Source organism: Cyanistes caeruleus, chromosome 10, assembly GCF_971803275.1.
Source record: "Cyanistes caeruleus chromosome 10, bCyaCae1.hap1.1, whole genome shotgun sequence".
Taxonomy (NCBI): domain Eukaryota; kingdom Metazoa; phylum Chordata; class Aves; order Passeriformes; family Paridae; genus Cyanistes; species Cyanistes caeruleus.
In genome coordinates, this window is record NC_141710.1 from 22,064,271 (window position 1) to 22,135,587 (window position 71,317).

At 41.1% G+C, this 71,317-nt stretch overlaps 1 protein-coding gene across 8 annotated transcripts; it reads left to right on the forward strand.

Annotated features, from left to right (window-relative positions):
- Positions 1-18,688: 18,688 nt before the first annotated feature.
- ZBBX (zinc finger B-box domain containing) lies at positions 18,689-35,145 on the forward strand. Of its 8 annotated transcripts, none has more exons than XM_086844189.1 (20): positions 18,733-18,940; positions 19,228-19,294; positions 19,410-19,472; positions 21,927-21,985; positions 22,690-22,777; positions 23,257-23,370; positions 24,535-24,628; positions 25,503-25,551; positions 25,691-25,800; positions 27,995-28,172; positions 28,983-29,103; positions 29,617-29,750; positions 29,962-30,065; positions 30,390-30,493; positions 31,032-31,063; positions 31,480-31,757; positions 32,404-32,563; positions 33,009-33,164; positions 34,100-34,232; positions 34,933-35,145. In XM_086844189.1, exons 5-20 carry the CDS (start codon positions 22,710-22,712, stop codon positions 35,006-35,008), a joined length of 1,911 nt encoding a protein of 636 aa, XP_086700315.1. In that variant the 5' UTR covers positions 18,733-18,940; positions 19,228-19,294; positions 19,410-19,472; positions 21,927-21,985; positions 22,690-22,709; the 3' UTR covers positions 35,009-35,145. The 8 variants fall into 8 exon arrangements, with proteins under 8 accessions (XP_086700319.1, XP_086700315.1, XP_086700318.1 ...); XM_086844187.1 differs by having other exon boundaries at positions 18,753-19,102; XM_086844188.1 differs by having other exon boundaries at positions 18,765-18,973.
- Positions 35,146-71,317: the final 36,172 nt, after the last annotated feature.

The window sequence follows — 71,317 nt, forward strand, 5'->3', positions numbered from 1 at the left end:
TCCGAGTGTGTGAAATTCCGAGCGAGGCAACTCCTCAGGCTCCTTTCCCAAAGAAGGCAGCACAGCCCTTCCTCCCACGCTGCTCCTGAGATACTATCAGGTGTCATAGTAACAGCTCAGAGAGTATCATTTATTCCTATTCATGAATTAGTCTGGCTTTAGCAGGAGGGATTGATGCACATGAGGAGAAGGAATCTTGTCTGGGACTGGAGGAATCCTTGGAGACCATCCCGCTGTATCCATGTAAATAAATGGCTGCAGGCTAAACCTGCTCAGTCATGCAGACCTTCAGGGAACAGTTTTAGAGCTCTTGTTTCAGTAGAGGATAATTTGATTATTTTTTTCAGTCCTTAATGGCAGGATTGGAGTTCTAATAAATTAAAGGAATGGAGACTTGGAGGAGGAGGGTGGGGAGAAAAAGCCAGCCCAGACTCCCTGAGTTGAGTGGGGGATTAATTTGCCCCTGTGAAAAAGTTAAAAGCAAAGTTCTGCTTGATACAGGGAAGGTTTCGGAAGGAGTAGCACATGCAGGGTGGGAGGCCTCTCTCTTTGGATGTTTCAGGATCTGCAGCTGATTTTCAGTCCAAAGCTTTAGGTGGGGAAGAAATGAAATTGAATCAGCAGTTACAAAAACACCGGGGAAGTCACATTGCCAGGGATTTCTCCCTTGAGATGGACTGGTTTGATTTTGGTGCCCAAAAAAGGTGCTGGCTCTGGCTGAAGACTGCCCAGGAACGGGTCATCCCCAAGGAAGGGCTGTTCCTCATCCATCCAGACTCTCTTCACTCCTGTTCTGTAGGAATTCTGCTCCCTGACATCTTCACCCTTCCCCGTCTAATGGTGAATATGGGGGTGGTTCTGTATTGACCATGATGACCTTAAAGGCATTTTCCACCCTTAACAATTCCATGACTCCATTCCATCAGATTTGCTAGACCTGGCCAATGAACTCAAGGGTGTGAGGCAGGGATGGAAACACTGCAGCCCTTAGGGCTGAACAAGTCTCAGTTCCCTAACTGAGGAGGGAGAAGAATCCCCAAAATCTAAACTTGTCAGCAGAAGTGGAAGCAGAAAATCTGGTGTTTTTCTTGGAGCAGGGCAGTGCTCGAGCTCTGCCTCTCTCATTTTTTAAACCCTTCCTGCAGCCTGATTTTCACAGTGCACCTCACCAAATGTTCCCCTGATTTTGATGTGGAATTCACTCCTGTTTTGTAGCCTTGAAAGCAATATTTGATGAGAAGAGCCTGTTCCCAAAAGAAATTCATGATCCTGAGCAAAACAAGCGGAGCAACTCTGTCAGTGAGTGTGGAGGAGAAATAAAAAGAAAGAAGCAGCAAGCAAAGCTGGCAGAAAAATAAACCTCCTCTTCCAAAGGAAGGTGTGTACACAGAATGCAGATCCAGGGCAATTGTCTTTGCTGTGCCATTTGTTTTTTTTCCAATGTGCTCTCTTTTCTCTTTGGAACAACGTTTTCAGCCATTGCTTGGGATCTCATCCTTACACAACCCTTGGGTCCTAGCTAGGATTCCCTCTCTCCAACCCGGTCCTGGGTTTTTCATCAGAGGAACCAGAATCAGGGAGGTCACTTTTCTACTTTTTGTATTGTGGTTTGGGTAAGTTCCCTGACTGAAATCCAGCTGGAGTTTCCAGGCATTCAGATGTTCTTGGAATGCTTTAAAACCACGAGCGACCAAATCCTCATCTGATTTAAACCAAAGAGTTTGAGTGCAGTGAAGTTACTTGTCATTTATTCACTTCCAAATTTAAGGTTTCCTCTGAGTTTCCTGTTCTAACCCTAAAGAACAAATGCAAGTGTGAGCCCAGAGAAGAACCTGGTGCTTGCAGGGATTGTGCTGTCCCCAAGGTTGGATATCATTAATTCAGAGTAAGGAAGTGCTGACCCCCAGCCTGATCTCCCACTGGTACCAACCCATCCCTGTCTATCAGGGAAGCCACATGAAAATGGAATTAAGCAGCTGAGCTGGATGCTTGATTGCATTAGGTGGTGTCAAAACATTGATCATGGCAATCATGGATGTTTTCAACTGAAAAAAAAAAAAAAAGGAAAAAAACACTTTGTGTGTCTTTGAATATGAAAAAAAACCCCACTATTCTGGCAGTGTTTTACTGTAATTTCCTCTTTGAATCTGAAAGGCAAGAAATCTCTGTAGACAAGCTCATTTCCTCCATTTTCCAGCTTAATACCTGTTCTGGATAAATTTGGGGAAAGTAGTTGAGGATTCAGTGCTTGCCTAAACTGACAGAAATGTTTTAAGAGGTACTTTCTTTAAAAAAACTCCAGCTTTAATTCTTTCTCTGCCGGGAACTTTGCTATTCATTAAGGAGCAAGGTCAGATTGCAGGAAGAAAACAATGAGCTGCTTTCCTACCTCAGAGGCAGCTTTTGCTCAGGAGATGCTGCTCTCTGCAGTATCTGGTTGAGTGTTTGTCATCTCATTTCTCCTGGAAAATATTTTGTCACTAGAAAATGGGCTTTATTCAAAGCAATTTACATATCTTACTGCAATAGTTACTCTATTGGCTCATGCTCAAGTTTAAGTCAATCTGCAAAATATCCTCTTGTAGAATAATTTGCATGTGTAATTTGCCAGACCAAATCCTGCAGAGATTTGAGTCATGCTGAATTCAGGAGGACTATTCAGGTTTACGTATGCTTTTGAAAAATTAAATCCTAAGTGCAGAGTTGTTTACAAGGTCAAAGCCTGTTTTTTTCCCCAGTACCACGTAAACTTCAAAGCAAATAAAATCTCCTCCTGCAAGAACATATTTGCAGAGTAACGTGATAATGGGTAATGTCAGATATGTGTTCATTAATTCAGAGCCATTTTAGCATCAGTGCCATGGATACGAGAGCCATGGAATCGTGGAATGGTTTGGATTGGAAGGGATCCTCAAGTCCATCTCATTCCAGACCTCTGCCATGGCAGGGACACCTTCCACTATCCCAGGTTGCTCCCAGCCCTGTCCAACCTGGCCTTGGACACTGCCAAGCATGGGGAGCTTTCATGAAGCAAAGCAAGCTGAGATTTAATTAATTAAGCCAAAGACGCGAAGAATAGAACTTTAAAGGACTTTTGTTCCTTTTCCCAGAGCTGTATCTTATCTCTTCCGTCTGTATTTTCTCTGATAATTTTTTACAGCTCTCCTGTGTTACTGCCTTAACGACTTTAGGACCTCAATTACACGCAGAGTAGATGCTTGATGCTTTCTAAGTGGTGAAAAATTATCCTTGCTCCGAGAAACTCTGAGTCAGATAATTAAAATAATCCGGGGGCACAGGGAAAGGAAAGCAGCAGTTCCCTCTGCCCAGGTGTGTACCTGGGGTGGCAGAGTCAGCAGCAGGGGGGAGCACAGGGGGTTTGGCTGAGTTTGAGGGCGTGAGGAGGCAGCGGTGGCTGCTCTGGAGGTGACAGGAAGATGTATCTGCCGCTGCTGCAGGAGCACAGGGACCTTCCCTTCTCGCTGCCTGGTGCTCGCACCGAATGCTCTCCTCTTCATATCACTTAAACTTAATTTCAAACCTGAGGAGTTTCAGGGGAGGCCAATTTTTAAGAATTGATCTGCTGCAGCGGTGGCCTTTTGTGCCTCGCAGGAATGGAAAGCCATCGGTGCACACCGGCCCCAAATCAGCTGTGCAGGGCTGAGGTGCAAATGGGACACGGATTTGCTTGGCCCTGGGACTTAGACCTGATTATTTCTGTTCTCAGGGCTCGAAATTAAACCTTTATACTCTTGAAGAGAGAAAATTCCCACTCTCCCACAACTTCTAGTCTGAGGAGATGGCAATATATTGGACTTTAAACCATTGCCACCTTTATGCACAGAAAAGCTTTTTTGCTCAATTTCAGAAGTTTCTAACCCATTATTTATGGCATTCTCTTCCTTTAAAGCTTGAGCAGGCTCAGATTTAAAATAGGCAGAGTGACAATGAATGTTTGTGAGAAGGCCACAAATAATGTTTCTGTACAGACCCAGCACTCACAGGCTGGGCCATCCATCACTGAGTCACACCGAGCTTGTCGTGCCTCCCGCAAGTGACAACAGCCTTATCTCCAACCCATCCAGATTAAAAGCTTTCTAGATGTTCTATCATATATTTCCAGCGCTTTTAATGTCACAGTATTTCTCTGGTTTAGATTAGATTGCTTTTAGCCTAAAGCTGTTTTGTTCACGTTCAGCTGGTGATGGAGTGAGGGATGGCTTTGCATCTGCAGGGTAAAGGCTGGGCTGAGCCCTGGCCCTGTGCTGACTAAGGGGGATTTCACAGGCTGCTTCTGGCTGCTTTTTCTATGGAATGGAAGGAAAAGGGCACAGGACAGAGCAATTTCTTGTGGGAGCCACACAGGGCAAGATTATCAGGAACCCTATGTAATGTATTAGCTACAAATGCAGAGCTCTGAACTCTGTTACAGAAGAGGTTGCAAGGTAAACAAAAATGTCAGGTAAACTGAGACAGAAATGAGCATTTCTTAAATTCTCGTAATCTCATTAAACTGAAACCTTGTTCCCTCCATTAATTTCTTCCAAAGGCAGCCCTGACAGCTCAGCATTTGCTGCTCGCCTGTTTTGGCCCTTGGTGCATTAATCAAATTGTTTTTCATGTTAGGCTTATCTGTGTCCTTGTTTTAGGCTTTGTTTTTCAAGGCAAACCTGCTTTACCACTGACCAGTGGAGAGGTGTGACACTGTTTTCCAGGTAGTTGTGCATGTTAATCCTGCCCAAGGCCTTTGGGAACAGTTAATGTGTCACTGATGGGGATTCACACCGGACGCTGTTGCAACAGCAGCCAGAGACAGCCATTAACAGAGGAAAGTTAAATATTTTAAGAGGAGTTTGGAATTCCCAGTGCCTAAATCTGGGTTGCTTTTGCTTAAGCTTTAAGGGAAGGCAGAGTTGTGTGTGGGCCTGGGCTCTTTCCCACAAGACCTCTCAGTTCCTGATTGATCTCGACAGAAACTTTGGAAAATTTGATTGAATTAAAAATATATTTATCTCTGAAACTTAATGTGCTTGGGCACTGATCCAAAACCCATTAAAGCAAATGGGAAGAGCCCCATTGGTTTTATTCCTTTTCAGCTGATGCCTTTAGGACAGTGAAGGTGATAAACAGCAGGATGGATTTGGGGCAGGATTCTCCCAAGAGCTGCTGAGATGCTTTCCAAATCCCCTTTTCAGCTCCCTCATGTGATTGAAGTTTATAGTCTGGGTTAAGGCATTACAGAGATCCTATTTCTTTGTATCCTGCTTGTCCAGCAATAAATAAGATCCCCATGAAAGAAAATAAATATGTTGTGGCAGTTCTTTGAATGGAAGAAAAGGGGGTGTGGGTGTTGGTGATCCTTTTGAAGTGGAGTTCTAAGTCAATATCTGAACGCCTTTCTAAAGGAAAGTTTGACTTGCCTTGACAAAGATCAGAAAAAAAATAAAAATTATTATTCTTTGAAATTTTGCCATCTTGACTTAAAAATTCTGAAGTGGGGCACTACACAATTGAAAGTCCAAGTTTGTATTTGCCATGAGAGCCACTCTCTACTTGCTACAGAGTGCTTCTCAAGAGTATTTCTCAATAATTGAAATAACGTAAGGGCTTGGTTTTGTGTGTGAGAGTGATACAGCATTTGTGGATAGAACAAATTTGCTTCTCAGATCAGGGAAATGAGACAATTATTGAATTTGTTTCTCAGGAGGAAAGGAACTCTCTTATTGTGTCCATAAGTGGGGCGTTTAAAGGAATGTGTTTCTTAAGCCAAATAATTCTGATAAGAAAGCCCTAAATATGAATTTTAACTTTCTTTGACATGGATTTTTGTGGGATTAGATCTGGCAGCCATTCAGATACAGAAGTTTTCATTAGAAGGCTGATTTACACCCAGTCCTGCTCCAGGTCAGAGATAACTCTCCCAAAAGACGTAGGCAACTTCCTTCCATGAGTAAAGACACGGAGCAATAAAACTTCAGAAAAGTCAGTAGTTTTATCTAATTTTCTCAGGCAAGAGCAGTACTTTGAAGATAAATCACTTCCCTGGTTCCAATAATTTAATTGGTTTCAATCATCTGGCAGGGGAAAAGTGCAATAAACAGTGTGATAATGCCAAGTGTGTGATAGCAGAGCTCTGCCTTGGCTGGCACTGGGCTGTCCCTGCTGGGACACTGCTCTGTCCCTCTGCTGCCAGTGCTGGGGCTGGATCTCCATGGGGCTCTTCATCCCCCTTGGTGCTGCTCCAGTGCTCCAAATGGGGCACTGGGGACAAAGGACAAGCACTTTAAAGCAGTTTTGAGCTGATGGTGAGTATCTCCTGTCCTGCTGCTGGCTGGTCTCTGGGAGGGATTTCCTGCCACTGCCAGAAATTGCAGCAGATTAGTGTTTCAAAGTGTTTTTCACAAGGTAACAACAAATCAACGGAGAAAATGACTCTAAAAAAAGGGGGTTGGCTCTTCCTGCAGGCCACCAGTGATGGGATGAAAGGAAACGACCTTGAGCAGCAGGGGATGGTCAGGATGGACATCAGGAGGAATTTCTTCATGGAAAGGTTTTTCAAAGAAAAAATTGTAATGCATGAGTTCAATTCCAGTTTGCACAGGGAGCGTGGAGCTCCCCTGAGCATCCCAAACCAACCTGGTCCCCACAGACTGTGCCCTGTGGCCAGGCATGAGCAGGCAGGGGAGGAGCTGAGCCCAGGGCTGCTGTGTGCACAAACCAGACCCATGAGCTCCTCGCTAAAATTCCTGGGAGCATTTGTTCCTACCACAAGAGATTTCTGCTGTCATTGTGGTCCCATGCCAGAAATTTGCTGCAGCTCCATTCTCTTCTCAGCCTTACCTAAAAAGTGATCTCTACTGATTTATTTCAGGCAGTGAAAGATTAAAAAATTACTTCAAAAGGCAATCCTACAGTTTTTGATAATACTTTTTCAATGTGGGCAACCTGTATAGAATAGATTAATTCATGTTTTAAAAGCAGGACTATTTCCATCTCAAAAGGGAATCTTATAAATGCAATAAATCTGTTTTAATTTGTTTTATCATTCTAATACAATCTTAACAGGTACAGTCACTGATTTGCACTTGGAAGAAAAAGTATTCAGCACATTGAATGCTGCTTTGAACTGTTTCCTACCACAGCCCTTTCTAAACTCACAAAAATAAAATGTTAACTTACCAAGGGACCACTTGGCTTTTCTCAAGTATTGATTGTGCAAAGCTTTATGATGCAAGTCTGGTCACTCTGGCAGGAGATTTGTAGCTGTTACAATTTGTTTCCCCCATCATTAGAAATATTTGAACAAACAGAAGGAAGCAGCAGGGCTGTGAGTGCTGCCAGGTGTCCCTGGCACAGAGGGCTCTCCTCAGGCTTCTTGTTGGAACAAGATGGTCTGAGCAGAGCACTCCCTGCAGGGGGCCAGAAACACGGGATGAATTCATCCTGAAAAGGTTGCAAAAAAGAGTCTCAGAAGAATGGGGTAAGATGAGCAGGCAGCTGAAGGGAAGGGAAAGGAGCTGCAATAAGCAGGACTGCTGCTGGAGTGGCATAAAGCAGCTTAGCTGTAATGCTGCTGACATCAGTGGGAGTGCTCTGGAACTGCACTCGGCTCAGGCTTCACAAATGAAAAATCAGAATCAAACACTGGAAGGTTTCAAAACAGGAGAGCTCCCAATAAGAACAGCCAAACGTGCAAGTGATTTAAAAACCCCAGCTGTGTCTCCAGCACGCTGCCCACACTGATCCTGCCCCTCTGCCCCTCTGCTCAGGTGAGGCCCCACCTGCAGAGCTGCCATTTGCCAAAGGCAAAATTCCCCAGACAGAAAATTCCTCACATCCTTCCACACTATCATTATTGACAAAAATGACTTTAATAATAATAAAAAAAATCTGCTGTTTTCTGATGTGAAAATGGAGCTATTTCTTAAATGATGGGTTTGAATAAATGGCAGATGATTTGTAGGATATGTAAAAACAAAAGAAAAGAAATCCCTGCTTTTACTGATTACACAATTGCTATTTTTATCAGCTCTGGGTCCCAGCACAGGAAAGGAGTCTGAGACCAGGATGATCAGAGGGATGGGCAGCTTTGCTCTAAGGCTGGGAGAATTGGGATTGTTCAGCCTGGAGAAGAGAAATCTTTGAGGTGACTTTATCACAGCTTTTCAGTTCCTGAAAGGAGCCGAGAGAAGAGATGGAAAAGGACAATTGACAAGGGCCTGGAGTGATAGGACCAGGGGGAATGGCTTCCCACTGAGCCAGAGTAGGTTTAGATTGGATTTTAGGGAAAAAAATTCTTCCCTGTGAGGATGGTGAGGCATAGGGTGCCCAGAGCAGCTGTGGCTGTCCCTGGATCTCTGGAAGTGTCCAAGGCCAGGATGGACACTGGGGCTTGGAGCAGCCTGGGACAATGGCAGGTGCCTCTGCCCATGGCAGGGGTGGAGCTGTGTTATCTTTTATGTCCCAGCCCAAACCATTCTGGGATTCTGTGAAAATTTCAGCTCCTGACATCAATTTATTAGAGAACCACAAGATCTCACTGGCACACCATCTTTAAATTGCTTTTTTTTTTTTTCAGTTTCATGTGTTGCTTTTGAAATTACTTCCATTGGGTATTACCCTTTGAAGAAACCCACAAGGTTAACAGACAGATTTGCCATGCTTATGCTGAGCTGCGTTTTAATTTTTCTGAGTGGTCCCTGAGCCTGTTTGTGATGGTGAGTGCATCCTAGGGGTGGGAGGAATTTGGTCATAAATCAGTGCACAAGTCTGAGCTGCAAGAGGATGGATTAGGTCTTAATTCTGAAGGGGTGGCTTCATTTTATTTCCCACTCTACTCAGGGGTCGATAGCAGCCTCAGCTGCCATCAGGTTGTGTTTATGGGAGGGCTCTGAGTGGGGGTTTTAACATCACCAGCTCTGTTTTTCTGGCTGGCTGCTCATCTTGAGGGTCACATCTGGGGGAGTTTCACTTGGGGGTTGCTGGCATGCAGGAAGAGAGAAAAAACAAGTGGGAGGAAGGGGAGAGAGGGGGGAAAAAAAGAGGTTTTCTCTCATGTTCTTTTCACACGCTCTTGTCTTTCATTCTGTTCTCTATCCCCCTGCTGAGGTTTGCCACAGAATGACAAGGCAGCCTCCGTGGTGTGAACCTGACAGGAATGTTGCCAGTTTTCACAGACATCTAATTTCCTTCCCCATCACCTTCCCAAAGCTTGCTCTAACGGGCTGTTTGGGAGGGGAGAGCGTTATTGATCCCTCTCAACTTTGTGTTTCATTAAAACAGAGCTCTGGGCACGGAGCCAGCCCTCAGCTCAGCCCTGCTCTCCACAGCAGCCCTGCCAGGAGCTCCAGGGGACCCTGGATGTGTTTTGGGGATGGATAATGACCCCATCACACATGTTCCTCACATGCAGGTGATGATAACACGAGTGGTTTTTGGGGGCTGAGGAATTCTCCCTGCTCCAGCCGCTTTTGTCTGACACATCATTTAAAAAAACTCCAAAAGTTTACATTTAGTCTTGCCAATGTCCTCCACCATCAAGAAGTATTCATCGGGAAGGGATGGTATTTCCATAGCAACAAGGGATTTTTTTCAGAAAACTGGTGAATTTCCAAGGCACAAAAGCTTGTTTGGAGCCCAGAAGTACCTGGATGGAAAACAAAACAGATGGTAAATCCTCTACAGTTTTTTGGGTTTTTTTCAGAATAATTTTTTTGCCAGTTATTCTCCACTTTCTCCCACGTCCTAAATGTTTGCTTTGCATCGAATTTCTGATCTGTGATGGATTCAAGGAGCTGCCCAGTGGAATTGGAAGTCAGCAGCACCATGGTCTGTTCACATGAACAGCTGATCTGGAAGGGACAGAGGCTCCAAACATCAGGGATTTTCTTTAGATTCCCAACCCTTGGAAACATTTCTTAATATTGCCGTGCAGAATGATATTTGACAAATATCACTGGAATTGGGATATTGGGAATTCACCAAGCACAGAGTCCCTGTCTTGGAGAAGAGCTCCAAGGATGGACCTGGCCATGCTGCAACTTGAATTTTTTTCCCTGAGATGCTGCATTTTCCCCAGAGAACAAAAATTGGTAATTTAATATAAATGAGGGTTCTCCATGTTTTTAAAATATTAATTATTGTCTTCATCATCATCAATTACTGGGCAAACCTTTTTGCCTCTATTTGAGCCATTTTTCTCACAATCCTGGGAATTATCAGATTTTGCAACAATCCCCAAAAGAGGAGGAGCTCAGTTTAGGCCAAACCCTTCAGCTGTGGAAGTGGTAGCACAAAGGAGTTCAGTCCACCTGAGCCTGGCTTCAGAAAGTTCAGGAGCAAGAAGAGAAAAAAAAAGTCTTAAGTAATATATGTTTTTCAATTTGACTTCTTTCCATTATCTTTTGCTGTTTGTCAGTGTGAAAATACAAGGATTGACAAAGAAATGGTGAGGATGTCCATGGATGTTTCTCGTAATTTAATTCAAAACAAAGAATTGGAAGAAACTCCAGCTCCAGGACACCCAGGGCTGCTGGGCCCTGACAGTTGCCTCATTTTAGTGTTACACCTTGGAAATGTAAATTTTGCCTTTAAGTTAATTTCTGGTTTAGTTTTCTGGTCCTTAATCTGCTTTTCAACTTGTTTTAAAGCTGAACAATGATTTATTACATCCAGCAAGGATGCTAGGAGGGAATTGGAGGTAATTTAACCTTATTTTTATGATGGAGTTTGCCAGTGTCAACTTTTCATTTGCAACCACCACATTTTCAGTTGTGAACCCCTTTTCTTGAGCATCTCCACTGTCACTTAGATGTCCATTATTTTATGCCATTTTATGTTTTCCGTTTGCCAAAGGGGTTCTGAGAGGAGACAGAAAATTCCCCACATCCTTCCACACTATCATTATTGACAAAAATGCCTTTAATAAAAAAAATCTGCTGTTTTCTGATGTGAGAACGGAGCTATTTCTTAAATGATGGGTTTGAATAAATGGCAGATGATTTGTAGGATATGTAAAAACAAAAGAAAAGAAATCCCTGCTTTTACTGATTATACAATTGCAGTTTTTATTAGTGTCTTCATAGATGAAATATGGAAAGCCTTGGGTAAGGAAAAGCATTAAGAGAACTCTGTGGTAGTTGGACTGTAATATCCATGATGTGTTTAGATTTTTCTTGTTCAAATAAATAATAAGTGTCGATAAGGTCAGCCTAATTGATAAGAAAAATGGAATTGTTAATGTTCTGTGACATTACCTATCACTGTGGTATTTTCTAATGCCAAGGCCATTTAGCAACTGATGAAAACCCAAAGTTCACAGTAATGATTAGCATTAAATAAATTCCCCTTCCCTTTGAATATGTAGGCCCCATGGTTTTTTTTGGGAGTGCTGAGAAAGATAATTTGGTTTAAAAAATATAAAACGTATAAGGTCTAATTTCTGAAATTAAAATCTCATTATTAGCAATTAAGTACAGTTTTTATTCATTACGTGGTAAAAAAGATTAGAAACTTAAATGTCAGAAGGAAAATTCTGTTTCTGTAGCAGCTTGGTTTTGGCCATGCAATAATTGTCTGCTCCTCTTATTGCAGCTCTCACGGAGATGCATTTGAAATCCATATTGATTAATTCATGCACGCTGTGACTTGGTATCTAATTCTTTCCTTTGTCAGCTTGCTGGAACTGGAAGAAAATATCTGATCTTATTCCTCTGCTGGAATGATTTTTACATGAATTTTTAACAGCAAGACCTTCGCTTGTATTTACTTGCAGGACCAATGTTTTAGTCTCTAACTTTGGCATGCCAGCAGAGATGATTAATTTCTATCGCTTCTTGGGATATAAAAAAAAAGGATTCCAGTGAAGCTCTTCTAAATTGGAAGCGTTTTTTCCCCTTTTCGTTTTTTGTTCTAAATCCAGCCGTATTTGCTTGGCTTTTTGTTGAATTTTTTTTTGTAGTCACAAGGTGAATCCTTTCCTTCTTTATTTGCAGGATTGTCAGCAACTTCCTGATGGATATTTCTGCCTGGTAATGACCCAACAACCAGACTACAACATTTGCACTATGAAGGCATTTTTGTTCAAACATTGACCATGTGCTAATTTCTCTCATAAAATTCTGGTGGAGCCATGAGCAAGGGTGTAATTTTAACACCCCTTATGGAGTTGTGAGACAGAGATTACATTTTTTGTGGGATTTTACATGGAAAGAGGGCTCACCGTGGGGGTACCAGTGTTCACAGTGATTACATTTAATTATGGAGTCCTGTCAGGAGTTTTCTGTGAAAAGCACAGCAGGAATTCCAGCTGGGAAGGAGCTCTGGCATCTCCAGCAGAATTCAGGCAGGACTGAGATACCTTAAGGCCAAAATCACAGTGTAAAATCACAGAAACCCAGCTGTGCTGGGAGGTCAAAAATGTTGGAGATCTCTTCCATTGAGATGATCCAGAGATAAATTTTCCCCCTTTTTCAGAGGGATATGGAGCAGACTATGTGAGATGTGGATATATTGAGAGTTGTAGTTCTTAAAATGAAATGAAGAAAGGAATTCTTGCATAGAATGAAAGAATTTGCAGTCAATGCTTCAGATGAGCTTCCTGAGAAGTTTTCCTCTCCCATTCATTGTCACTGCCTTTAAATGGCTTGTCCAGAGCTCCAGGTTCCACTCAAGGGGCTCTATGACTAAATGAAATGAGCATTTCTGATACTAAATTCATGAGGGAGAAAAAGCTTTTCAAAGTTTACATCTTGCAAACTTGTACAGAACTGATGAAAGTTATTTCTCCAGACATTCAGAATTCTGACAGCCTGCAGCAAGAAATTTAAGAACCTCACAGAATCCCAGAATGGTCTGCAAGGGACATTAAATCTCATCTCATTCCAACCCTGCCATGGCAGGAACACCTTCCACTGTCCCAGGCTGCTCCAAGCCCAAATGTCCTGTCTGGCCTTGGGCACTGCCAGGGATCCAGGGGCAGCCCCAGCTGCTCTGGGAGCCTGTGCTGGGGCCTCCCCACCCTTCCAGGGAACAATTTCTCCCCAGCATCCCTTCTCACCCTCCTCTATTTATCACAGAACTAGCAAAGTTGTTTTAGGATGGAAAGTTTCCCAGCAACTTAAACCAGGAATGAGACGAGTCCTTTTTTTAACACCACAAAGATTTGGAGGATGCACAAATGAATTTTGCTCCCACCCCTTTTCTGTCCCACCTGCATCCCAGTGCCCTCTGTAAGGTCTGCCTGTTGATCACAGTTATTCAGCAAATCACAAATGACAGCAACGTGACTTCTAGGGGCTGACATCCCTGCCAGCCCAGAAAAGCAGGTTTTTGATTTTTCAGGTTTCAATAAACCACTGCACTGGTTTAGCTACAAAAAGGAATTTAATACAAGAAGACCAAACCACCCTTATCATGTTTCTTACAGTCTACTAAAACTGCAAACTTTTGCAAGACAGAATTATTTAAATGATTATATTAAAAAGGTCTTCTCTAGGGAAGCATCTCTCTCTCCCCCCTACAGATGTGCTAAATAAGCAACATTTCCTCATATTTGTAAGCAATTCCAGTGAAAATGCTTTAAAAGATGATCTGTTGGCATTCTGGCTGTAAAACTGGGCTGTCATCTGCATTCTTTTTTGTGTCTTACCCTCTTTTATCGATGTAGAATCATTGAACTATTTCTACCAGGGCTATGGGAAATGATTTGGTATTGCTGCTCAAGCTAATCATTATTCACATATAAACTGCCCATTTACTGTTTCTCATATCCAATTTTTGAAGAAAATATTGATGATGACACCTGAAATAACTTGGCAAGGCTTTGAAGAAGCTCTGCAAATCTATTACAGAGATGAATTGCAAAAGTGAGGTGCACTCACCAACCGTGCCAAGTGAATGCCAATAGATAAAGTTCAGTTGAGGATTTCTCAGTTTCAGTCTTTCTAGGAAGTTTGTGCATGTTATTGGAAGCAAATTCCTGATTCCTGGTGTTTGTTCATTGTGGAATGGAAAGAAACTGAGGTGCTGGAGTTTTGAAAATGGAAGGAAAATGTTCCTAACTACTTTGAACAACAGAATTCTCTGTTGAGTTTAGGTAAAAGCTGCCCTAAACCAGCCAAGAGCTGTTTGAGAACATTAACAGCAAATCATGGAAAGACAGCAAAAGTCTTGCAGTGGCTCTGTGGAAAGCAGCACTGAGGAATTTGGGATATCAGGAAAGAACAGCAGGGCTGTGAGCCAGAGCAGCAGAAGAAAGCATGCAAGGTGAGTTCAGGCTCACGTCTGTATAACCCTGGGCATTTAAAATGTGTCATCGTGGATCAGGCGAGCAGAAGCAAAGCAAATTCAGCCCAGCCTTCCATAAAAACCCAGCTGCCCATTCCCTGCATGCCCAGGAAAAATCCATCTGTTTGCAATCGGTGCTGCCATGGTGATTTTCAAGTTGGTGGGGACATCTTCTGACAGGCACACCTGGAGAAACGCCCCGAACCTGCTGGCAAAGCCCTCTCAGCTCTGGAGAACCCTGCACTTATCTGGCTTCCAGCTCCTCACACCCATCCTCCACTGAAAACCTTCAGGAAAAGGCTTTTCTTATCCAGGCTCCTCTGAGGGCTGGGCACAAAACACCTTTTCACTCGGGATGGGGAAGCTTTTGGGTCAAAGGGAAGGATGATCCTGGGCTGAGGTGGAAATTTCAGTGCTAAAGTGTGGAATTTCTGCAAGGCAGCGCTTGTAACCTGCCTCACCCTGTAATCAGCCAGGAACTCCCCTGCTGCTGCACTTCAATACCTGCACAAAAACAAGAGTTATGTTCTCTCTTTCCTACAGTGTGGGGGAAAAAAAATAAATAAAAAAGCATCATTTTTTATTTTTTAAAACCTGAAAATGCCTCAGTGCAGTAACACTCTTCTCTACGAAAAGCAAAGACTGAAGATTCAGAAAAACAAAGGATTAGAGAAATGTAAGCAGTTGTGATGTCTTTGGCTATGAAACATCAGCTAAATGGTTACATTTTTATAATTTTTTAAGCCCTTTTACCACATCTATAACTTAATTTGCCTTGTACAGACACAGCAAAAGCTTCCATTTTCCTTCTGATATTTTCTTTTATTTTCCTAGGGCTTTGCCACTAAAGCTGCTTTAATCTTTGTAGATAAATCTTCAGGTTTTCAATTTTTTTTTCCTCTCTGAAGACTTCAGCTGTCTTAAGTTTTTATAATTCATCGTGTTTAAATGTTTTAGGCAATTTGAAGCCCTATTTATAAATGGATATCATTAAGATTAGGCTCTAATAAGTGCTAATCTTTCTTTCCAAGCAGATAGAGCCTGTCTTAAACCTGAATGGCTTAAAACAAGTTCATTTTTTTTTTATCCTTATAAAGTGAACAAATAAAACACTGCCCAGCAGCTGTATTCACTGGAAGCACTGGAGATAATCCTCCCATTTATTACTGCAAAGTGCTTTTCCTTGGAGGCATCAGCCTTGCTTTACCTTCAGATGTGCAGGCTGCAGGTCACAGAGCCTGAAACGTGGCAATGAAACCTGAAAATCACCTGGCCTCACAAAAAACTTCCAACTTGGCTCCAGTTTTGGATGTTTTGGGTTGAGTTTTGAGTCAAGCAGGGCCAATAAAGGCACTGTGTGTTTTTAGTTGAAGGCACAAATTAATGGCCTGGTCTGCACTGCACACCTCGAGGTGAACGTCTCTTTTCATCAGGGGAACTCTGATGCTTGGAGGTGTTGAGTTCATTTCTGCCTGTGCTTGGCTGAGCCCAAGGTTTGTGATCAAACCACAAGCTCTGGCTGAGCAAGGAAATCTTTTTTTCTATGAAGAATGATAAAAAATGACTGAACGTAGCAATTTCATGTGCAGTAAATCCAACCCTGCTTGGGTTTTGCTCCCCAATGGATTTAACTGGCTCTCTCCTATCATTTAAGGGATTAAAGCTGTTCAGGGTTTCCCTTGAATTGAAATAATTTTAATTTTCCATCTTAAATGGGATCTGATGTGACTAAAGGTAAAATGTCTTCATCTGACTGGTTGCTGTCATTCCATGAATGCCTCTGCAGCCAAAAACAGGGGAGGAAGAAGGAAAACAAGGTTCTTGCTGTATGGACAAAATGGAGCAAATAACTCACAACTAATAAGTAACACAATCTCCTCCTGAGGACTAAAAATACCCTGTTTTTATTGAAAGTCTATTTATTGAAAGTCATCAGGTAAGTAAAATGATGTTACTTCTATTTCTTGCCTGGTCATAAGAACAAGCAGTTCCAGAGCAAATTTAAAGTTAATTTCCTGCAGATCCTGGTTTATGAGATTTTAAAACTGGCCTTTGGTTAATGGTCATGAAAGTGGAATTTGAACTGCACCAAAGTTTATGGAAAGTGATCAAAGGCAGCTTGCGAAAAAATTAAATTATATTTCCTGATCATTCTTCATTTCCAGTGTTAATGTAACTCACAGTCCTGCAGCCTCAGAAATGTTGATCTGGGAGCTCATCTAAAGCCTGAAACAAATGTAAGGGATTGCAAATCAAAGCAGGAATGTGGGTTGGTAAAAGCCACTTTTGGTCAGTCCCTTGATCCCTCAGCCACCTCTGTGCTCAGGAGTCCTTTCTAACTGTGGCTATAAATACAGAGCTTCAAAACCAGTTAAAAATATTTGAATATGGATGAAAAGCCCCACGAAGTTAATAAATCTGGTTCATTTTTGTCAGGAGCAGTATGAGAACAAAGGAAGAGAATGGCAACAGAAACACAAAAGGTTTATAACTTATAGTACAACTCCACCAGATGGATCTGAGTTGAATTTCAGTTTTTATTTTCCTTGTAAACTTTACTTCCAATTAAAGTGACTCTGGGAGAAATCAGGCAAGCACTGACTTCTTTGTGTGATCTACGTTTGTGAAAGCTGATTGCAAAAATAGGGAATTACGTCTATGAAAATCAGATCTTGGTAAATGAAACAAAAGTAGAACTGAGAGTGAAAGTTAAATAACCTAATTATAAATACTGTGACGTAGAGAATGCCAGCATCAAATCCTGCATTACTTCATCTCCCATGCATGTAAATCTAAGGGGACAAACCTCAGCAAAACTGGCTCTTGATGCTCTTCCAGCTGAAGTACTCGATCCAGAGCTCACAAAGTCACTATGAATCATTTAAGTTCTGGATGCTGAGTGCCAATTTTTCTGCAGGAAATTATCTTACACCTAAAATCACATTTTTCCTAGTGGAAACTTTATAATTAAAAGTAGTCTTGAGTGTTTTAACATAATTTATGTAGAATGGTGTATTGTTTCTACTTTCTTTGAGAATAACAGAAAAATATCACATGTACAATGGGATGTCTTTCAGGAAGGCATTATTATAGAATATTAAAAACTGTATTCAACTGGCTACTAACAACATGATCCTCCTACAGGGAGGAACATGTTATAACACTACAAAACAATACTCCAGGTAAGGTCCAGAATACAGGATATTTTCAGGTTGATTACACATTATGCAAACTACTTGAGTTCCTTCTCAAGATCAAAAATTCCATAAATCCATATGTGCTTCCACAGGCTCTCCACTCAAATTGCCTGTCAGGGTAAAAAAAAAAATCTTGAAAACTGTGCTGTAACCAGGATGATGAAGGAAAATTACTGCCAGACAGATTATATAGTGAAGAAAAACGGTGTAAGTTATTGTGTGCCTCCTAGCTTGAATACATATGGGACAAATGCAAATTTGCCAAATGAAATACAGTTTAGAGTGCATAAATTTCAAACAGATAATACTTTGTCCTTATTAAATCCTGGCTTGGATCATGATTTTTCCTGAATCTCCAGGTTTTCTGTGGAGGCTGTTTATCCCCTAAAGGAGCATCAATTACAAATAATGGTCAAGCCACCAAAATTGGAAGGACAAGACTCAAAGCAAATAAACTGCAGCAATATAAGTGATAAAAACTCGAGTGTTGCCATACACTTCAGGTATCCTTTGAGGGGGAGGCATAGGAATTATCATTTATTGGCAGAGACATAAATACCTGGTGTGGAAGAGTTGAAGTGTGATGCATGGATCTACAAGTGCACAAGTCTACAGGGTGGGCATAAATACAGCTTTTGTGAAAAATTAAACATCACAAGGATGTTTAGCTCTGAGCACTAACTAAAGGTTAGTGTGGATAATGGGATAACTTTTTTTTTTTAAAAAAAGCCATTTGAAGCCTCATTGCGCTCAGCAAGGTTGATTTAGATTTCAGCTACTGAAAGCACGGCACTAAACGAGCAGGAAGAGCAGATTGCTTCCTCCAGAGTGGTGAATAAATAATACCTTAGAGTGAAACCATAGAAAAGCCTGGATTCAGAGGGACCCTTTGAGAAGTTTGGGATAAAGGTTGGAATGAGTTGGGAGGGGGCGCATTAAAAGGAGAGGGACTTTTTAGAAGGGCGTGGAGTGACAGGACAAGGGGCAATGGTTTTAAAGTGATGGAAGGCAGGTTTAGATTAGGAAGGAATTGTTCCCTGGGAGAGTGGCAGGCCCTGGCCCAGCGTGCCCAGAGCAGCTGTGGCTGCCCCTGGATCCCTGCAAGTGCCCAAGGCCAGGCTGGGAGCAACAAGTGGAAGGTGTCCCCGCCATGGCAGGTGTGGCACTGGACGATTTTTATCGTCCCTTCCAGCCCAGACAGTTCCGCGGTTCTGTGGTAAATGAAGCTCTGCCCTCAGCCGAGCTCCGCGCCCCCCGCACGGAATCGGCTCTCGCCTCGTCCCCCCCAGCCGGCGGCGCGCAATGGTCGCTCCCGCGCTGCCACGGCAACGGCGCCGCGCTCAGGGACCGAGGGGCCGGGACAGCCACGGCCATCGGGATCGGGACAGTGCCCGCCGGGAGAGCCCTCAGCACCGGCCGGGAGAGCCCTCAGCGCCCCCTCAGCACCGGCCGGGAGAGCCCTCAGCGCCCCCTCAGCACCGGCCGGGAGAGCCCTGGGGGCTCTCAGCTCCCCTCGGGGTGAGCCCTCAGCTCCCCTCAGCAGCCGAGGCTCCCGCCCAGCGGGCGCGTCCCTGAGCGCTGCCCGTGCCCGGGGAGGGCTGAGGGTACCCGGGGCAGGTGTGAGTTGTGTCAATGCCCCCAAGCTGAGCCCGCAGGCGCCCCGGGTGCACACCCGCACACCCGCAGTTGTGTTGGCTCTGGCACTGTTCTCTTTATTGCCCTTCTGACGCCTTTCTGGTTTTAGGTTACATTTCCAAGCAGTTCATTCTTCCCTACCCCGCCGAGTTTTCATCAGGCTTGAAAAGACACTGGTAACGAAAGGGAAAAAAAACCCAACAAACAAACCTAGACAACCACACCGCCTTACTGCGGGTTTTTTACACCTTTATTTCCTATCTGCCCTTGTGCTCTGCTGTATTTCCCCAGAGCGGCCATCGGGACCGAGTACAGCCTGCAAACCCACCACTGGGGCTTGAAGGAGCTCTAAAGGCAAGTACTGACTCTGCTGCCATTATCCACCTGTTGTTTATTGCCCCATCTGTTATTTATCACCTTATCTATTACTTATGGCCCCACCTGTTATTTATCACCCCACCTGCCTTCCTTCTCCTTGGGGTAGAGCTGCTGCAGCTCCCAGGGCAGTGACTGTAACTCCATAGTGTGGGTAAGAAGGTTTTTCTCTTGAGAAACATGCTTTGTAACGTGGAGGTTTTTGGTTTGCAGTTTGGGGGATTTGTTTTGTTTTATTTTTGTTAGCAGATTGCATGGAGAGGCATGGACCATCCTGCTCATGGCCTTTGTGTTTGAAGTTATTTATGATAAAGCTGAAATTACAGTTTGTGGTTAAACAGTTGTAGCAAGTTGACTATGTTTTTTTTCCTTTAACTGCTATAATTTCTTCCCTTAACTAAAAAGCTACTTCAAACCACCACCACAGTGAAGATACACAACCTGTAGAGTTAGATTTTGCAGAGTTATCAAGATAATACATCTTTCTGAAGTGTGGTGGAATTGCAAAATGTGGTAAAAGGACTTAGGGAAAATGGCATTTAGCTGTTTTCATGTTGTTTTGCTGATGTTACTTTGTGTATTGTATGGTGTTACACGTAGAAATGGACTAATTGGCTTAAAAGTAGAAAGTGGAGCTTGAAATGGTTGGTGTCATAGATGTCAGGGAATGGAAAACATGAATTTATTCTGAAAAGCTGTGATTATTTCAGCACACCTGAATTAAAGTTTATGTGATGTATTTTTTTTCTTTCTTACATTTTTAATGTCATTCTTTTTCCTCTTTCTTTAAAGTACTTAGCATAATGTTAAATGTTTGGAAGGGCCAGAAGTCTCAGTTGCTGTAATTAACAGCAAATGGGTGGGGAGCAATTCTAGACAAACTATTTATTGCACTTAGAATAATTCTTCAAAGGAAATAGTTTGGCTTGAAGTATTGGTAAGTGGATGGAACTTAGTGTAGCATGAAATCCACGTTCATGGTGTTGATAATTGGATGTGAGCTGTTGCATAGACAGTAGCATCCCTTTGGATTTTATGGGTTTATTGATGTGAGGAAGCTGTTGGAATTTAGTCTGCCCTGGTTAAACTCTTGTAGTGTGAAATAGACTACACCCATCTTTAGCTTTCTGTAAGTTATAAACTTGTCTTTGAATTGATTAGGCAGAGACTTGAGCTAAGCTGGGGTACAGGCTATGTGGAATTTGGGTTTATTTAGCTATTCAGTCTTTAAAGTTGACTCAAACTTCGTTTAGCCCTAACAGCAGTTTTTGTTTTGTTACTTTTAACTGTACATCCATTATCAGCACAGAGGAACTTGCTGGAATGATGAAATTTGAGTGCCAGTGTGGCAGAGGAGCGGGCAGAAAGGATGTGGCTAATTAGTGCTTGATTTATTGATGTTGATGAGTTGCAAATTGTATTGCCTATTAGAGAGAAAAGGGATTCGTTAAACAAAAACCAGACAGAAAGAGGGAACTCCTGTGTGTATTTAAATTCCAAGCCTGTTTCTGAGGAGTTTGGGATTGCCTTTGCTGCATTTCCCTGGCACCCCTGAGGGCCCAGCTCAGGGATATTTCAGGATGCCATTCAGGCTCAGGGTGTGCATTTCCCCATGGGGTTTGTTTAACTTTGATTCTTCCAGACTCATTTAACAGCTGGTTTTATCCCTCCCAGGATTGTGCTGTTCAATGAATTCCTGTATTTTCTCAGAATAATTCAGGGGGTTGGTCATTGTGTATCTCTATCTCCTGTTATCTACAACTTGGTGCTGTTTTTTCCCCACCCCAAGTGTGCTTGAAACTTTGTAGGGCTTTTTATCTCTACTATTCTCACACAGCATCTCTGATAGTACCACATTTTTAAGTTATCCCTTTAAATATTTGCTTTCAGTGGAATATGTTAACTTTAACTAGCATAAATAGTATTTTTCTATTAACTGCTTTGCCTCTTTGAACTTGCTCAGTTGACCTATGTCATTTGCCTATGTTTTTACTATTAAATAGCCTTTGAGCCACCTCAAATCCAGTGTGTGACCTCCTCCTGTCCATCTGTGCTGCTCCTGCCTGCACACATTTGCCAAGAGAAAAACTTAATTCTATTCAAAATTAATAAAATCTTTTTTTATCTTGGCAACTGATAAAGGAATAACTGTTTTGAAGTGATGTTAGAATTGAGTGCCTGGGTTTTCTGACACAATAAGAAATACATTTTGTGTACAAATCTGATGCTTTGTCAGCGTTGAAGTGTTGTGTTTTAGGTTCTGTGGCACCAGGTGTTTTAACTTCCAGGTGCCACTGAGGTGTTTGGCCTTATGGGTGGAGGTGCTTGGGCACATTTTATCTGTATTAATGCTCAATTTCAGGTTTACCTGTGAACAGGCAGTTTTCCATTTGGGATATTTACAGTCCTAAGCTTCTCCTTATCATTTTCTAGATCCTGCTCTTCCCAGGAAGCTGAGATCCACGAGCTGCAGAAGAGTTCCCAAATCAGCTGTAAGTCTCTGGACTGTCAACTTTTGTTTATTTTTCCATGTGCATCCCAGCAGCAGCAGGAAATGCCCAGTTTTGCACTGAACTGCTGTTATCCCACAAATTCCAGACCAGCAAGGCTCTGGATGTTCACCTTTAAATTAAACCCCATGCTGTATGAATTTGCTTTGTGGAAGAATATTTTATTTTACATCCTGGGTAAAAAAAAAAGTCTTTGAAATACCACTGAAGACTTGAGAGGAGGGATTAATTCTGCTCTGCGAGTTATTGTGTTCCTTTGTATCAATTTGTCTGTGACAGAAGGAATTTATCTTCCCAAATCAGGTGAGATGGTTTGGCTTCATAGCCAGTGGTACAATTTTCTCCTTCTTGGTGCTTTCATGGGTTTGGTTCAAGAAAGCTGTGCTTCAGTTAATATTAATCTGCTTGCACTGAACTTTAGGGAATTGCCCAGATGAAACAGCCAAGAAAATCTTTTCCCTGGTATCATAAATGTAATATTAAAAAAAGGGTTTTTTCCCAGTTAAATTTAATTTTGAGTTGCTCTAGGATTTTATTGGCACTTCATCTAAACAAGTTTTGTGCTCCATTTCCCTCTATATATGAATATTTTTGGATGTGTAATGAGATTTTTACTGTTTTAATTTCAATCAAATTCCCATTTCAACAAGTTCCTAACTGTAGATCATTGAAATTCTCTTTTTTAGGAGACGTTATACTGGGCATCATGAACGTCAATGATTTTGTAATTCTCCCAGGCTCAAAATCTGGAACCTCAGTGAGATTAAAAACAAAGTAAGTGCATTCCATCTGATTGGGATTGAGATGAGTTTTCATAATTTTTAATAGGTTTTAATGTAACATTAAGTAGAAGAGAAAGAAGAATTATGATGTGTTTTTTTTCTTGCATTTTCTCTATGCTTTTATCCACAAGCCTTTCTTTTCTCAGGCTTTAATCTACTTCCTGATTAAGTTATGGGCTTTATAACCCTGTGAATCTCCTGGATAATACAAGCATACTAAAGAAATCAGTGGATTGTTTGTTTTAATATAATTAAACCCCAAACCTCTCTGAGTACAGGCACAGTTGTATCAGTTTTGATACTTGACCTGTCCTAAATTTTCCCAAGCTGTTTTCAGTCCTGCTGGGAGATAGAAGAGGGACATGGCTGGAAAGACAAAATTTCCAGCCTCTGTTTTTCTGCTTTAAACTTCTTCAGGTGCATTACTCACTTCCAGGTGATTCCTAATGAATATTTTACTGTTTCCTCCAGAACTGTCAAGGAATTGCAGTTGGAGAAAGTGCAGTTAGAAACAGAAAACAAAGAGATGGAGAAGAGATTATGGCAGCTGCAGACAAATATGAGCAGGGAAAAGGAAGAGAGGAGGTAGGTTGTTTCCCTTTGGAAAAAAGGAATCCAATGAGATGCTCCCTCCACACCTCCAACTCCTCACATGCTATCACAAAAAATTTGGAACTCACAATTATATTCAGTCTCTTCTCTCCTGTCTTTCTTCCAATGATAAATTTGCTTCCCTGACTTTATTAATTTTAAACTCCCATATGATATTTGATCTGTTTTCCTCATTTATTATCTCTTCTCCTTTTCCGTGTCTGACTGGATTTGTCACCGTAATGTTCAGTCAGGAGACAGAGCAGTTTCTCTTGCACCCTTGTTCATTTCTGAGGATTCTGCAGAGGACACTGTTATTTTTGCTTTGGTTCTCTTTTACATTTGTGTGGCTTCCCAGAGAGGCACCTTCATGATGGCCAGCAAGGCTCGGGACCAAGCACTGAGGCAAACGCTGGGGTGAAGTTTAAACCTGAGTCCCTCTGAATGTTGGCAAATTTCTGCAACATCTGCTTCCTTTTCCTGCTGTGCTTTGTCACTGGGAACACAATTGCCTTGGATTTGGATCCCTTGGTGCTGCTGAGGGCCTGCTGTTGGCAGCTCTGTGAGCACTGCCCTGGGCTGCTGGGGCAGTGCTTTCCAGGTGACGTGTGGCACTTTTGTCTCTACATTATTCTCGTGGAGCTGTTCTTGTTTTGCTCTCAAAGCCTTGTACCTGCAGACCCTGATAGGGTTGCTGTGGTGAGCTCTAAGGGCAGGAGGCTTTGGCATTTGTACTATTGGAATCATGGAGTGGTTTGGACTGGAAAGGATCTGAAAGTTCCTGCAGTTTTAGTAGTGCTGGATGAAGTCCGGGAGTAAATTGGGACAATTTTAAACAAAATGTGCTTTTGTTTTTATTCTTCTGCAACCAAGCTTTGAGAATTGGTAAGATTTTTTTTTTAAGTTTAAAAACTTGGACCAATTTAATGGTTTAAAAAGAAGTACTTTCTTCCATGGTGTATTTACTGCTGTTAAAATAGACATGAAGCAGGTTTCAATGAAGGGAGTACTTCTGCTTTGGGAAATTGATGATCCTGTAGACAAGGATTTGTTTTTTGTGATGTTTTGTTCATATTTAACATGCTGAAGGAAAACTTTCATGCTTCTCTTGCTTGCAGAAGGCCTAATTTGGGAGTTTTTTCTTGCCTTGATTTGTAGGAAGTTAGGTACTTATCACTGGAAATCTGGGCAGGCAGGACCAAGGATGACCCAAGCCCGAGCTGTGGCACAAAATAATGAAAACAGGAAGAAGGTAGGAAACCATATTTGTAAGTAAATCTATTTAAAGTAACAAGATTTAGAGCTGTTCTTATGCTGCAGAACAGGAAAATTTCAAATACTGTAAAACCAAAAGGTTAAGCCCCGTCTGAGTAAAATTCCTGACTGCTTATTTTTCCATGCCAAGCTTCTGATTCCCTTTGAGCTGGAGGAATCAATTTCTGTTGGGTGATCATTGACTCTTTTTCTATGACAATCTTCCTCATACCTAAAAGAAGGGATGTAGAACGTTCCTGCTAAATCTTTGAAAAATCTGTTTTCTTTTCAGTATGTACAAATGGGGTGCTTATTTTTTTTTTTTTTTTGAAAAGTCTGGCAATTTTTCTTAAACTGTCAGAAAATGAGAACTTCAATGAAATTGTCTCCTTTGCTGTGAGAGGAGATGATCAGAATGAAAAGGTTTTCTTTACCCACCTCTTTCCCTTTCCTCTTCTGACACAGGGAACTCGGAGCTGTTGCTGCTTTGAAGACTTCAAGTTTCAGCTGGAGTGGCTGAGGAGATGAATGGGGCAGAATTTAATACAGGGCAAAATTAAAACAAGGGGTGAATGAGGGGCAGTGTGAGGCTGCAGGGTTAACCTTGTTTGCAGGGGAAAACTGATGAGCAAAAATGCTGAAAATTATTAATTACTGCAGTGTTAGATCATGGAAGGGTCAAATGGACAATATTTTGTGTCTGGAGAGGGAAACTGCTCCTGGGCTTCATGTCTATCATGAGCAATCCATGGAGTTTTCTCTTTGAATGTATGCACTGCTTTCCCTAAAACCATTTTCATTCTGTAAAAGTTACTCTTTATTCATGATCATTAGAACCTTATACAGATATATGTAAATATTCTTTCCTCTAGGTTTCTCCAGAAAAAGTGAAGTTCCAAGTACTCAAGGAACAGAGTCAAGGTAAAGACAACTTTCTTAACTAAATAAAACTTAAACAAACTTCTTCTGGATTATTGCTGCTTGGAGGTTGCTGCAATTAAACGGTGGAGAAATCAGAGAGTAGAACACTGGATTAGTTGAGATTTTTGTTTTGTTCCAGGGCCAGTGAAAAAACCAGTGAAGTCTGAAAGAGGAGATGTTGTAGCTCATGAAAAACTGGGAGTGAAGGGGATGGCCTGTGGAACAGCTGAAATTAAGGGTGGGAGACTGGTAAGTAAATGAATTAAAAATAACTCTCAAGCAACACAATTTAATGTGTGTAGATTTTTGTGTGTCAGTATGCAGACACACATTTTTCTCTTTCTGATAACTACTTAGTGCCCATAAAGTAGAGAGATGTTTTACAGACTGATCTCTCTAAATGCAAGGAAACAGATTAAATGGCTCTGTTATCAGAACTAGGACTACTTCTTCAACTAGTAAAAGTTAAAGGATTTATTTAAACCTTATTTTTATTAATTTTCCCAGCATGTGGGCATGACTGAAGATGGTTGATCTCATCCTTAACTAAGGAATACTTCTCTGTGATTAAAATAAGATGTATGGTTGCAGGCAAAGGGGGAAAAATTAAGTGGTCCATGAATGTTTTGTAATTTTAAATCCTTAGATAAAGCCCAGGGCACATGTTGAATTCTGACTGCTTTCCAAGCTGGCACTGCGTTGGCTGTGTTAGAGTGCAAATTTCTATTATCAAGTGTGGGGTGATTTCTATTTAATAAGGATATTTTTCCTTATAGCAAGTAGAAAATTGTAATAATAAACAGGAAGCCCAGACTCCAAAGTGTGGTGTAGCCTCATGCAACTCGATTTTTAAAGTAATGCATGTGAATAGAGATGTTCCACTGTTGAATAAGAAAAGAACATTTTTATTCTAAAAAAGTATCATATCTCTTAGATCCCCCTCCCCACCCTGTAATACATTGTGATTTATTTCCATTGTTTTATTAAACCAGCTGGAGCTGCCGACCCCCAAAAGGAACTGATATTTTGTGTGTGTCTTTATAATGCTCTTCCTTTGGGGGGGAAAAAATACGTGCGGATTTGGAATTTAAGGTAACTTGCCAGCAAAACCACGTGGATTTTGCTTCCGTGCTCCCAGTTTCATTAACGCTCACGGAAGAAGGAACACCGCACGCTCCCAAGAGCGCAGATCGTGCGTGTTTTGTTTTTTCCAGCGGTTTTTAGGGAGCGATCCCGGCCCTGAGCGCGGGGCCGGCTGCAGTGCCGGGAGTCGCCGCCCGAGGGCGCTGCGCCCCCGCAGGACTCCAGCTCCCGGGGATCCCCGGGGTTGGGAAGGATCGAGCCGCAGGAATCATTGGTCTGGAAATCCGCGCTGCTGTGAGGATTTGAGCTGCGATTCGCTGGCCCCGCGTTAGGTGCAGCTCCAGGTGTTCTCTGCTGATCCGTGTTCACACAGTGAACTTTGCGCCGTGCTCGCCCCGCGCTGCAGTGGCAGGATCAGCAGACACTGACACCTTTAACAGCCACCATTTATTGCTTTTGCCAGGCACAAGTGCCCTTAGACGTGCAAGCAGTCCCTGGGTCACTTAAAGCATAGGATAGGTGGAAAAGAGAAGTTGGGAAGATCCCCTGCTTGTTTAGGGGCTGCTGATGTTTGACTCTGATTGCACTTTCTGCCTGTACCTTTGCTGTTTGTTGTGGTAAGAACAGGTCCCTCACTTGGAGAATGTGTAGACAAAAAATCTTTCCCATAAATGCATAAATTATTTTGTGGTTTTGGTTGATTATTATCCAAGAGTTGCTAATGAAAGCATTCCACAGTAATTATCTTTGTTCTAATAAAGGTTGAAAAATCACTAAAGTCCCAGTGCAGGACTGTTTTTCTTGTTTTGGAGCTGTTTTCAGTCAGTCTCATCAATTACAGTTTAGACTTCCCTGGACTGCTGTTTTAATGGCTATCCCACTTAGCCCCTTAAATGACCATTCTCCTCCTGCTGACCTCTCCAGATGTGCTCCTGTCCACTGAGAAGCTTCAATAAGCAGCTCTTCATTAGTAAAGCACATAGCTCATAAATTCCTTTAAATGAGACATGCTGCATTAAATGCCTCATTTAATCCTTCCTGTACATGGGATGTGGTGTTCATGGCTTTATATGCAAAACATGGGCTGTGGGTGTCCATGGCCACTGCTCTCTGGTACCAGAAACCTTTAAAAGTAGGGGATTTGTGTGTCTAGTAATAAAAACTTTTGTCTTTCTTATTTAGCTCTTGGTAGATCTTTGCAGTTAATTGTGAGCAAGATGACATAAAGTGTGGAGTGATCTTGGTTACCAGGTAGCTCAGTTGAGCCCAGAAAATTGAGTGCTGCAGTTCCACAGCTGGCACTAAAAATGTTGCTTCTCATCAGAAATGCTTTATCAGTAATGCTGTGGATCTGATTTAGGAACCAGTCTCAGAATCAACCTGTGCAAGCCTTGGAAAGGTTGGAAACGAAGGAGTGTCGTGGAGTGGTGCCTTTGATGAGGAGGCATCTGCAAAGTCTTTTCAGGAAGCTTTGCTCCAGTGGAGAAAAGATCAAAGTGATCCTGGAGGAGAAATGTGTGCCTCTGGGGTCCCATCAGGTATGGTTTGTTCTGTTTTAGTGGCATTATAAATACTGTAGGTGCCATCTGAGATTTTAGATTAGTGAAGCTAAGAAAACCCATTTTATTCTTTCTCAGTGTGCCTGCCTTTACTATAACAATCATCTCTGAAGGTGTTTTTTAATGATATGCACATTATTCAGCTCAATTTTTGTAATGGTCTCTGGCAGTGGCCAGGTTGTCCAGCCCATGTCTCACATGGCACTTCAGCATGAGCTGCAATGCTCAAATGTAAAACCAGTTTTAAACCGAGGCAAGGAATGTGCAGGGCTCAGGAGTTTGTGTGCTCTATCCAAGTGCATTTTCTGCTTGCCTTCCATAGGCTCTTAATATTTCTTTGTCCCAATGAAAAGCTGCAATCAGCTGAAGTATGCATGGAAAAAATATGGAAAATTTCTTTGGTCTGATTAGATTTGTGCAAATCCAATCTGTGTCTTGTTCTTCTAGACCACAGATAGTGGTTTTTCTCTGTGGCTTTTTGTACAAAATAATATTAAACTAATTTTTTTTTTCTTTTCTGTGGGATTTTGATCTGTGAAGTCATGGATTTTCATCTCCCCCACTCTTTCTATGGCTCCAGTGTAATAATCTGTAATAAAAGAGTTTTTATGGCTGCCCCCATTACTGTGTTCTGTAAATGTAATGTTGCTTGCCACTTAAATTTTGGAGTTGTGCAAAGACTGAGCTAAGCACAGACCCAAATGTGATGTTCATTCAAGGATAATGTAAATGAAGAGCAAGTTTATAAGGCTGAACAGCTGTAGAATTTTTTTTAAACAATTCTGACAGAACCTGTGGGGATTTGTGAGGTGCAGACCAATGTTACTGCTCTGAAGGAACCCATCCATGTGGAATTCCAGAAGGATGGCCTGAGCTACATGGAGAAACTCCTGCTGAAGAAATACAGGAGGTATTGTTGAATTTGCTGTTCTTAAGGAAAGAATTCAGAAATGCCAAATTAACAAAAATCCAGATGAAACTTTTAAAATATTAGATATATTGTCAAGAGTTAAGGGGAGTGTATACAGGGGACTTCATTTGAATAACATAATGATTATTACCAGGCTCAATCACTTTATAGTTCAGAATTCCTTCAAAGTGAGTATTTAGAGGCATTCTCTTTGCTATCAGTTTATTGTAGAATTTGAAGGCTGGTTTTGATATTTAGTTGCTTGATTTTGGGGCATTTGCTACAGGAGTTTTATAGAGAAAAGGAATCTTCAGTGTTCTTCTATGGACATTACAGAGTTGTTTTATGAGTTCTTGAGGAGCAAAGTCACCTCAGTGCAATTAAGAGGAGTTATTTACTGCAGCAGCATTAACTAGGCTGGTAGGGTTTTCCCTTTTTTTTTTGTGATGTATTTAGGAAATCAGACTTTTTAAGTTTTTTTTTATTTTTTATTTTATTTTTTCCCTGTTTCAGGACACCTGTTGATCAATTTTTTGCAAGTTGCATGAAAGATTCAAGGCCTGTGCAATCCCCGAGTGTTCATCAGGCTGGAGAAGGGGGACAAGGAGATGATGATGATGATGATGATGACATTGAAGAGTTAACAGGTATAAGAAATTTCTGTTTATTTAGTCTAAAATAGCTTTTCCTTGAGATTTCTCTGATTGCTGAACATTTCTGCTCTTAACTAGTTTCTGCTAAAAGCAGCAATGATAAAAGGAGAAATCTGTGGCTTTTCTTAACAAATAAATTGTGGCATTTTTGAGTGTGTTTTGAACAGGAAAACCTGAAATGCAGGAAATTATTTATATTTTGCAGATGAAGAGGTGAAGAAATACTGGGCATCTGTTTATAGAGGTGAAGAATCCAACACTGTTTCTGCAAATGCTGAGACATCTTTGAAAATTGAGTTCCTTGATGATGTGAGTACTGATAAAGGACTTAATGAATCTCACAATGAACTGATTTGTTCAAGTCTTGATATAAATATTTAAGATAGAAACAGTTAAATAACCTCCAATAAAGAAAAATACTGGTTCACTGGTTTTTTTCCATTCAAATGTGGAAAATTGATCATTCCAAAAGTTCCCTGTAATTTTTTTCTGTTGTGTTCAGGGATGTGCACTTTATGGGATTTATTCACAAATAAAATCTGGCAGCTTTTCAGCACTTTTAATTTTTTTAATTTATTTTTAAAATTTTAATCTGTTGCTGAGGCTGTGTCTCTATTTTTGTTTTTTATTCAGTCTCATAGCAAAGACTTGGAAGAATCTTCAGACCCTCCAGTGGTTCAAACTGGAGCTGTGGGGATGAGTAAGCAAGGAAAAACTGACCCACTGGAGTGTGAAAGGTATCAGAAATGCAGAGATTGTCAGGGAGGAAAGGAAATAATCCCAAATTTAGGGTTAGTTCCTAAGAAGTAAGGGGCTTTTCTTTGCAGGCAGTTATATTTGAGTTATTGGATGTCCACTGTTTTAAAGCCACTAAGGATTATTAATTGCCTGTAACTAGAGAGGCATCACTTTGAAATCCTAACCCATGTAAGATGCATTTCTTTGCATTTACCTGTCCTGAATTTTGGGAAAACTTCTCTTTTCTGAGCTCTTACCTCAGCAGGAGCTCACACACAGATTTTACCATTAGTCTGTGCTTTTCACATTTAAGATACTCTTACTTAACTAACCTTGTAATTCCAGACAAAAACAGTAACTGATACATCTGCAATTCTTCTGATCTCCCAACATTTATTTGATTAACTGTGACCTGTTTTGCTTTTCTGCATTCTTCTGGTCAAAACCAGTCCCTTAAAAGAGAAATGGGTATAATGGGAAAGTCTTCTTTCCATTTAACTTCCTCAGCTGACATTTTTTGCTTTTTCCTCTCAACAGCAATCCTGTTTCTCCTAAAGAAACTTTTCAAGGTAAATGTGAAAAGTTATTAAGATCTTTGTTGAAAATACATAAATGTGTTCAGTTTATCATTCTCATATCGGATGGGATAGTCAACTACAATGGTCTGAAAAATAATTAAAGGTCATTAAATTATGTACCATTCTCTGGGCTGTCAAAATTTGATTTGATTACAGTTTGATGGGCTGTGTGAGCACTGTAGTAAACATGTATAACAAAGAAAACCAACTTCCAGAATCATTCACAGCCTGATAGGATGGATTTCAAACCTTTTAAGGAAGCTTTATTCAATTTCCACAATTGCCTTTCTTTAGCTTTAATGGTGACTTTATATCTTGAGTTCACAAAGAAAATAATGGACTTACAGCTTATAATTAATATTCATTACAAATATTGCTATTTTCATTATTTTGTTGTACTCTTATAGAAAAACTGATTGTCTGCAGTGATCTTGAAATAAATGCAGTGCAGGAGGAGAGTATTGAACCAAAGGCTAGGAGAAGATCACTGAGCTCCTGTGAACCTCCTGAGGAGATCTCTGCCCCCACTGAAGGAGGGAGGAAAGAGCTCATTGGGACTGAGCTGAAGAGCAGCAGAGATCTCCTGGAGACAGAACTGCAGCACAGCAGGAGAGAGCCACGAGAACCAGGCAGTGCCTGCAATACTCAGAGTTTGGTCTTGCCTGTAATTACAAAATCTTCAGCAGTAAGTTATGGTGTCTTTAATTGCTGAATAGATTGAGGATGTTGCTTTATCTGCTTTAGATTTAGGGGGTTGTCACTGCCTGCCATATTTGATACATAAGGGATGAAAGACTCAGCTTTCTGTTGCCACTTTTCTGTAAAGATTCAAAAAAATAGGAGAACAACCCATCTCAGATGCAAAAGATGCTGGAGGAGAAGCTCTTCCCATGTTTGTATTAACAGTACTTCACCTCTTGTCTGAATGACCAAGAAATGGTGCTCAGTCTTATCTAACAGATTATTCAGATCCTCATTTGCTGAAAATAAAATTAAAAGCAAAAATGATAGAAAAGGTTGGGACATTGTTTTGGAGTCATTGTTAAACAGTGATCACCTTCCTTTATGTACCCAAAAGTGAACACAAAGAAAATCTGCTTTTCATGCCTCCAGTGACAGAGCAGACTCAAACTCTCACAATTTGAGAAGGTTTTAGGATTTTAAAGCGTATCTTGAACAAAAACAACATCTTCATGAAGATCTATTACAGCAGGCTGTCAAAATCAGTCTGAGTTCTATGAAATGAGTGTTGTATCAATCTAAACTTGCAGGGGCAAATGATAGAGTTGCCTGGTTCCTTTCCTGTTTCTAATATCTCTGTTTTACTCAAGTTACAGGATGTAGCCAAAAGACAGAAATGTGGTTCTACATCATATAAAGGGCTTGAAGGTTTCTTTGTTATAGGAACAAACCTTAAACAGGGAAAGCTGGAGGCACCTTCTTCCCTGGCTGCTGCCTCCAGCCCTAGGGACAGGAGGATCCCTTCTCCAGGTACTGGTGTGTGAAGTAGTCCTCAAAAATACACATTTTTGATCATCTTTTTTCTGTTCCCTTCCATCCAACTTGCTTTTAGGAGTCACTTCAGGGTGACAGGCATACTTACATGAGTGGAGCTGCACAAGGATAAAATAAACTCCCTACTTTGAGGAAATCCAGTGCCATAAATATATATAATTATTTATATAAATATATCCCCTGAGAATAGGGCTCTATGAGCTTCCTATTGCTTTTCATGGCGTATATATGAAACAACCAGTGAATATCATTAATCTGATTAAATGTATCACTTGAAAATAAGCTTTCAGTCTGTTACATATCTGTAAAAATTTCATTGCATGGCTTCTTTAATTCACACATTAAATGCAGCAAATATAGAAACAGTAAATGCATATTAACACAAAACCTTCAGATAATTTCCTTTAATGTTTGATTTCAGGAGATGGGCAGTGGGTTTCTGAAAGGAGCTTAGGTGAATATGCTGATGATTCTATAGTTCAAGGTGTCTTGGAAAGTCAACTGAACAGGGCTGCAAATGCTTTCCAGGCTCAAAATCAACTTTCTTCTCTGATGGCAGCATGGATGCCATGGCCAGGTAGGGACAGCCACAGTTCTGAGGTCCTAATCAGGTTAATTTTAATTGTGTAAAATGGAAGACACTCTGTTGAATTTGTTGTTTTTATATCTCAATTTGTATATCTGTATTGTGTTTTTGTTTGTTTGTTTTTTGAGAATAGGCTTTGGAGTTAAAAATGGAGTTAAATGTCTTTTCAGATATCTGCAATAATGCTTTTTATTTGCCTTAGTTTCTGCTGCTGCCCTTTTACTCCCCTCTTAGCTTGACTGTTTAGAGAATAAACTCTCTAGAAGAAGTTTCTGTATTTGTGTGTGTTGGTAGTCCCTGGTACAATTTGGGAGTGATCTAATAAAGGAATTCTTCCTGCTACAGAAGCACATTAAGAGAAGATTACACGGGCTTGAAGAAACAGGGACACAAGTAATAACTGTATCTGTACTTTTGTGGTACCTTTCTCAATTTCAGCTGTCTCCATCCCAAGAAATGTAGCTCTACATTATTTCTCACATCATGAGCAACGAGGTTGACATTTTAATTTAAATAATGCTGTGTGCAGAAATCGAAGCCGTCAATTTTGAATCCTGGGAAAATATTGGAAAGGGTCTATATTTTATTCATGTTAGTTTAAATTACAAAAAAAGGAACTAAACTTTTGAGCTTTCTGCAGTCACTCAGTGTTTTCCCTCACACAGAATTTGTGGCATTGTGCAGAATACTTAAATCATGTATTTCTTTTCTGAAAGATACTTCTGAAGTAGGAGGTGGTGAATTTATAGGTGTTAATAAAAACTTATATTGAAATGTACAATATTAATTTGTAGTGATATTTTTCATCAGCTAGAGTTGGTTTGAGCCTTTCAATGGCAAGTTTTTGTCAGTATTGTGTTTTTTTTTCAAACTGATAGTGGAGATACTGCATGTTTTTGTTCATATTTGCTCCTAAAACATTTCAGGCCCTGAAAATCATTCCAACTTAACTTGTGAAGATGGAACCTCCTCCAGCAGAGCCTGGGAGAAGATCTTTGGAAATGCAGATTTCCAGGACACCCTGGAGCTGAAAGACCATGAAAAATTTGATAATTTTGGGTAAGTTCAATTTGCTGGGTGTTTTTTTATGATATTTTAGATTATTCAAGATGCCAACCATGTCAAAACTGAAATAAAAAGAGCCCCAACTCTCCAATTGTGCATTACCTGCTGATTACAAATGTCAGCATGACCTGTGTGGTGTCCTGGTGTTCTAAGCTCCTTCTCAGGCAGCTCAGAGCCAGAACTGAGGGATGGATTTTGTTGTTTAGACTCCAGATGATAAACTTGGGGATTGTGGGTTTTTCAGTGCATTAGCACTGAGATTTATGAGGTGAATCTCTTAAAAATCATCTGCATTCTTGGGTTGTGAAGCAGCTTTGAAAAGTTGTGAGCAGGTGAGCTAATAGCCTCTAACTCACTGTATATTTGTTATTTTGCCTTGGACACTGAGGAGATGCCTGGAACAAAGGAAGTTCCTCAAGTTCTGTGTCTCACTGGTTTTTCACTGGGATCTCATGAGCAGCAGGAGTCAGAGAAGTACTGGAGTGAGCTCCATGCTGTGGGATTAGAGCTGATTCAGAGATTTGTGACAAAAAGTGAGGGAAAAGCTGAATTAGAGTAGCTTGTACTGACCAAATCTCCAGTAAAAGCTATTTTTGTGCCTTTCACTTCAACATATGTGAACATATGTCAGCTTAAAGCAGAGAACTTGGGGAATTGGAGGTGCTGGAAATCACTGAGGTGTGTTTCTTTTAAGGGACTGGGAGGAAAGCCAAATGGATGATGAGGAAACAATTCTGGAGGACAAACAGCAGGTTCTGGCATTGCAGTGAACATGGAAAACTCAGCTCAGTCTCCACCTTTGTTAGGTTCAGAACCAAGAAGATCCAAGAGGTGTTTTAAGTGTTGCTCAAGACATCATTTACAAAGGAATATTCTGTAAACTTGTCATTAAAACTTCTTGAAAATACTTTGAGTTGGCTTTTTTTTTGTTTTTGCTATGAAGAAATAACAGAATAAAAGAAAACTGCTCTTGTGCTGCTTGTTTTTAGGATTGTTTTACTTGTTATTTTTAATTCAATGCAAGTTCTCTTGCCTGCAGGTGGAATTTTGTGTCTCCAAATGTTGTTTTACATTGCTGGAAAGTGCCACACCAGGGGCATTAATGGGATAAATTTGGGGTCTCTGTATGATCAGGTTTGTGGTGAGAAGCACAGGGGGAGTCTCTAAGGTCAAGTACACTTTGTCAGATGTTTTAGAAGGGACTTGCACCTTACAGAATAGAATTTCACAGCTTCCCACTGTACATTCAACTTCTCCTGCCACACTCCTTTCTTCCTGACTCCAGCAGGGATCCCAGCCCAGCAGCAAACCGCTGCTCAGAATCAATTGGGAGTGAATTCCCTTTCCTTCCCTGCTCCAAAATTCCAGTTCAAAGCCATCTGTGTCCAGGCAAATCCAGCTGTGCTGTAAGTTACTGCCTTACAGGCCTTTGATAATTAAAAGAACAAAGAGGAAATGCGGTTAAAATCATCCTGGGTGGTTTTAATTTTAACAAACAGCCCCAACTGTCCTTTTGAACTTGCTGTATGTGTGTTGTATAAAAAGCTTTATTCTTCCTGCTCCCCAGAAAGTGTAAGGTTTAATGCAATTAGTATAATTTCTGTAAAAGGTCATTTGGTTGATGTGGTGCTTTGATGTAAAGAGAGTTTGGGGACTTTCTGCTCTCTTGTTGAGGAGATGCTTAATTGTACCCAGTAATTGAGTGGCGTTGAAATTACCTAAATGATATCTTTTGCTAACATCTTTAGGATTCTCAGACACAGCATTAAAGTAATCTTTCCCTTCATGTGCCTTTTTCCTTCTTTGTTTCCTCCACTGTGGTCTTTAAGGAAAATTTCCTCCTTCTCCCCCAGTTTAGGTAATAAAGGTGTATCAAAAGCAATGGCAAAGATTTGTCTTTTTGTGTTGGGAAATTTTGAAAGTGGGATTAATTAAAAGCTGTTGTCTGACATATGTTCTTAAATGTTTATGGGTGAGCTGCCTGGCAGGACTCTAAAATTTATGGAAATTTTTGTCCCACAGGAACTTTCCTTTGGGAAGAGAAGCTTTAAATTCTGCTTTCCCATGTTTAGAGGTTCACTAATGGATCAGTGGAAACATTGCAGTCCCTTTTTTGGTTTCTGGCAGTTAAACCCACTGTGCTTTGGGTTCTCCCCACAGCCCAGGACTCTGATGTGTTATCTGCCCCCCCAGCAGCACTGCACTAATATCACACAACACTGTAATCTTGGCAGCAATTTCTTTTACAGGAAAAAGTACTTCAGCCATCCTAATTCATACAAACTAGAGGCATCAGGCTGAACAGACCATTGATTTGATTTCCTGCCTCATTTCTTGTCGTTAAGGTGAGGGCATATTTTCCACCTCAGTTTTCTTTATAGAGTTTACCATATATTGATGTTTTATTACAGCAGTTCTTTGTCAGAAATTGGGAGAATAAAATCACAAAGCAGGTGTTGTACTTTGGAGATGGAGGCCAGTGCTTTTCTCTCATCAATGTAACCTTTCTTTTTCAGTTACTCTTCCAAATATTCCTATTACACTCATTTCACTGGCACAGACAGCCTGACTGCTTCCATGCTGCTCTCAACCTTTTTTAACAGGAAAACTGATGAAGCAGCTGCTGCTGCAGTGTGTGCCTCAAGCCCTCAGCAGGCAGGGTAATCCTTTAAATTTGGGCTTGTTGGAGATAACCAGAAAGTCACTGAGTGCTTTCAACATCTGAATTTCAAAGTTTTCTCTTCCCATCCCTTTTGCTTGAAAGAAAAAAAAAATGTTTCTGATAACACCCTCAAGAAAATTTGGGCTAAAACCAAGCTCCCTTCAATGCATTAGTGATCCCTGTTTAGGCAGTGATGATTTTAATATCTCAGTTTTTTATTCCTGATTTAAAACATTTGAAGATGTTTTGTGTGGGTTTTCCCCTCTCTGTTGAAGTTACAGTGCTGGAACTGATATGCTAAACAGGAGACCAAAAAGAGCATCTGAATTGCTGCAGTTCTGTGATGCATTTGTTGCTAACAGAACAAATTTAGTGTTGGAAGCTTTTATTATTATGAATGTGTTTTTCTGTAATTCTCTGCATGATCTTTAAGGTCCCTTCCAACCCCTAAACCGTTCTATGTTTTCTTGATACCAATATAATCTACAAATGATAATGTTAATTTCTTTTCTTTTAGGTTTTACTTTCTGTGGCTGTTGTAGGGGTGCCTGATCCATACCTGAGTGTTGAGGGATTTGCACAGAACAATCTCTCCAGTCCATTTAGAGAGAAGGAAAAGGAGGGGGAAAATGAAAGATCAGTTCAGTTTTTGAAGCTTCTGGGGTAAGTCTGTCGTTTTGTGTACATTGACTTTTGGTAACCTGATTTTGGGAAACATGAATCCTGGAAAGTGACTTGGCTATCAGTTTGGATTTTGGGAGAGGCCACCACACTTTGAAGTGTTTTAGATTCCTGCTAAGCAGCCTGGCAGACTCCACCTGCTCTGACTTTTTGAATGTGGCCATGTTCTGCTCTCAGTGTGATGTACAGCCGTGTAAAGGGGACTAACACAAATTCCACAGGATTCCAAGTGCTAGAATTCCCAAACTGCTCTCCCCCTTGTCTTCATCAAGATATCTTAGTGCATTTCAGGGAAGATCAGAGGGGCTGGTGAATTCTCAGCCTGACACTGTCCAGGGGCTGTGTCAGATCCTGACCCACATTGATGTGCTTGCTTCTCATCAACCAACCAAATTCCCATTAATGAGCAGATTTACAGTGTAAATTGAATGTTTCCTGTGCTCAAAATCCAGACCAGCTTACTAGGGAGCCCTTGAAATATCTTCACTGGCTGCTGTTTGTCTGGCTGCCAGACTTTGTTATTTTGGTGTTGAAGGGGCCACTCCTCAAGTCAGAGAAACCCCCCAAAGTCCTTTCCCAGCTGGATTTGCACACGGGGATGGGCAAAGATTGGACAGCGAAAATTGAGATTTTCTTGTTGGTGTTTCTTTTCAACCAGCAAGGGATGAATTCCACTGAAAAAACACTGTAGAGGTTTGTGCTCCCTGCTCCAGAGCAGAGCTCTGTTTTACCCTTTGATTTTACCCTTTAACAGACTTTAAGATGCTTAAATTTGCTGCATCTCATTTGTAAAAATTAAGAGTTGTTCTTTTCTCCATCATAATATAGCTTACATGCATCTCATTTAATTATCAGGAACACATAAACCCAATTAGTTTTAATTTATCCAGACCATTTGCATCAGAGACAAATACATCTGTCTTTTTCATTTCAAAAATGAATCCTGCAAATTGCAAGCCATCAACACAAGGGCATTTCTAAATTATTTTGGTCAAGAGAAGTGTTCCGTGACTTTTTAGTTAATTAGGATTAATTAGGTTGTTTAATATGCCTATGCTTTTGGTAAGGGATGGAAACATAATAATCTATTTTATGTTAATAATGCAGATCAGTTAACAAGCCCAAGGAATGGAAGCCTTCAAAAACAGAACTGATTTTCCATATATTGAGAGATGTAAAAACCCTCAGAGGAAAACTGTGATTTATTTCAGTAAAACTGAGGCATTTCAAATGCTCCAAAGGAACTACAACAGAAGGGTTAAGAAACAAATATTCACCAGAATGAACTGTGAAACCTTGCTAGGTATGAATTAGGTTCTATTTTAGTGTAACTAAAAAGTCTGGAAATAAACCCCAAAACCAATAAAAACACCTCAGCAAATCCCTCAGGATCTGGCCCAGTGTGTGTCTATCTTATCTTTCTCTGAAGTAATGCAACAAAAATTACCCAGTGTTTGTGTTGAAGGATACAAACAGAATTTTATTTGGTTCTTTATCTGGGGTAGCATGGTTTGTGGTATTTCTACTATTTTTTTTTCTAATATTCACTTTGCAAGATGAAATAGAATAAAACTCTATCCATTTATTTTGTTTTCCTTTGTCTGCTGTGGTTCTTCCCTGTGTTAAATTTACTGCAGATGTGTTGGTTTTTGGTTAAAGGAACTCTTTACTCCACTGGGAGAGGCCTTCTATAATTTCCTGCTGTAACCAGTTTTTCTGTGCCATAAAATAATGGCAGTGGATGCAGAACTCGAAAATAAACATCTGCATAAAGATGGAGCTGTGATTGTTGGGAATTATGCTTGGATCTACCAAAATTCTATCTATAACCTTAAAATTCTGTAAATTGGGCAATGGCTGAGAGGAATAAAGTTACCAAAATACAGTGGCCCATGGTGTGGTACCCACAAACCATTTCTACCATTGCTGCTTCTGCACCAGAGCCCTGACAATTATTTTATGGTTTTTATTGGAAGTTTGAATCATTTATACAGAGAAACCTGAAGAGAAGTTAATTGAATGTGGCTCACAGTTTGAAAAATGTGAACACTTCTCTTAAAGTGCTCTGAAACAGCCTGGAAAAAAATCATACTCTGTTGCATTATTTTTGTCTGGCTGCTGGAGCTTGCCAAATACAAATATACTTTCTCCTCTACTATATTTAATTTTCCTACTTATATTACATTAGGGTTACTATTATCAAATAGATACATCATATGTTGCTTGAAACACAGCTGCTGTTATTTGCATTTAGCTGTTAGCACTGTAAAACCAGTTTTTATGGTCACAATAAGAACATCAGCTACAAACAGAAAGAACAAAGAGCTTTTTTTATTAAAATAAAAAAATAACCCAATACCCAGCAACTTTTGGAACAGAAAGGTGTCACATCATCTGGCCTAATTCCAATCATTGGGTTTGCACAGTTTATTTCTCTCTTGGCCAACCTGTTAACGAAGGTTAAAGTTTCATTCTGCTATGTTTTTTGTAGTTGGTGAGGTGACCCAGTCTTCAGAAATGTTGGACCTCAATCAGATGAGAAAGGAGTGACAGAACAGAGTTGTGACAACAGTTTTTAGATCAGAAAGAGCTACATAGATACAGACTTTCCTTTCCTGCACATCCCTCCCCATTTTTCCCTTCCTCTCTGGTTTTTTTGCATTTTTAAGGTGACTTTTAGGGCTTGTATTCATTTAAAGGATGACAAGTTGCTTTTATTGTGTATTTTCTCAGAAGGAGGTCAAAATGGGAGCAGAAATAAGGGTACTGATTTTTTTTTTCCTACTTTTTACTGCTTGGTAAAAAAGCAAATATCCTGGCCTCCCCTTCAGCACAGATCATGCAAATGGCTTAAATGTGGATGATGAAATCTTAGAACATGCAGGGACAGCCCCAATCTGCTCTTGATAAAGCTGTGGGAGGCCTGCCAGTGAAAAATCACATCCTGTTCTCAGTGACATTGCTGCTGTCACTGTTGAAATGACTTTGGAACCCATTTAGAAAATGTCCTTTCTAATGCAGAGTCTTTGCTCATCCCTGTAATGGATCCAGTGCCTGCCCCTGCTCAATCACTGGAACAGCCAGGATTTGGAAAGAGAGGCTTGGAGTGCCAGGAGCTGCAATCCTGTGGATGGTTTGTTAAGGGAAGAGCTCCTGGAAATAATTTCCAACATCTTTCAACTGCTATAAACTTCCTCAGGTGTAGGACACAGGGTTCAGGCTAATAAACTGCCTGAGAAAGAGAGAGCTAAGGAAATAATCTTCAAACAAATGTTCTGGTACAGGGAACAGACTCTGAGCCCACGGTGAGCTGGTGGCTGGCTTGACTTCTGCTTTAAAACCTTTTTAAATTACCCAAATTTTACAACCCCCTATCCATCTTTTCTTGTTTAAAGTTATAAGTACTAAAATAACTTCTCAGAGGTGCAAAATTTCATTGCTAGGAAGCATTGTCATTGTCAGGCCAAAAGTTCTCACATTTTGCTGTCTAAATTCCTCCTGCTTATTTGCAGTGCTTGCAAGATTAATGTGGGTGGAAATAAAATCTTCAGCTTGGTTGTAGGTAGACAAACACTTCCCTTGTAGGAAGATGTAGTGTTTAATAAGAGATTGGTTGGAAATTAATTTTCCCTCTTGTGATGCAGCCAAAAGTGGGAAAAATCAAACTGGATGTAACAATGGTCTTCATGTGGTCATTTCCAAAGGAATTGCTTTGAATTTTCATGGAATCACAGAGTGGTTTTGGTTGGAAAGGACCTTGAAAACCTTTTCCTTCCACCCCTGCCCTGGGCAGGGATACCTTCCACAGTCCCAGGCTTCTCCAAGCCCCATCCAGCCTGGCCTTGGGCACTGCCAGGAATCAGAACTCCAAAACCTCTCTGGATTCGTGCCTTGTGAGGGTTTAAGGTGGAAATGGAGAAATAAACCCCCCCATTTTCCATTCTGATGGAGCACAATACCAAACTTCAGTTTCCCTGTCAATATTAAGCAAGCTGATGAGATTTTTCAGTTTTCAAGCTGGAAAGCTTCATAGCCAGTATGGAAAGACATCCTAAATGAAAAAACCCATCCTCAAACATTGCTACATCAAACAGATTTGAGTTTGTAGGGAATGCAGGATGGATACAGCCAATAACCTTCTTTATATGGAATATTTTTGCTTCTTTTTATTGTTAACAGTGGTATTTCAGCAATTTCAGCAGTTTTTTGGTGTCTGATTAAGAGCTGTTTAGATCAGGGAATCTTTAGGAATGTTTAGATCAGGGAATAGGCTGAAGGTTTAAGGACTGGCTCAACCATGACACCATTGCCCAGGCCAAAGTTAAGACAGATTAACTAACAGTGATGATAAATAACATTCAGAGTTATGAGGATTATTGTCGCTGAGCCAGCTTGAATTTTACGAAGAATTTTTTTAGGCTTGGTTGGCAAGAACCTATTTTCATGGAAAATCTTTGAAATTAGACTATAACTTGGATTTAAAGGGTACTGGAAATCATCCTGATGTTTTACAAACTGTGTGAAAGAGAAGATTTAATGTTCTGAGGAGTTTCAAATGTTGTTCACTTCATCAAAAACCGATACAGGAATGTGATGGTTACCCTTTATTTTTTCTGAATTGCACTGGGGCCATGAAGTATCTTTCCATAATTTACCAGGCGTTTATAATGTACAGCACTTCAAAAAACAGTGTTTTATAGTTATCTGCAATTCCCTTCTGCAGTACAAATTAAAACTTGCTGAACTTTCTTGGATAAGCATCGCCACATAACATTTCTTATGCTGCATGATGTCTGTTTGGAAAGTCAAAACAGCTTCCTAGAGAATATTTTTCACGTTAATCTTTCTACCTGAATTTATTTGGCAGTGTAATTCTGTGAAAGTTGATGAGTTTGCTTATATAACTTATGTGTACAACGCTTTGAATATCCCAATCATCTCAAAGTAAACCATTTTCCTTTCTCTTCCCTCAAGCATTTTCTACTGAACCTGTAAAAATTGGGATGTTTGACTCCTGCGTTAACATCCCTTGTGTTTACACCGTTCCTACAACGTAAAGCTGCAGAAATAAGAACAGGGAGGCAGCACTAGGAGCAGGCTTATGGCACAGCATGTGGGGAGTGCTTAGAAAATCACACCAGACAGACAATTTACAGCAGTGGGGGTTATTTTTCACTCCAGGACTTTGATCTGGCTGCAGGGTGTTTATCAGGACTGCTTTGCATGGCATCTACGTTTAATAAGGCAGCTGAAGAATGATGAGGCTGCTTTCCTGACAATTTTCTAAACAAAACAGAATGCTTGCTGCTCAACAAAAGCTTTTTTTTTTTTGTTTTTTTTTTTTCATTTAGTCAAATATCAGAACAAGAAATAACTGCAGAGTTTTATTAGTTGCAGATTACTTGCCCAGACAGCTGTGCTCTCAGCATGTCATCAAAAAAAAACCTGGTTTCAGAAGCCAAAGCAGCCTCAGAAGCTGATCAATTTAAACACAGAGCAAAAGTTGTGGTTCACCCCGAGGTATTAAGGGTGTTAAATGCTCTGCCAAGGCACAGGGCCATCACTGCCACAGCACTGCAGAGCTTCCTGCTCCTCTTGGGCTTCTGGAGGCTGGGAAGGCAGAAATCAGCTAAGGGTTTATTAACAGCTCGTCCAGGGAAGGAAGATATCCAGGGCCAGGTGTCCTTTCCAGGTAAAACCTGTTGGGAAGGAGGGGGAAGAACTCCACTGGAAAACCCTGAATCCCTGGTGGCATCTCCTTTGCATTCTTCCTCCCAAACAGGCAGCAGGGCCAGCTTGGAACAGCCTGGGCTGTGGAAAGTGTCCCTGCCATGGCAGGGGTGGGACAGGATGAGCTTCAGGTCCCTTCCAACACAAAACATTCTGTAATTCTGGGGATAAAGGTCTTGGAAAGGCCAAAAGGTGTGAGCAGGGTTGTTTCTTTTCTCTTGGGAGCCCCAGTTCTATTCCCAGCACTGTTTCCTGTGATGTTGTTGTGTGACCCTCTCCTCAAAGTCTCAATTTTCCCCAAAGGGAAAGAGGCCTTCAGTTAAAGCACCTTGACAAAATGTCTGATTTCCTAAATTGTCTCTGTGTGAGTGTAAATAAACAAAGGAAGGGAGCTAAGCCTTGTGAGGCTTGGCATGAGCTTTGTTTCAGGTGAGAATGTTTGTCAATTTGGAGTGATTTTCAGAAGCACAGTAAGATTTCACAGTGTTGGACAGGAGGATTTGAGTCAAAACGAGACATTAAATATGGATATAGGCACAACCTTAAATTAAATGTAACAAAGAAACACTCTCAGAAGTGTTTTTTTTCCTGACAGAAATACATAAAGGAGCTGGATGCCTGTTACTGGCAGCATTTATTTTCTTATGGTGAGGCTAAATTGGACATGAGTGAATCCTCCTCTGGCAGAGCTTTCCTGTTTCCAAGAGTTCTGCAGCCCCTGCAGCACTGCAGCTCAGGATGCAGAGCTGGGTGGAGGTGCCCATTTCACCCATGCCAGTGATTCTTTCCAGGGCTTCAACAAGTGCTAGAGGAAAAAACATCCTGAAAATTCTAATTCTCCTGGTTGGTGCTATTGCTATTTCTCCTTAATTAAAAAAGAAAAAGTTGAGTGTCTCTTTTTGGTGGCACCCACTCAGTATCTGACTCTTCCTTTTGATTCAAATTCTGTTGTCTTATAATTTACAACTCAGCTAAACATTTCTTTTCATGAATGACACCCAAGGCTTTGTGCCTGCAAGTATCACTGCATGAAGTGGGTTATTTAAAGCAAAAATCTGTTTGCTTCCAAGAGGAGAACAATGCTCTGAGTGTGAATAATGTGTCAAAATGTCAAACAAATTGTCACCTGAATGTGGCAGCTGCTCCATTCTGAGGTTCACATTAAATAAAGATAACTGAGGAGTGTTGTAGCTGGCTTTGTTTGTTTTGTTTAGTGAAGGTATTGGTTTGATTAGAAATGCTTTTTTCAGGAATCCTCTTTGACAGCCAAATGGTTTTACCTTGGTTTTTGAATAAACTCCTGCTGCCAAAATCTTCTCTGCAAAGTATTGTTGTGGGTGTTGGACACCACTGAGACCTGGCCCAGTTTCCTCCCATATTCTCCTGTTGTCTCTTTCCGTGTTCTCCAACCAGCCTGGCTCCCTCTCCTTCCTGCAGTGCTGATCCAGGTGCAGTGTATTGCAAGATAAAGCAAATCAGCATTTGCAATTCCTGCTCCTTTTCCTGTATCCTCTGTCACAGGAGGTATTTCATCCTTGCTCCTCCAACTTTGCTTCTCGTCCTTCACCTGTTCTTTTCATTCCTCTTGCAGCTGGTAAAGAGCATGTGGAGAGAGAGGAGACAACAAAAACCTGTGGCTGATTGCACAGCAGAGTTGGACTCGAATGGTGAATGTTGTTTTTTGCCCTTTTTACAGCAATTTCTGGTCCCCAGGACTGAGGTATCCAGGCCTTTTCACCCAGCCCAGCCCTTGCTGCAGCCAGGGGAAGGTTCTGCTGATGTTGTCTGGATTCTCTGCTGGCAGCAGTGCCTTCACCTCAGCTCCTGGCTCCAGCCTTGCTTTTGCCCATCAGGGCCCCTCTGTGGCTGGCAGCCCTCAGCAGGGAGGGCTCATTCTTGGGATTCAGGTCAGGAAACCCAAATACTCACTGTTGTTCTTTGGTGTGTGTGGCAGCCAGGAACTAAAAGCTCCTGCAGGGTGCACAAACCACAATTCCAGCTTCAGGTGTGCTCATTTCCATCCAAAGAGGGTGATTTACTTCTTTTAGGTTATTACAGATGCAGCATCCAATAGACAAAACCCTAATAAAATTGACTTGTGTTCCAGGATATTTTTTAGAAGATGAGAGGAGCTGGGAAAGAAAAAATGGAGAGAAAGCCAGGGTAGATTTAATTGTACTGATAAAGAAAATGTTTGTGACTGAAACTGAGGGAGTGTTGTGTATTTTTATTTGGGAAGTGGACTTAAAATTGAGAGATTACCTCCCTTGCAAGATCAGAGATGTATTTATAGATGCTTAACCCCGTGTTCATGTGTTTTCAGCTGGTGTGTGTATAAAAGTAAATAGCTTAATAAATGCAAATGATTTGTAGCACAATTTTGGGCTATAGAGCAGCTTTAGTATTATGACTTTGGTCAGATTCCCTTCTGTTCCTTCACATAACCCAGCCAGAATGATGGCAAAAACCCACAAAACCAGGCATCACATCTGTAGTTGAGTTTTCCTAGGTAAATGATCTTGCAAAATGTGTTTTCTGTAGGGCTTGTTGGACTGGGTTGACCTTTGGAACAGCTTTATTCTCTTCAGCATCCTCGAGTTTTGAGACAAATCAATAAATTGAGCAGGAGCACTGCACAAAGACCAGATGGTCCTCACCCAACACTTGTAAGGGAATTAAAATGTGAAATCACCAGCCTGCTGCTGTGGGACACTGCTTAGATCTGCCTGGGTGCAGGAGGAATAGCAGGGAGGAGATCTCAGCACAGCCTTTGTTTCAGTCTGGAGCTGAACTCAAATCTGACTTAGCACAGCATTAAAAAACCCCAGAGTGCTCAGAGGAATGGACAAACAGATGCTGGGGAGTTATCTCGAACTTTCATGAAGATAAAGAATACCTGAAAGATTTTAGGAGAAGTTAACCAGTATAAGGTTGACATAATTTACATATTACATAAAGTTTTTTTCAAAAAAACCTCTTAAAATATATATATATATATATATATATATACACACACTATTTAGGAAACTGAGCAAGTGTTTGGATTAAAAATCAGGCTTTTTAAGCATTCACAATTCATTAAAAAAGAGACAACTGGAGGACAGGTTTTCATGTGGAGGCCAATTCCAAGGCCTGAACAAATGTGGCCTGGCAAAGGAGGTAAGTAGGTGAAAATTTGATGCTGATGCAAAATGACTCAGAATATTCTAATTAAAACTGGCTGTGGGAGCTTGCAGAAATTCTTATGTGACCAAGGAAATGGAAAATTGAGAAATGAGTGACTGGCTGTGGGTGGGAAGGAACCTTAGCCAAAGTCATGGCTGAGCTCTGAATTTGCTGGCTGGGAAATAATCATTGTCTGATTTCCCTTGGAGATGTGGCTGAGCTGCCACACCTGGAATTCCTTATGGAGCAGAGTTGGGCCACCTTGTGCAGTGCACTGGTGATGGAATGGTGGGAGGAGAATTCAAATTCTCTCCTCTTCAGGAAGGAAATTCTACATGAAAGGCTTTGTTTTGCAGGCAGCAAGTAATTTTTATTTATTTGTTTTTGTAATTTCTTCTTGCCATTTATGCAGTGTTCAGGAGGTGCTCCCATAACCTTGCTGCTCTAAGAGTCAAGCTGGAAACTTTGTCCCACTTCCAGATTAACTTTGGTTTTAATTTGACTGTCAGAAATGCATTTCTTTCTAACCAGAATTTTTAGTTTAAAATGATCTTCTCTCCTCATCAGTGCTTTACTTTCAAGTCATTGTATCTAATGAGAGGCAGCAATTAAAACCTTACATTAAAACTTTGCTAAACTGATCAAAGGCAGTGTCTGGCAGGAGATCCCCCTTGGTCCTTAGGATAGGATGTGACTAATTCACCTTTTTATGGCTCCAGCTGTGTTTGCTATAAAAGCTGTGGTAGCTCCATTGTTTAGTAATGTAATTAAATTTAGGAGAGGTTTAATGCAGGCAGTGCATGGGATGGAGCAAAATGACTTCTGAGATTCCTTGAAGACTGACTGTATAATGCTCATAAAATTCCTCCTTTGTTTCAGAACTTCTATGACTTCACAAAAATGTGAAATCTGGCACTTGGCAGAGCCAGAAGGAAACATCTGGATGCTTTTGATCAAAGATGCTTGTGGAAAATGAGACTGCAGAGCATCAAGAATGGCAGTTTGAGAAAGAAAGAAAGAATGAAACTCTCCTCAGCAGAAGTTGGTACATTTGGGGGGGAATTTGCTGTGTAGTTTCTTACTCCTCCAAAAAAAACTTAATGCTTGCACAGAACATTCAAATAAGTTGTTTTAAATACTGGGGTTTTAAGACAGGCACTGAAGCAGAAATTCATCTAAAATTAAGAAAATTAGCTGCAGAATGGTCTTCTCCAACATGTGGCAGAACTTGAAGTTAGTAAATGGAAGCTAAATGATTTTCTTACTGTCCAGTGTTCAGCTTTCTGCAAGAGTAAATAATTTCTTTGAGCAGTGGTTGAGTAACTGGAAATGCTCTGTGTCTGAGCTAAAAGAGTGATTTATCTTCCATTGCTTTCTGAGTGCTGTATTATGTTACAAATCTAAAGCTATTCAATAAATTATAAAGAATTTGTGTATTTTTTTTTCAGGGATGTGATTTCTGTAGTTTCCTGAGCACACAGAAGAGTGGAGAGGACCTTCTCTGCCCATTTGCTAAAGAACAGTTGATATTACATTTGACAATCCCCTAATCCAATTTAAATCCAGCTTGCTGCTGGCCACCTGTGAGCAATTTTATTCTGTGGCTTTTTGTTTTAATCTTGAGAGGGCTCATTTGTCTGTGGAGGATGATTCCCTTGGACTGGCTCAGGATCTTGGGCCCACCACAACAGCTGGGCACTTAATTCAGACATTTGGTGTTACTGAATCCTGATTTTTTTTGGAAGGAGTTCCAGTCCGTGGGATGAATCCTGCACTCAGAAAATTGCTTTTCATGCTGTGGTGTTTGCTGCCATTGTCCTGTGAAGGTGAAGTGTTGTCCCAGTGCAGCCAGGATGGAAAGGAAGGTAACCTGACTGGCTGACTGCTCTTGTAGACAGTAAAATGAAACAGTCCTTAGCTCCTGCTAATGGCATCAGCAGTGTTTCCTTGATTTAATAATCCAGAGAGAATGATTTTACTGCTTTAAATTTCATTCAGGGGGGGTTGGGGAGGGGATGGTTGTCCCCTGTAATGTGGTCCTGCTCCTCTGATCTCCAGCTCAGGTATTCACATTTCCCCCTTTGTTCAGTGGGCGTCCCAGGCCCTGGAGTGCCAAGGCCAGGGATGCTGGGGAGGCTCTGCCTCTTTTTCAGCAGATTCCAACACTTCAGCTGCTTCTGCCTGCTCAGGGCTGGGCTCAGCTTGTTGTAGGAGGGGGATGGAGGGAGGTGCTGAGATAATAATGGGTTATTATTGCGCTGGCTGTCCTGCTCTATCAGCTCCTGCTTGGCCACACAACTCCTCTGACCCACCTGATGCCCTGCTGGCCAGAAATATTCCTTATTTAGATGTAAATTTTGTGATTTCTCTCGTGGCCAAGGGCATATCTCAGGGTTCTGTACTAGCCTGTGGAGGTGTGAGGTCTGGGTGACATTTGCCTTCTGAAAGCTGAGATTTGTGGTCAATACACTGAATTCTCTGTGTGGTGTTTTCTGTCTAACCTGATCATGTGCACAAATTCTTTTTTTCTCTGTGACTGTGTATCTGTGTAAAACAGAAATGGGGGGGATTGCAGTGTGAGGCTTTTTTAACTATTTCGTAGTCAGATTTAATTGCTGAAGTGTAGTGAAGTGTCTGAGAAAATTGATAAAACTAAACTTTAAAGTTGGTATTTGAGCAGAAATCTAAATTCTCTTTCCCCCTGCACTGAAGTGGTTGATGTTGTGTTGTTGGTGTTGTGTTTATGTCTAGGGAGCACCTAAAGCAGAGGTGCTGGGACTTTCCTGCAATGAGCTTATGTTTAGGAGAGCTCAATTAATTACAGAAGGGGAATTTGCATGCACATTTTCATGGTGTATTTGGAATGTTGAGATGGAAGTCGAGACTCTGTTTTGTGAAAAGAAAATGAAATAAAAGGAAGGTATGTGACCTGAATTAAATAAGTCTATTCTTATCTTGAATGATAAAAAAAACAGGGAGTGGTTGAAATTCTGCTCTGACACAAAAATTCCCCACAGACAGACAGTGAAACCTGAAAGCCCTCTTCCTGAAAAAAATCATGGAATATCCTCAGTTGGGAGGGACCCACAGGACCATTGAGTCAAGCTCCTGAACCTGCCCAGGGCAGCCCCCAAAATCCTGAGAATCCTGAGAGCATTGTCCAAATGCTTCTTGAGCCTAAATCCAGCTCTTTCCAGGATCTGCAGTCCAAAGCCTCGAAACAAAGAGCAAAAGGAAGCAAATCAAAGTATAAAGCTCATTTTACAGCAGAGAGGCATGAGCATGCTATGTCAGTTCTGATTTCCTAGGTGTAACCTGCAAAACTGCCCTAAAATGACCAAAATGTGATCAATTTAAAATGTGCTCCAAAAGCCAGATATCTGGGAAGAAATTTTCCACATTTTATTTCAGCACTGCTGCAGGATGCTGCTGGAGAACACTGCACAACCTCTCTCCTGGCTACAGAGAGGGATGAGGAGAGGACAAAACCTGTACCTGGCTCTTCAGCAGCACCAGGCACCTGGGACACAGGTAAAAACTGGAAAAATAATGGAAGCTGAAGCAGGTTGGTGATGGGGGAACCACAGGGTCCTCAGGACAGCCCTGCTGCCTGGTAGGAAATCAGCCACAGCTCTTCAGGTGCTGGAGCAAATGGAAACTCCCATCAGAGACAACAGTGGGTGGTGTGTGATGGACATCAGTGCTTAAATTTTTGGGTTCATCCACCTCCATGCTCTTATAGGAACACCCACTTGGACACCTGTGAGCAGCAGTGAAAGCTCTGACAAGGAGAGAGCTGTGGATCTGGATTCCCCAGAAGCACAAGTCTGCCTGACTTGATAGTTTTTTAATGTGTTTTATTTTTGCTTTCAGTGTCTGATAGAATTGTTGAAATGAATGATGTGGTGCAGCAAACTTTGGGATGCCTAGGGCAGCACTCAGACACACTGAGTGGAAATATTAAAAACCTGTCAGATGGGAAAGGGCTCCTTTTCTAAACTGCCACTGTTTTATGCACTGCCAGAAACACCTCTGCTTCTCCTGTGCTACCTCAGCTGGTACTGATGGAATTTGGTTTTCACTCACCCAGCTCCAGTCCTTGCTTAAGGGCCTGAAGGAGATGATTACTTAAGTCAGGGAGCAATTTAAGAGAGGTGGAATGTGAGGAGCTTTCTAAGGAAGAGGCAATGGAATTGGGTTTAACTCTTGCTGTGACAATAAAATAAATGTTGCCTTTCCTTCAGAGGAGGTGTCTGTCCAAAGTAGCTGTGCATTTTCCTTGTTTATTCCAGCCTCATTCCAGCCTCCCCAGCTCAGTTTGTGTAGGGAGTGAGGTAAGAAGTAACCCTCATCTCTTCCAGGAGTAGCCACAACATTTCTGCTTCATCATTGTCTCTCTCCATTTCTCATTTGTTTTAGAAAGAACTATCTGTGAGTTTGAATAAACATTTAAGTGCAGGGAGTAATAAAAGAGTGTTGTATGGCTGGTAACTTTTTCTGGTGACTATTTATGTTTATTTAGGGACTCAGAGGGAATTCTACAGGTGCTTTTTGCTGCAGTCTGGAATGGTGGCAGTCCTAAGGCTGATGTCAAACCCTGATTTGAGTCCTCATGCTCTGCTCACAGTGGTGAGAGTGACTGACCTGTGCAAATAAATGTCATTTTTTCAGTTTAGCACACAAATATGTCTGGGGCAGAGACAGCTTGAGGTCATGTTAGTTGAGAAAGTTTTATCCTAAAGCAATAGGTTAAATGGGTAGAAGTCAATAAGGGCAGCTGCAAGAGCTGTTTGTTGTGTCGTATTTAGGTCCAAGTCCAGATTTTAGGTATTTGCTCCTAATTTTATCAGGGGGAGGAGAAACCTTACAGAGTCTTTCCCCTCTGGTTGTGGTGCTCTTACTGATTGAAAACAGAGTATAAATTGCAGCATTAATTGTAATTTCTTATTGGGAAATGTAATGGAGGCTTTTTTTTAAGTGACTCAAGATTTTCTATCTATTCTCTCAAAGAAAGAGGCTCCTTCCTTGAAGCCTTTTATGTCATTAAACTCTTCCTCAACTGCAATACCTAAAAGTGTTAAAGGAAGAGAACAGGAAAAGAGGAGGTTGTTCTGCCATTGTTTGGTTGAAAAGGAAAATGGAAATAGTGTGTCAGGCTTTGAGGATTCAGGAATATAATATTGAATGAATGAGAGTCGTGCAAATGGCTTCTGATGTTGAGGGTGTAAAAGCTGTGCCAGAACTTCCCAGAGTGTTTTACTTTGAGGAAAGAAGGTCTAAAAATAAAGGAACATTTCTTCCTTCTGCAAAAGCACAGGCAAAGTTTTGAGTGCATTTTCAAGAGGAAACAAGTTGTCCAACATCAGCTCAACAATGCACAATCAACAGGAGATTCTGGAGGGGCTCCTTTTTGTAAATTCAGCAGCACCGCAGGGAAAAAAGTGCTGAGCCTTTGCAAACCATAAAGATCCCTGCCTCTGAAGGCATGCTAGCAGCATGGATTCAGCAATTTTAACAACCAACTTTGCTTGGAAACTTGCTGTTGCCATGATTTGCTGACATGACTGCCATGAAAACGTTTATAAATTGGGTCTTAAAAGACTGGCAGATGGAATTGCAGAGCGTCCGTGCTGGATTTTATACAGTACTTACTGCATGCACACACAAGTGTGGTTATGCAGCACTTAAAAATGGTTTCTAATCAAATCACTGCCCATGGCCCCCATTTCAAATGTTGGGTTTTTTTCTGTAGGTGTCACTGTAGCATAGCAGATAGAAACCACTTTCCTTAATGAAAGTGTAGAATCCCCACAGATCCGAAGGAAGCGGTAATCTGGTTTTCTGTGCCATGGTTGTCATATCAACAATGAGGTTTCCCAGCAACTAACAGAATATTTTATAGATTTATTTACTTATCCTTTTTAATAATGAACTTGATACAAGAGAATTTTTTCCCCCTTTATAATTATATAGCAATTGAGAAAGACTTCCCAAATTGTTTCCATTTTGTTGTCACGTTAATACCAACAGTTAAAATGAATCTTGTTAGTAAAAGGGAAGCTGATAGGATTCATGAATGCACCAGAATGTAGCCATATTATGTTGCAAAACTTTCTGTATTTCTACATAACTGATTGCTGAAAGAATAATTTGTATATATGGATTTGATGGTGTTGCTTTTCATGGCTGTTTGGGATGTAAACTTGGCTTGGTGTGTGTTACTTGTTCTCTCTGCTTGCATAATTTCTGAAGGTATTGAACAGAGTTTGATTTTAAAATTAGGGTTGAAGGAGATGCCTCAAAAGCTGCTTTTTATTGCTAGTAATATTCATAGAGTCCTGGAGTGGTTTGGGATGGAAGAGGCCTTAAAGCTCACCCCATTCCACCTCCACACCTTCCACTATCCCAGTTTATCCAAGCCCCATCCAACCTGGCCTTGGGCTCCTACACCCTCCGTCCTAACTAGAAATTCCCACCTCCAAAGGAGCAAATTCCTGCTAGTCTGGTGGTTAAGGCACAGCTTTATTCCTCACTTTCAAAAAGAATTGGGGGTTTTGTGCTCTGTCCTTGTGGCACGTGAATTTGGCATGATTTGCCCTCCTCTTCATTCTCCTGCTCTGCTGGGTGCTCGCTTGGGTGTCAGCAGCAGCAGGGAACGATGTGGTCTGGAATCCTCTGGAGAAAGATTGTTTTTCCCTGTTTTCCCTTCCCTGGAGGGTTGTTTTAATTGTTGAGCCATTATCTGATACTCTGGCAATCATTTAAAGCCAATCCACTTGCTCTTGTCTGGGAGCTGTGCTTGGAACATTTGGGGTCTCCTGGGTGTTAAGAGCCCCTCTGCTTAATTAGAGAGCTGGGATTTATTCATCTGCTCCTCGGGGTTGGATCCTTCAGATGCAACTTTAAAATCTTCCAGGCAAAAGGGGAGACAGAGAATTTCTCACCTAGGCAACGAGTGAGAATGTGGGTGGGTTTTTTTAGTTTTTTTGGATGGTGATTTTGATTTAAACTCTAAAAATCTGTGCAAAGCCTTTGGGAGTTTGGCTTGGCGTGCATTCCTAATGGATCAAATTGCTGGAGATGCTGAGGCATCACACTTCCTTGGGGGCTTAAATAAGAGCTGGAAACCAAGTTCTGCCCTTTGGCCTCTCCAGGAGTAGGTGTGTTACAGAGAGATTTCTTGTACTCAAACTGTCTTGGATTTCTACTCTGTTCAAATTACTGTGTAATTTATACCACACCTCCTAATAAACTCTCCCTCTGCCTCCTTGGAGAATACAACACTTGAAGTTAATTAAATAGAGGAGCTCTCTGAAGCTCAGAGAAACTGGAACAGCTCTGATTGTCTGACTGTAGGAGATCATCTCAAAGAGGTGTTTGGGCACTTATTAGCAAACTGGGAAATTACATGTGAAGAAGCAGGGATTGTAGATGCTGTGCAAAATCTAAGGAACCATCTTCCTCCAGTTCTTAAAAAGGTGCTCAGGGAACAGAGAGGAAAAGAAAAACCCAGCTGTTGAGCAATCAAAAGAAATTTCATCTGTTTCATAGAAATAGATTTACTCTCTGTTTGGGCATAGAAGTGGAGCTTTTTTTGCACAGGACAGACTTCTAAACTGATTGGTGTAGAGGTTACTGGTTGATGCTGGTTTGAAATGCAATATTTCAGAAGATGTGGTGGTCACTCAGGAGCCCTTCTCCCAGCCCTCCTGTGCTGTAATGACCTAATGCCACTGAAGTGTTGCCTTTTTCCCACCCTGGAAATGAAAGTCAAGATGATTTTGGTAAGGAGGTAATACAAGAGTGGCTCCTTATTGAAGGCCTCCAGGGGAAGTTATGGAAAGATGTCCACAAAAACCCAACCCCCAGGGGTGAGTACATTTTATAGGTTTTAGGAAATTAGCATAATTGATAAAAAGCACCAATTAGGGGGATAAGTGGGGATGCAATTCCCTCCCCCAGGCCAAGCCCGTCTCTGGAGTCCCCCCATGGCCCTGGCTGCACTTTGCCCATGAAATGTGTCTCAGGAGTTGTTCCAGCCTTGGTTCCCAGCAAGAACCAAGGCAGCACTGGGGCCTTGCAGCCCCGGGCTTGGAATTCTGGAATTTGTTTTGTCTTTCTGCCTAGGGAAAGGCCATGGAAAAGTACTGGGAAACCTTGGCACTAATAGGCTACAGAGCTACAAATATATGTGTGAAGAACACAGAGAACACAGAAAAGAAGACAAGGCAAAACATAAATGGCATCAGAAGGAACTGGAATTGGAGCAATATTCCTGTAATCCTTTGGTTATGATGCACAAATACCCCAGGAAAGGAGGCTCAGAAATCCAGGGACAGCTTTTCTGCAGTTCCATGTGTTCCTGTGGGCTGAGCTGAGAGAGACACGTGTTTTAACTGCTTCAGGGTAGTGATACTGGGATAAATCTGAACTTTTTATTTTAAGGGGACTCACGTGGTGACCAGTTTCAGATACAGGTGTCTGTGGTAAACCAACAATAAATGAAACTGCTCCTCATGGGACAGTGGTTCATGTACAGTTTGCCATAATTATGTTCTGCTGGTGGTTTTGTTCAGTCATTTTTGACTCTTTGTGTAAGTTTTATCACTCCATTGCCCTGATGTTTAATATATATTAAACATAATTTAAGAGTGAGATCTTTGGAGCTTCAGCTGCTTGTTTCCTTTTCATGCCCCATCCCTCAGCCTCAGGGACCATCAGAATAAATTGATTTACAAGATTTGACACTTTTGATTATCTCTTTTCCTCACTTCAAGAACATGCCCGAGATTTTTTCCCTTTTTTCTGACCTTTTGGCATTTGTGGCTCTCAGTTCCTTCGTGACATTTTAAGCCCCTTCTCAGTGTGTAGCCTCTACTCTGCTGGGGTTGTTTCTCTTAAGAGATGAGACCTGGAATATAAATGAGCACAAATCCCCAGAAAAAACAGGACACAATAATCTTCATAATGGGAGAGAAGATATTGTAGTCTAAGTACTAATTATTAGCTTTAGGCACCTTCTGATAATTCCAAGGAACCAAGATAAGTTTGTGATTCAGCTCAGCATCTCCTGGGAGTTGTGAGATCACTTTCCTGTAAGGTATAATCAGTACAGTGTGTGTTTGATAGGTGTGTTTTTAAGGACTGATAAGTGCCATTAAAATTTACCAAAACTGTTCAGCTGCTGCTTCTGTGTTTAATCTTCAGTGTCTGTGATTGTCTCTCTAATAAGTGGTTTATGAAGGAATTGTTTTTGAGTCTGTTCCACTCAGCCACAAGCAATGGAGTCGTTTATTGTTGGTTAAAATTCTTCATATCTGTTTGTCCCAATAAGGCTCTAAATCAGTGCTGGGGTAAATCCATTTATCATGAGTGGAAGAATGGAATCTGCTGTTTCCCTGGGATGGAATTACCAGGATATTATTTCTCCTGCTTCAGGACACAAATAGACCATTAGATAGATTCAGGGATTTTTCTTCTTACCCTGGCCAGATCCTTTATGGTTTTTGAAAATATTGGATATTTTACTTGAAAGAGTGCTGCAAACAAGATAAAGCTATTGGGCATTTCTTGAACCTTCATCAGTCTTAGATTCCTCTTTCTCCAGTCTTTTTACTCTAATCCTCCCACCAAAGGAAAAAAAAAGAAAGTAAAAAGGATGAAATTGTATCCAATGCATTGGAATTGCAGGGGGTATTCTGTACATCACTTGGTTTATTGTACTTTCATAGTCAAAAAGTCAAGTGTGGTCATTTTGAGTTAAGGATTTTGTTGCAGAAGATATGGAATAGTGGTATGATACAGTAAGGAGGAAAGAAACTAAAAAATAGGAGAGGAATGAATTGAATAATTTATAAGAAAACTCTTTAACTCAATAAAATGGCTTGGCAGTCATGGAAACTTTAGGTTTTTCTTGTTCAGAAAGAAAGAATGTTTGCAAATGAACTTCTAAAAACTAATCAAAGGAAATTTTTCAACCTCTTTAAGTTTTTTGAAAGACGAAATTGTTAGTCAAATAGTTCAGATGGAAGTTTTTATTACAATGAAATCTAAATTTCTGGGAGCAGATGACTAAGAACTAAAACTGTTTGAAAAAGTGACTTCACTCCTTGAGTTTCCAGTGACAGGTGAGTGATCTTAAAGTAATGACAGATTTCTTCTTCTCTGCTTCAAACAGACGTGAATGGTCTGGGAAGGTAAGGGAAGAAATGTGGTTTTCTGTGTGGGGCTGATTTTTTTGGGGATCTTTCTGTAGGTGGTACAAAGACCAAAGAGGGAGAATTGGAGGCTGAAAAGTGGCATTAATATTTAACAAAATTCTTCAGCTGTCTCTTTTGTGTTAAAGCTTCACTATTTGTGTTTGTGTTTTCTCTGCAGCAGTTTCTTTCCAGGCCAGGAGATTTATAGCAATGGCTGCTTTCCCTGAATAATTTTTACATCATCATCATCATTAGAAAAAAATTGAAAGTAAACTTTTAACCCTACTCTTTTATTCCATCAGATTTTGGAAAATGACAGTGGTGGTTATTTTGGTAGGGAAACCATCCAAAGGATGGGGAGGTGTTGAGAGGACCAATGTGTGATTTCCCTCCCACCTGAGATTGCCACACCTGGTTTGGGACAGAGTGAATCCAACTAATATTTCGAGAAATGTGGGAATGCAGAGTTCTGGCTGTGTTTTTTTCCTGAAATGAGCTGTCTCAACTGTTTCAGTTGGGCTGAAATGTCATTATTGACTCTCCTTTCCCCAAAAGAAGGAATCAAAAGATGCTGAGCATCACATCCCATCCAGTGCCAGCTGGGGGAACTCCTGGAGAGCGTGTGGGCAAGATCCTGGAGAGATTATCAAGAATTCCTGGAAAAGGAAAGAGGCAGGGTGGTGCTGAACAGTAATAACTGCTTCATCTGTCTCCTCTCTCAGGCTTTGCAGGCAAAGCAATGTGTTCTAAAAAGGACCAAACCTGAAGACCTTGAAGGAGCACAGCTAAAAACAGAGTTTGATTTTCCATCTCACAGTTTTCTGATGGGTGAGATTTTTTTCAACTTTTTTTAATCCTCCAATATTCCATAAATGCATTTTTGGGGGTATGACCCATTGATTCTAACTTCCCCTCATTTTTCCTACTTGCAATATGAACCACTGATGGAACAGGTTCATGAGGGCTGGCATCCTGCAGTTACACCAAACTATTCATCCTTTTTTTTGACTCTTATTTCCCATTTTAAAAATAGTGTGAGTATATTTTCCTGCTTCTGTTGCCATCCAAATAAATGCAGGGGAAACAAACCAAAGAAGAGCCTTCCTGTTTTGAAAAGAAATCTTCCAGCTCTTGTTTGATCCATCTTTACTATCGCAGCTTGGGCTTGCATTCAGCTTTTATCCATCACTTGAACTGGATTATTGTGTAACTGCTGTTCCTGGCTTTGCTCTACCCTTAGAAGGTTGTTTCTTTCAATCCTTTTCATCTGAATGCTGTTGAAAAATGCCCTGAGGAGCCATTCTTGTTGTTCAGATGGATACTCTGAGGGTGCCTGTGTTTGTCTGGGTGTTGGACATGGAACAATGCGATCGCTCAGAGCTGCTCTGCAGGAGGTGTCAGTGACCTGCTCAGCTCCAGAAGCCTTGGATGTGTTTGCCAGAGCCACAGCAGTCCTGGCTGCTCCAAAAGTCTGAGATTTAGGGTTAATTTGTGCATTTACAGCAAAGCCAGTGCATCTCCAAAGCACTGGATTTACTGTGTGACCCAGAGCAGCTGTGCTCTCTTCTGCATCTATTTGTGCCCAGGAAATCTCAGGCTGGAAATAAAAGTCAGTCTGGGAGCTGAGGCTGTTTCATTTGCACAACATCTCTTAGCCATAGAAAAGACTTTAAAGCATAAAATGGTTTATAAGTGATTGCCTGGATTAAATATACTCCTTTGACAGATTTTTCCAGCTCTGCAGCTTTGTTTCTCAGGAAAGTACAAATGCCTGGAGAGCTCATCTCTTAACCCTGCACATCATTTGTTATACTGCTTTGGAGGAAGATCTGGGTGAGGAAGGGATGGTGACTGAAGGGGAGAAAGGGTTTTGTCTTGTGGGGTTTGAACCAGGAGGGTCCTGACAATTAAAATGATGATTGGGGCTCTGGTGATTTAGATTGTAGGGAAATCCTGTTCCAGAGTGGAGCAGGTCCCACTCACTCACACTGGAACTCTTTTTTGCACAGCCAATTTGATCCTATTCCTTTCCAAGGTGAAGGAATGAGCAGTAACACTTGCTGGAAGAAATCACAACAAAAAAATTTAATTATAGCAATGCATAATACATTCCCAGGTCCCCAAACTCCATCCTTGGCCTGTGGGACAGGGGGAGATTGTAGCTCTTGACTGAGGACTGGGCTCTGGCTCTGGATGTTGTGCCCATAATTCCCACTGGGATCTGAGTTTGGACAGTCCAGCTGTGTCATCCCAGCTGTGCCTGCGGATTTCACACCCCTCATGTGTTCCTAACAACACACAACAGGATTTCATGTTCCTTGTTTTCTTATTGTGCACGCCTCTAACTCAGAATGGGAGAACTCCTTTAAGATCAAAGATTTCTTTATGAGCAGATGAGAATTAATTGAAACCTAAATCCAACTGCACAGCTACTCCAAAGAAGCTAAAACCTAGGAAACAACAAAAAGCCCCAAGATACCCTGCTCATCCATTACCACGCTCTGGTTTTATCTTTAATGATATTGCTGATGTTTGTCTTTTTCCCATTGAAAGTCATTTGGGTAATGCTGACATCCTAAATAACAGCTGAGATTTTTTTTTTTCAACAGAGAGTTCCTATATTTTTAAATATGGCCATGCACCATAATCTTTTGTAGCTGCACGAGGAGTTTACTTCCAAAATATGTGGCTGTAAAATATTTTTAAGGCTTGCTTCAAACTTGCTTTGATAAACAAAAGGCCAATCAATGTGTGATTTTTTTTTATATGCACTTACATGCCTCTGAATAGAAATTTTAAATGTGCTGCTCTTTAAAATATTTCCTAGATCCTTTATATAAAGAATAGTCAGATTTTCTTTTAGCTGTTTTTCTAAGCCTCTTCTATTTTTTGTTCCTACTAAAAGAAATCTCTATCTTTGTTACTGAGTCTGTGGCAGCTCACTAGAATGCAAGGTTCAAATGAAATTCTGAGTTTTTACTGCAGAACTTCACTGGATTCAGCAGGGCTCTGTGATGCTGCGTATTTTTTTCTAGAATAAAATGGAAACAAGGGTCAAGTAGCTGGAAAAATTGACAGCATTGGTGTTTTACAAAGGAAATGCTTGTGCTCTTCAGCATTTCTCTGCTGGAGGGCACTGAAGAAATCCTGGGTTGTGAAAAGTGAAGAACTGGAAGTTTTAGAGGTTTTTGTGTTCCATTGGCAGAAGTGAAAGCACTTGTTAAGGCAAGTGAAGAAGCCCCTTTAGGGAGGTATCAGCTGTGGTATTTCACAGGTACTCTGGTGGTTTTCAGTGTCTCATCCTGCTCCAGCCTCTGATCATACTTTGGCCCCAAAGTGACACCACTTGCAGTTTTCTCATTATTTCATTGCCAGCTCTGGAACAAAACTTGTAACTTCCAGCTGTACATGGCTTTCCTTCCTCTCCTGTGGTAGCAGTCCGAGGGAGAGGTCAATCCCCTGCAGCTGGGATCTGACTCAGCTCCTGCAATTCCTGAGGATATTCTGATAAAAACACGGCCTAAATCATCCTACTGACAACTGGGTACAAAATACATCTCGATAGAGGCTGGAGTTTTGGGAGCTCAGAACCAAACATCCCACACCTCCCAATGGTTCCCAAATGTAAACAGCTCCTAAAAACTGTGGCTGCTTTTTCCACTTCACTATTTTATCTTCTGCTGTGATTATTTCTTTATGTTTTTAGTGTCAATAATGTTGTTTTGACAATAATGTTGTAGGTATGTAAAACACTCAATCCTCTCAGATCCTGTCAGGAAGACATCAATTTATTGCTTTTGTCTCATGATGTTTAAAGCTCTGCTGTGCCTAAACTGAGGCACAGAGCTGGTGGGATTTTTGCTGCTTTTCCTCTCTTCCCCTTGGATAAAAAGGATAGGCACAGCTTTCATGCACAACCTGTGCCTGTACTTGTACAACACCTTGGCTAACTTGCCTTTTCCTTGGCTACAGCTCAAGCCCTTGAACTTCTGACACTCTTTTACCTCCCTGGATCTGTTTCAAGATTAAACTGTGGAGTGTGTCAGCTCTTCAACAGCAACAGGCATCAAGTTTTCTCCCAGAACATGCTAGGAAGATGATTTACCTTCTGCCCTAATTGTTTCCACCTCAAAAAAGTTTGTCATCCAAGAAAGAACAAATAAGCAGCTACCAAATACAGCTGAAGAGTCAAAACAAATGATCTCAGACTGAACTTTATTGGCCTCAACAATTTAGCAAACACAAATGATGGTGTGAAAGTGGAACTGTGCCCAGTTTGCAAACACAAAGCTTCTGTCCAGGGCTCTGTTGTCAGCCAGAGTTTCCTGTGTGAAATTCAGAGATCTTGGAGTGAGCAGGTGGAAGGTGAGAGGTCTGAAGTGAATTCCATTCCTGTTCTCTGCCTGGGGACTCTGCTGGGTGACCTGGGACTTGTGCTCTTCCCATCCCCTCCCAGTGATGCTTCCTTCCTCAGGGGGAGATTGGGTTCTTGGAAGGGCTGGGAAGGCTCCCCAGATGGCTTAACCCTGGGGTCCTGCCTTCATTAATGAATATCTTCATTAACATGGCTGCATAATTAGCCACAGACAGAGGTCTCCCATCTTTTACTTCAGCTACCCAGGGCTCCTTGAGAGGCTGTCTGCAGGAGTTCTGCCTTGTCAGAGAGGTTTGGACAGTGTCTGTATAGGAGCAGCCCTTTATATGACAAAACAGATTTGGAGTGTGGTGAGAATATGTTTTTTCCAAAGCAATCTGCCATAACTGCATTTCCAAGTTGTTACAGGTTTTGCAGATCAGACCTTAGGTGATTCAGTGCTTTAAAAGCAGGCACCTGAAAGGGACACTCAGAGCACTTGGGAGCTCCATTCCTCACATTTTCTTTCAAAGGAAAGGGGCTTTCATCTCCTCACATTTTCTTTTAAAGGGCAAGGGATTTTTAATAATTAATTTAATTATTAAATTAATTAATTTTTTGTTTTGTTTTAAGGACAAGTGTCTGTTTGTGCTTTGCCCTGTCAGGGTGTTGGTGCTGTCTGGATGGGTTCAGCGTGGCTGTCCCTCATGGGCACAACACTCTCCTGCCTTCTGTGTTCTTTGCTCTTGTCCCTTCAACTTCCAGGGACTTCTCCAAGACAATCAGAGTTTTTATTTCTGTCTGAACTGGGACAGATTTTATGTGGGAACTCAGTGCTGAGGAGTTTGGCTTCTGAGCCTGTTGAGGGATCTCCGTGTCCCCATGTCCCCCCATGGGGACCTGCATTGCAAAAGAACCCGCTGGGGGTTTTTGCCTCCTCCCTTTGGAGAGAGAACAGGCATTCCTGGTTATTTTTGCTGTCTGAGCTACGGGATGTTGGAAATTTTGTGGCATACAGGTGGATTCCAGCATGCCCTGCAATGCTAGGAGTCAGCAGTGATTATTTGCCAAGTTAGAACTGGAGAATTAGGAAAAAAGCCCTGATAAAGCAGGAACAGAATCGTCTGTGGTAACACCTGGGTGGAGAGTGCTGAAGAATTTGGGTTAATAAGCTCTGCCTGCTGGGTTACCTAGTTTCAGTGCAAATTGTTGTCTGTTCAGTGAATCCACTGCTGAGTTTTGTGCTCCCTTCTTCAGGCCCCAAAAGAGGTTAAGAAACCCCAGGACCATTCTGCTGAATGTGCTGGGCCATATTCATTGATGTGCCCTGGCTAATTGGTGCTGCTCTGCTGGTGCAAGCAGCCATAAACCTGGATTAGTGCCATGCAGCAGTGGGAGGCTTCACTAAAGAGACAGGATGGCTGCGGTTTGCTGTGCTATTTCTTCTCCCAAACTCGCTTTTCTGCATGTATTAATTGCTCAACTTAATAAAATTGTAATTTAATGCAGTTCAGCTCTTCTAGGAGCCATGAATATAATAAAATTGTGGGGTTTTTTAGTTTTTATTTTAAGAGAGACCTGGACCTAGGGGTAGGTCTTCATCTGTTTTAATTAGTTATTTCTCATAGCCTTAAGGGGCCTGCCCTTAGCAGAGCAGGATGAAAATGTCATACCCTGTATCTGCAATTCTGCCCAAATTTGAGAGAACAAGAACAAGAAGGAGCACTTGCTGCATGCCAGTGGAAAGGAAGAGCAAGCTTGTTTGCACTTTTTGTTTGATTTGTTTTTAAAAAGTTGTATTAATTTAGAGTCAAAGAGGAGTGTTAAATCTCAAAGTTTGAGGTCAGCCTTGCTCAGCACCTTGGGGGGAGTAGGAGGATCTTGCAGAATGAGGTTGTCACAGTGCCCACCATGAAACAGTGAGCAGCTGACATTAACCAGATTGTAAAATGGAAAGCTTTATTTCCAAACTCTTAAAGTTATATATGAGCCCATTTCAAGAAGAGAATGGAGCATGCATTGCAGAAGAAAGATAAGGCTGGGCTTCCTTCTCCCCACTACAACACCATGTTTTATACCATCATTTTCTCCTTATTATATTTTATTTGCACTCTATTTCAGCACAATGAACTAAATCCTGGGGGATGTAAAAGTTCTAGAAGTGCCTGGTAACCAACTTCTCCTGTTTGAAATGCAACATAAGTTAAGTAAATTGAGCCAAAGTAGTTAATATTTTGTTTTCTTTGGAAGTGTAACTACCAGCCCCACTTTACAGTTGTGCACTTTGCTTTTATCCAAAGAACAAACAAGTAACAGAAGACAGAATTCAGTAACCTTAGCAGAGTAAACTCATGACCTCGGTGACTTCTGCTTGTATTCTTTAATTGCTTTTTAGTACAAAATTGATGGTATTGAAGATTAAACTTCTAAAGCACTAGAATCGAGTTCTCAGTGATGAATTTGCCAACTTCTCCCATCACACTGGATTAAACACGTGTAATCTCATGTGTGTGCCCTTCCCCTTTTTTCTGTAGCTTTGGAGAAACACTGAGTCTTTGAACTGACATAATTTAAAGGCAATCCACACAGAAAATACTATTAATTACTTTGTTCCTTATGCTGCTTTTATTCTCCTTGACTGCTCCCAGGCCAGATTCAATGCTAAGCTTTGGGAGGCTGAGATGAACAATCCAGCAATGTCTGTAGCTCCTGACAGTCATTCTTGTTCTCTTCATATTCAAAGCATCACTCAGGGCTTGTTAATATGCATTACTGTACCTCTTTAAATTAAGGTGTAATTTACATCAGTTTCATTAAGCTGGTCCAATCGGCTGCGCAGCCACTCTTATTGCAGCATAAACTAACTTTATTTCATGTTAGTGTAAATCAGCCAGGAACATTGTCAGCTTAAAATGTAATAATCCATTAAATTAGACTAAAATTGAAACATCCTCACAGGAGTTTGGGCTGGCATGTACCCACTTAAATTAGCTGGAGCAGGATTATGTGTACACAGGGAATTAGAAATGGAATCAAGCACCTCCTGTGGTAAATTCCATCACCTGGGGCCAGTCAGTGTCAGAGGAAATGGGATGCAGGGGGAGGGAGTTGTCTGGGCAGTGCCAGTGCTCAGGGTGAGGCTGGGGACCAGATCTGCCCCCTGAGTTTGTTCCTTCAACTTTTCACTACCCAGAGATGCTCTGGAAGTTTCCTCTGGATTTTCCTTCTGACACTTAGAATTGGATGGAGAAAGAGTCTAATAGCAGAAGTGGTGGTTGTGCACCAGAAATGAGCTGCAGTTTATTGCTTCGCCCCAGGACTTTTAGGATGGAAATATGCAGGTACAAAGTGCTAAAAAATCACCTTTTCCATATCTGGGAAGTTCATCCCTCCAGCTGTGCCATGACACAGCTGTCATCAGCAGAGAAATACTGGGGTGTTTCCCCACTACTGCTGATTAACAAAATTGTGTGTTCAGTAATATTTACTGATTTAGTTACTAACCTTTTCTTCTGTTACTTGAAATGAATGTGTGAAAGATGAATTTTGGGGGCTGTGTTCTTCCTCCAGCTAATTTAGGTCCATGTTTTTCTTTACCTGTACACCTGCAAAGCTGAAGGAAAGGGCTGGAGATGGTCCCAGGTGATATCAAAGCTGAAAGCATCACTGAAAGCATCAGTGAAAGCATCACTGAGCTCTCCAGCTGCCCACAGGAGTGGAATGGTCCTGCCCACTGCAGGCCAAAAGCTCCAAACCTCACCTCAGGGGAAGCTTCTTGGTGTCATATTGATATGAAACAAGCAATATTGATATGAAACAAGCAGGAAATACAGCAAATACTCAATGTTTTGTTTGTTGTGGATTGCTTTTTTTATTAATTTTTGATTTCTCAGGTTCCATGTCAGCAGCAGTGAGAGCATCCAGACAGCTTTTTCTGGTGTTTTTTGTGTGCTGTGAAAAAGCACAAGAGGCATTTAGGCTTCAGTCACTCCCACTGCTTATGTGCAGGGTGTGATTTGCATCAGAATAGGTATTTTTCCTTTTTATCTGTAAATTCATTTACATAATATTCATCAGTATGCAAGTTGTGCTGGTGAAAGGATCGGTGACATGTGGAGAGATACCTCAGGTTTTGAGCTTATTGTTCAGGTAACAAGGATATGAAGGTGCAGGTTGCTAATTATAGTGTACACCTTGTCAGTTCCACAGGCTTTATCCTATAGAAAAAGGGCTTTATTAAATTTCTACCATACTATTTTGTCATCAGCAGCCCTGAAGTATTAGGATATGAGACTTTTTTTAGTACAAAAAAAAAAAGCCAGCATCAATTTCAAGATGAAATTGAACCCAGGCTCTTTGCAGGCAAATCTGTGAACTTTGGGAATACCTGAGTGTGAGCCCCATGTACATTTAATATCCCTCAACCAGCTCAGAAAGCGAAACATTTAAAACAAAAAGAAGTTAAAACTCTTGCTGTGTTGTTAATGGGAGGCTCTAGAAAAAGGAATCCTTGGTTCCAATCAGTTTCTGCATTCAGGTGGGGTTTGTGCCAGGTGAGTTGGAGGAAGAGAAGTCTGAGGATGCCTTGCTTTGGTCAGAAATAAAACCTGGTGAAGGTGGGATCCCCAATGGCTCAGTCTGACCTGAGGTGTTCACTGTCAGCAAGATGTTTGCTGAGAATGCTCTGCTGGGTTTAATAGTGCTAAATCAGGAGGTACAAAGAAAGTCAAGTTGCTTTTGTGCTCAAGTTGCCTGAAGAAAAATGATGTGTTAAGGGGTAACAGAACTTTTGTGAACTTTGAATATTTTGTAGCTGGAACGCCAAATATTTTTTAATTTCTATATTTTTTAAAAAGAAATGGGAGTTTGCTGCCAGGTTAATTGTCTTTTGTTCCATTGATGACTTTAGCTTTGAATTTTAGGATGAATGAAGCTCTCAAATGTTTACAGCTCCTCAAGGAGAATATATTTGGTGTTATGTATCTTCAGAGACCTGTGCTATTTAAGGGGACCTTCTTGAGCTAAACTGTTTTACCATCAGTCTTGTGGAACTTTTGAATTTATCTTTTTTTGTAGTATCTTCAATGTATTTAAGCTGCTGTACAGAAAAGATCTCTGTGTGCTCTCCCTTGAAGGTGTTGATTCTTCAGTGACCCCAGATAAAAGCAGGAAAAGGAAAAATCTTGGTTCCAAGTCAAAATATTTGGCTGCCTCAAAGCCCATCCTGCTGTGTAGTCAAGGAGTTTCCTGTGTTATGGATGGAGGGGTTAAACTCAGAAAAGCTGAAATGTGCCATGGAGCATTCCAGGTTCAGGTCTCACTTTGTAATTCCCAGGGGAGCCTCCAGTTTTTCCAGGAGTTTCCTCACCACATGAATTCCTGGCTGGAATGCTGCTTTTTGCTTTTTACAGTAGGAAAAAAATGCTGTAGAAAAAAAATGAAATAAAGTAGAAAGAAAAAAAGTGTTCTGCATAATCTGTCCTGCCACGTATTCAGCAGGGAGGGGGACAAAAATCCCCAAGGAGCCAAAAGTAAAGAAAATCACCCCCTCTTTTTTTGTCTTTTGGAGTAAGAACCACAGTTCTGGCTGCCCTTGTCTCTGGAATTCTTGGGATCAGGTGAAGAGGAGCAATCACTGCACAGGGCTTATAAATTCTGAGTTGGCCTTTCCTCTCTCAGAAACAAAAATATGCTTACAAAAGCAGTAAGTGCATCAATTAAAGTCTCAAATAATAAGGTTGGACTCCATGATCTTGGAGGTCTTTTCCAATCTTAATCAGAGAATCACAGGCAGGTTTTTAAGTCATAATTCATGACAGAATTCATAACTGAGGTGTTTGTTTGCTTTGCAGAGTTGAACAGCAATATTCAGGTCTTTCTTGTCCTCTGTGTATATTTTTTTTTTATCAGATACACGTTTTAAGGCTTCTATTTGTCAGATTTGGTCTTTGTTACTATTCCAGCCAAGTTGTTTAATTTTGCCAAATGGCTGATACCTGGTTGATTTATTAAATGTGCTGTCAGCTCAGCTCCTTATTCTATTAACAACTCATGTCTTGAATTTATTTGACAGTGCTGATGAAAGTGGGAAAATTGATGTAATTCCATCTGTTCAAGCCAATTCCTAATGACAGAGCTGGATTGTGGCTTGGAGGAGAGCTCCTGTCCCCTTGATATGAAAATGTCATCCTTTGGCACAGCTGAGCTTTAAAAATGTAGAGATCTCAGAGCAAAACCTGTGGATGTGGCACTTGAGGGTGTGCTTTAATGGGGAACATGGCTGGGCTGGATGATCTCAAAGGCCTTTTCCAGCCTTAGGAATCCCATGATTGTGTGATTCAGTGCTGGGCTGTGTGTGCCCATATCTATTTGTAGTAGTAATAATAATAATAATAATAATAATAATAGTAATAATAATTTGTTTGGGCAGGTATTGAGGAAAAGAGGGGCTGGGAGCTCTTTGATCAAAGAGAGAACTCCGCTCTAGAAGGATTTATGTGCCAAGATCCTTGTGCTGAAATGAAAACTCTTGCCTGGGCACTTAGAGCACATCCTTAAACCTCTCCTTGTGGAGAAACAGCAGCTGAGCGTGCACTGGAAAATGTTCCTTGGGCTCTGCACCCACCTGGTTTGAGTTAGGGAAATATTATTGATGCCTCAACCCAAGGGAATTCCCATTGTTGGCCTCCACAGTTCCACCAGGACAGCAGGCACCTCTTTTAGTGGGAATTCTGGCTGGATCAATGGAGCAGGCAGCTCCATCAGCAGATTGTGAGGCTCAGTCCCCAGGGAGTGGGAAAGCTGTTCCAATATATGCAATGTGAAAGTAGAGAAATGTTCATTGAGCCAGCAAAGGCTGGACCTGAAAGTGGAATGGTTTCTGTATAAAATGGGATCTCCTAATATGAGGAACAAGAAAATGTTTATGCTGAGTGGATCCTGGAGGAGATTGTGTATCTCTGAGCTGTTCTCTGCCTGCTCTGTGTTCTCAGGCTGCTAAAATCCCCAACAAAACCTCTAATTTAAGTAAATTTCTTTTCATCTCAGCATGATAAATAAAACTCTTCTGAAGGCATCATGTACTTGAATGCATTTAAAGGGTGACGAGGTCTTTTCTATTCTGGAAGAGTGTGAGGCTGGAAATGATAAGATTTGATTCCATTTATGTTTAATTTGCAATGCATATTTGTTTTGTATATGTAGTTTGGATTGCATACTCATGTAGTGTACATCCTTATTTTGTCCTGCATATTTATTTTGTAAATTTTATTAACTTTGGATTCAATTTTTTTCAAGAAGCAAGGCAGCTAAATATCACATTTTTTTTTAGCTTTATACCTGTGTTAGCACAGAGGTAACAGAGCTCTCTGTGCTAAGAGAGTGCTAAAGGGGGCAGAACTCTCTGGGCAGTTTGAAGATGTGGCTCCTCTCAGTTCTTTACCTTCTGTGAAACCACTTGGTGAGTTCCTGCTCTCTGCTGTCTTCTTCCACTTCTATTTTTTCATGATCTTTTAGACTTTCTGGCCTTGATGCAGGAGTTTTTTTGTATGTGTGTGAGACATCCAGGATGAATTGAAATACGAATAATTTTTTATCAATTCGAGTCATAAATAATTGCTCAGTAACAGAGCGTTCATTGTACTCCCCAAAGCTTCCTTCCTCCTCAGCAGTGTTTGGAATGGTTTATCCATGACATTTTATGGAATGCTGGCTGATCAGAAGGGTGTTGAAATGACTGAAGCTTTCCTCTACCATTTGTGAACATTTATGCATTATTAATCCATGCTACAAAACTGGTGAAGTACTCAGTTTATTTTTACAGCAGTGGAATACAAATAATTTTCCCTTGTGAATGGGATTTCCTCACAAAAGTTTTTCTAGACTTCTTGTACACTTATAATTGTCTTGGAGGAAAGACAGACTCAATCATCTGGAAAGATTGATGTCAAAAGAAATTAAATAATGACCTCAGTTCTTCATATTTTGTCTTGTTTCTGTACAAGAGCTGAAAACTGAAACTTTTAAATATGCATCTAAAGATGCCCAGTGCTAATTTTATCGTGTGTAGGATGGACTGAGAAAATCAACAAGGGTTTGGGCTGTACAGTCTCTTTCTCATTAATACATTTTGGCTCCTGGAATAATGTTCTGGGAGGATGGATCAAGACAAGTGTTGCGATGTATTTCCATTGACAAGAAAATTCTGTCAGGAAAATTGCTTTATGTGTATATTTATACATACTTTAAAGAGACATATGCATGAAAATAGTAAAATGTGTCTCCTAGGCTGACTCAGTGCCGTAAGTAAGGACTGCACAGGTGTGTTGACAAGGGGAGTGTGGGGCTGTGTACATTCACATCACTTCTGAGAGCTTTAAAATGCATCTTCTTCCATCTCGTTCTCAGTTCCCTCTGTGCCTTTCCCATCTCAGTGTCTCGGATTCTAATCCCAGAATGAATTATGTGGGAGGAGACCTTGCAGCTCATCCATGGCCAGGGACACCTCCCACCATCCCAGCTCGCTCCAAGCCCTGTCCAGCCTGGCCTTGGGCACTTCCAGGGATGGGGAGCCTGGAAAGCTCTCCAGAGGTGTTCAGGTCTCGTAGCTCAATTTTCTGTGTTTCCCTCCTTTTCCTTCCTTTCCTGTGGAGCTCTAAATCCCATCCAACCCTTGAAGTTCAGATTATTTACTGAGAACTTTTCCTGCTTTTCTTGTTTTGTATCCTCAAAGAGAGCTCTGCCCCACTCTGCTCCTCGGCTTTCCTCACTTTGCTTTCCTTTCTCTGCTCTCTTCTTCCTCTTCTCCATTTTATCCTCCTGCCTTTGAGCTGAGCAGCAAATATCCTCATGATATTTACAGGAGAAGTAGTATTTGGACAGTTCTTTGTTTGGTATTTCCATTGGAAATACCACAAGCAGTCATGTTTCCATGATATTTCCATTGACATTAACTTCAGGACGACTTCCTTTAATCAGGTTTAGTGAGGAGGAAGCTTCATATTCCTTGTCAGCTCTGTGTGTTTGCTTTGTCCCTTTTAAAATCATGTGGCAAATGAACCAGGAGGAAAAGATCACAATCAGCTGGCTTGTCTTTATTCAGAGTGAAAACTAAAACAAATGTAACTTCAGCAGCAGTTCATGTACGGGGAGAACATGTTGAGCTGATTTAAATATTTATAGATGTAAAAATCTAAAGCTGCTGAGAGAGTGCATGAAAGAGAAGACATCTCCTAATGCCTGAAAACTAACAAATAATCTAACATGAGATTTTAATTGTTGTCCAGCTATAAAATTACTTATTTTAAGGCTTGACTCAAAATTAAATCAATCAACATAATCAACATTTATGGGCTAAAAAAACCGACCTAGGCTGTGGTGTTCTCCATAAAAATTCTATCAACAATGAAGCAAAACACCTGAAATATTGAATTTAACAAGAAAAAGCAGGCTTGTTCTGGGACAAAACATTAGTTTTAATCCTGAATAAGAAGTAAATAGATTGTATTGGACAAGAAATGAGAGTAATTAACTTCTGCGTTTCCACTGTGCAGCTGCTGCACGTGGTGCCCGGAAGAATGGTTTTTGTGGAATTAGGCAGGAGACCTGGATTCTGTTCCTGGCATTCTCACAAATTCACTGAATTTCTCTAAGTCAGTCATTTAATCTCTGTAGCGAAGTAAAATAACTTCTCTACTTCATGGGAATATGAAATGAATATGAAATTAATGACTGGGGGAGCCAGGAGCAATGTTGGCTGTGCACATGTTTAGCTAAATCAATACTTTAGGATGCACATTTGCATAAAACCATACTGGAAAATTAGTCAGAGCCAGCCATGCAGTCTGGGTTTGGCCTGGGTAATATTTTACCTTAATTTGCACCTGACAGAAGTTATAGGGCCAAATGGATTGGAAGTTGGCTGAAATATTGCCCAGTTTAAAAGGAAAATGCATCTTATTGTAGCAGGTGCTCGGTAAAATACCAGTGAATCAAAATATTGAGCCATTCAGGCCATTTGAAGTTGCCCAGATTCTTCCCAGGGACTTTGACAGGATTTGGGATTGTTTGGGAACGTTGGTGTCCTGTGATGACTGGAATCCATCTGACAGCAGAACCCTATTTTTACCCACAGTTTCCTGAAAGGTGAACTCAAGTTGACACAGAAAAACAGAGTAGAAAGGAAGATGAAAATATCTTGCAGTATTCAAACTGCAGCATGTTTGCTTTCCAGAACAGGAGTTCCAGTTTTATTTATGTTTTTAAAGGAGCTTTGGAATTTGCCTTAGAT

Coding starts and splice junctions, on each gene's coding strand:
- ZBBX (XM_086844193.1), top strand. CDS start 22,710: ATGAACGTCAATGATTTTGTAATTCTCCCAGGCTCAAAATCTGGAACC. Junction 31,064..31,479: donor TCCTAAAGAAACTTTTCAAG/GTAAATGTGAAA, acceptor GTACTCTTATAG/AAAAACTGATTGTCTGCAGT. Junction 32,564..33,008: donor CAGGAGGATCCCTTCTCCAG/GTACTGGTGTGT, acceptor GTTTGATTTCAG/GAGATGGGCAGTGGGTTTCT.